This window comes from Lolium rigidum, chromosome 5 (assembly GCF_022539505.1).
Source record: "Lolium rigidum isolate FL_2022 chromosome 5, APGP_CSIRO_Lrig_0.1, whole genome shotgun sequence".
NCBI lineage: Eukaryota > Viridiplantae > Streptophyta > Magnoliopsida > Poales > Poaceae > Lolium > Lolium rigidum.
The window spans coordinates 152540125-152612213 of NC_061512.1; the positions used below are offsets into that span (position 1 = coordinate 152540125).

The 72089-nt window shown below is 46.6% G+C and overlaps 2 protein-coding genes across 2 annotated transcripts; one reads left to right on the forward strand and one right to left on the reverse strand.

The window, feature by feature from the left end:
- Positions 1-12129: 12129 nt before the first annotated feature.
- On the forward strand, positions 12130-14069 carry LOC124651520 (GDSL esterase/lipase At2g42990-like). The gene is made up of 2 exons (XM_047190599.1): positions 12130-13006; positions 13801-14069. Exons 1-2 carry the CDS (start codon positions 12130-12132, stop codon positions 13995-13997), a joined length of 1074 nt encoding a protein of 357 aa, XP_047046555.1. The 3' UTR covers positions 13998-14069.
- A 16759-nt stretch (positions 14070-30828) lies between these two features.
- Positions 30829-50441, reverse strand: LOC124658461 (GDSL esterase/lipase At2g04570-like). The gene is made up of 2 exons (XM_047196792.1): positions 50058-50441; positions 30829-31640 (listed from the first exon to the last, which is right to left on the reverse strand). The coding sequence occupies exons 1-2, from the start codon at positions 50439-50441 to the stop codon at positions 30954-30956; spliced, it is 1071 nt and encodes a 356-aa protein (XP_047052748.1). The 3' UTR covers positions 30829-30953.
- Between the last annotated feature and the right edge of the window lie 21648 nt (positions 50442-72089).

Consider the following 72089-nt stretch of genomic DNA (forward strand, 5'->3'; position numbering starts at 1 on the left):
AAAGAAAGGAAAATAAAAGTAAAGTAAAATAGAAAGTGGAAAATATTTTGTTATACATTTATGGATGCAATTCAAAACAAAAAAGGATTAAAAATAAAAAGAAACATAAAATAAAAGAAATGATGAGTAAAAACAAAAAACCAAAACATAAAGCATAAAAGGCAGAAAAAAGAAAGACAAAACCATACCTTAAATGGACTGGCCGACCAGCAACTGTCGGCATCGGCCATTTTGGTCGTCGGGCTAATGACCTTTTGCTCTGGCATGTTTCTGTGCCTTTTTTCATTTTTTTCAAAAAAATTTAAGCTACTTTTTTTTTGAATTGTTTCATAGTTTAATCTCCAAGAATACTTAATATTAGGTAGAGTTACTTAGTAATCAAACTTCCCACTCGTTCACTCATCTTTAAACTGCTCCGGTCTAGCATGCTTAACTTTTTCGTTTCTTCTCGATGAGTTTCCGGCAGATGAGTTATTCTTTGAAGACAATAGTACCATATCAATCCTATTAACCCTTGAGCCATGGCATCACACTTCTTTATTATTTGAATTCAAAATAATTATTTGACTAAAGAGCAAAGAATACATTTTTGTTTTCTAATAATAAATCTTGAAACAATAATTTTTTTTCATCAAAATCTAAAACCTGAAAAAATATCCTATTTCCTTTTTGATTTTGAGAAATCTAAACAAATCGGTAAGGGGCCAAAGGCCATTGAAATCAGATGTAACTTTTTTTGTAGATACATTTGTATATAAAAAATATTTTTATCGGAGGTCGTGTGCAACTAGAAAAGTAGTTTGACCGAAACATGATGTCATTTTGCATAATATCTCAAATTCATGTTTGTTAATTTTTCTAACAACTAGAACACATAATACATGGTTATCTCAAAGGGTTTTATTTTTTGAAATTTGTAACATTTTCTTATATTTTTTCAAATACTAAAAAGGCGATTCGGGAGAGGGGGTGCGCGTGGAGCTAAAAAGAAAAAAAAAACTGTGCCGACAGCTTGCCATCGGCATAGGGCTGAATAGAAAAAAAAAACTTGCAACGTTGATGGCGAAGACTCCTACAGCCGCACATCCCAGTCTATGCCGACGGATTTTCTATGTCCATGGCCACCAAAATGAATCCGCTGCACAGTACTAGATTGCATCTTCTTCATCGCTATGGGTTGTATAGCTATCTTCTTATGTTTATTTTTGAGAGCACACAAAACCTACCATGATTTTATAGAAGAAAGAAACAAAATTACAAGAATTTGTCTATACTACGAAGACAAAAACACCACATGACCACATCTAGGGTGGCTACAATCTCAGATCACGCACACCTACACCTCGTCCAAGATCCTGCTCACCAGTCTTTCAACAGAAAACTGTCTTCTAGTGTCAGCAAAGGCCCATGCATTTCGGTTTCTAATCATGTTCCTTGTTTGTTCAATGTTGTTGGAAGTTGTTGAAAGTCTTGTCATGACACGCTTCGAGATCTTAGATCTCAGAAATTTTGGGGAGCAGTTGAAAGGGTTGAAATTCAGTGGAAGTGGAATCTCTACTACTTAAAAAGAACGAACGTGTTCCCCATTCTTTCCCTACTTTCGTCGTCCTTTTGGTCGTCCATCCCACCAAAACAGGGAAAGTCTCACGCTGCAATCCAGTAATCAATCAGTCAATATCACTCACGCTGCAATCTAGCACTTTGGTCATCGTAACTTTCCCAGAATATCAACTCGCGCATTTAATCAGCCTGGACCGCTTTAGGAATCATCAGCCCAAAAATCATGCTATGGTAATCTCACAAATTACCTTCCTCAGACATTTATATAATAAACTCCTAAATTTCATAAGACCATTTCGTCCTCCCACTAAACCACAAGATTTCAGAAAGTTTCCAAAATAAATGACGTGCACCCAAACTCCATGATTTCATCCTACATAAATCCCATTAACACACCGCTGAAATCCACATATTTGAAAAATAAAATGGGAAGACTCCATAATTTCAGCCTACATATTTGGAAAATAAAATAGGACGTCTAGGAAGATTCCATGATTTCAGCCTACATAAATCTCATTAATACATCACATCCACATATTTGGAAAATAAAATGGGACGCCCGGAGAGAATTATCTCTCCTTTTGTTCCCCAAAAATCACCATCACTTTGATCTCCCAGACTCCAAAACATCCCTGCCACATTGTGGCGGCGCTACACGAGCCTGTCGGTCGCCGTGGGCGAGTCTCTCCGGCACCGCCGCCTCGATCCTGCACGCGTCGTCGGCCGCCAAACACACGGCCCTGCTCATCGCCGCCACGCGAGTCTCCGCGACACCGCCGCCTCGATCCAGCATGCCGTCGTCCGCCACGAGCCAGTAAGTGATACCTCCATTAGAGCCTACCTGCCGATGTCGCACGAGTCCCAACGGCGCCGCCGCATCGACCGTCAACGCCGTCGATCTCCACGAGCCAGCACACGAGGCCGCCACGCGAGCCTAGCCACCTCTATGTACCACAACATGCCGACCTGATCAGAGACCACGGTGGCTGATGGTAAATGTTTTCGCTACATTGACAAGCTTCATCCGATGACAACAAATTCGTTCTCACAGGTTGGTACCTCCATGCTCCTCATATGCATCTCCGCCTCCATCCCCGTCCTCCGCCGCTCTGCCAGGACATGCACGGAGCGTTGGGAGCGAGGAATCGCTCGCCAATTTCTAACTTCGTCAGGCCGATTTAACTTCAAACTCACGCTCTGCCTCGTCATTGTCGTCCCCTTCAAGTTCTACAGGTAGTACTCGTGGCCCTCGAATTCTTCTCGATCTCGCATATTTGTGGATCCTAGAACGAAGATTGAATTCAAGCTCTAGATACTTGTAAGGGAGCATCCATGCGTGGGTTGTATCGAGCTCAGGTAGGCCGCCGACACGGGATACATCCACACCCCGCTCCAGATCGTATCCACGACATTCTAATAAGGTGAAGTCGATTGCTCTTCAAGTATTTGATTCAATACCTATGTGGTGTATTTGTTGTTCTATGTGACCATTATGCAGCTTTGACTATTGACGCTTTTATAATTGCTAAGGACATGGTCCAATACTGCTTTTGATTCACGTGAACGGAAGAACTTTGGGGCTGTGCATTGTAATGTTTCAGAATCTAACTGGGCTGAGAGACATAATAATCTGCTTACCAAAATTTGCAAGGTACATAACAGTCCTACCATTTTACATATGCTCTCTTCTGAACCGTTCATCTTTTTAATCAGAAAGCACCCGCTATTATTTGGGGTAATCTGAATAGTTCATCTATCTATAATCGTTTCACACTAGCGTGTAGTTTTACATATGCTATGCATAGATGATTCGTCTACTTGAGTAGGCAAGTATCACCACATGAGTATATCTGATAAACTTGGTCTACTCAGCAATTGAAGATATTTTGGGTTTATTTCTCAAGTGTGAGAACTACTTCTCTATTAAGATTATTTAATAGTTTGGGCCAGGTTTAGAGGAGTACATAGGCTTCCAATTAATTTATTGAACACTGATACTTTTGTAACATCTCAATTTTTACGATAGCCAGATGGGCAATCCTTTCCGAGGAACTCAAATCCTGAAATGGTGATCTTCTGGTAATTATGATTGTTACTTGAGTTGTCTTTATGATCTATATTATGGAATTCAGAAGTATCGGCTGGGGTGCTCTTTAGCTCGCGATCTTGTGTCACTTCCTCCTCCGGCGCCACTTCCTCCTCTGGCTTCCTCGAGGAGATCGGTGAGGAGGAGATCAGTCGATGCGTCATTGAGGCGTCCAGGGAGATGATGACATGGCCCTGACCCCACTGATGGCCATGGGCCACGACATCACCAGATCTTGCCGTCCCAGGACCCGAGGAGGGCGAATTGGTCGGAGGAGCTGATGACACGTGCTCGCGTGGAGGGAGGATAGGGCTAGCACTAGCAGATCAACAACGGGGTGCGTCAAATATGGTGTTTCTTTCTAAATCATCACATAAGGTACAACTGTAGGTTAATCACATCATTTCCTTTTTTCATGTAACTAGCCACGGGTATCAACCAGATTATCATGAGTAGGTACCGGTGCTAGACAACTATGGGGAATTCAGGTAATAAGGCTCAATACTGCTATACTTGCCAACACCTTTTTATTTATGAATGAATTATCTTTGGGCTTTTTCTCTTGGTTTTATATCAACAAATGTTTAAAGTTGTCTTTATTTCTATTTCTATCATAAAAAGAATGTGAGATCAAGTTCAGACAGCATTATGTAGTTAGCTTCTATAACCGAATGATAGATATAGATATTAGGTCGTTTTGTACTGATAAATATTGCCGAGTTATGTGCAAAAAATTTGGAGCATTAAAGGAAAAAAATTTATAGCTCTACTGAAGACCTTTTTTTTATTCTGCTTCATTCTGACCGTCTTTCTGCTTGCATATGTACATCTATATGCTAGGACTGTGGTCAAAGTACAAAGATTATGAGGATGTGTGCATGTAGAGGGCTAAAGGCAAGAGCTACGTACATCTCCATGTTCCCGTTCCGCAGTCAATTATATTTCAGATGTGATGGTCGATGTGGGCCTTTTCTCCTCTCAGAACCAGAAAAATATGACCTTCCTCGAATTAGCATCCTGATTTAGTTCAGTTTTGCAGGTTACAGTCGTGGTCAGGTCTCGATGTGTTAAACTGCAGTGTTAATTCTATTAAGCTATTGTGGTAAACAATAATGTTTTTCGTCTTGATTGAAAGCATTTCACTAAGGCCAGATGGATAAATTAGGATAATTAAATGGTAGGTAGAAAAAGCGAGATATTTGCGCCCCTAATCGAAGTCTCAAGAATATGGATGTTTCTATTACTCTGTCTATGTAAATAAAAAAGCATACATTCTCTTAGATACATTATCTTTTGCATTTGCAACTTTGCATGTGTCTTGAAGACAACCTTAGACTACTTAGAAACAATCTTTCACTTTAAGCTTTACGTCATGTATGAAACATGATATTATTTTTATTTGTTTCAGGTCTTTTCTAAACATGTAACCGTCAAGATGTATATGGATTAAAAACGAAATTGGTCAAAGGAAGACAGTTTTGATTTCAAATGCATATTAAAGTTGTTTTTTGAAGTCGTCTGCTGCAAGATATGAATGAAGTGAAATCTTGGCATGCGGAGATAATTATTGGTTGTTGCCTTCATGCATATGATGTAGAATTACATTTCATATTGATCTATCTTTTAGGAAAAGCATTTTTCTTGCAATATTATCTAGCCATCTCCTTTCATCGTGTGAATTTGCAGGCATATGCGGTAAATATTTCCATATTGTTTCCCGTGGCAACGTACGGGCATTTGTACTAGTAGATAAAGAAATACGAGTAGCAAGATCCAACAATATTCGGTGGGGTTCTCATTATAGAACCGTTGTGCGCATTTTTTTAAACACGTATCCCACAATTTTAAAAGTATTCTCAACTATTGGAAATGATCTGCTACGAAGAAATGAGTGGGCTGGACTACGTGCAATGGTTGAAGCGTTTGAGTCATTTGATTTTTTCGGTATCTGAAACGCACATACTCGAATGTAATCAGCTGTGGAAAGCTTCCTCAGAAAAAAAAAAGATGGCTGACGCTGCGAATTAGTTCAGTGTCCCTTTGGCCTTTGTAAGGTTAGAGCATCTCCACCGGTAGCCTCTAAATAGACGCTATCAAGGGCGTCGGCACCTCCGTTTGGGGGACGCCGGTACAACATTCTTCATTTGAGGAGCTGCTCCCACACCGGCGTCCCGATAGATTTTGAAATTTAAATACAAATTTGCAATACGATATTCATACGTAGTTCGAACGAAATTTGTACAAATTTAACGCGTATTTAAACTAAAAAACTAAAAAACCATCTAGCGGCGCTGGGAGTCGAAGGCGCTGAAGTTCAGGTCGTCGCCGTCGTCGCTGGATGGCCCGAAGGACCAGCTGTCGTCCTCGTCGGCCGTCTCCTCCTTTGGCGCCGGCATCTCGGATGGTCTGGCGAGGTCGACGAAGTTGGCGCCGTGGTCTCTGGCGGACCATACCGCCACCTGCCGCGGGTCGATCACGATGTGACGGTAGTCCTCGTCGACGGAGCGGCCGATGATGAAGCTCTGGGCGGGGAACTCCTCCTCGTCGCCGTCGCCACGGAGGGCCGCCTGAGCCTCGGCTTCCTTCTCCCACCATGTCTTCTTCGCCGGTGGAAGTGGTGGCGAGGTGTCATCCTCCTTGACGTGGGAGCGGCGACCCGACCCCGTCGTCCGATGAACCGGAGCAGAGGAGGCGCACCGCATCGTCGCGGATGACGACGCCTCCGGAAGGAGGCGCGGCCGAGCGCGTGCGCCCGACGGCGGATGATCCGGTGCGGGAGGTTTCGGACGCCGCGGTCCGTGCCGGCGCCCCCTACGTGGTAGGCATCGGCATCATGGTCGCCGCCTACGGGAAGTAGACCGGCTCCCGTTGCCTGCGGAAGCGTGGACGGTAGCCGTACTCGTGGAGCGTGGCGTCGACGTCGCGGCCGTACCACCAGGCACGGCGACCGACGGTGTTGAAGCGGCCGCCCGAGGGATTGTTCGTCCGCGCGAGCTCGACGACACGCTCGTTGCCGAAACGCTGTTCCCAGGACGGGCTGTCGAGGGCATTCTCCGGGAGGCTCCTCTCCTCCGGTGTCATCTCGGACCGCCGTTGCCTGGCGAGGGCCTGCGTCTGTGGTCCTCGCGGCGGCGGTGGTGGCACGGTGAAGCCGCCGTTGGAGACGTGCCAGCCGTGCGGCAGCTTGTACTGCACTGGCACGGGGATGCGGTGCCACTACAGCACGTCGGCCTCGTCGTACGACAGCCGCGTCGAGCGGAGGATGTCGCCGCTGCCGCCGGCCTGGTCGTTGTGCACCATCGTGTTCGCGTGCGGGTGGTGGTTCTCGCGGAGGTTGGGGACGACGGCGGCTAGGGATGACGGCGGCGGGGAAAAGAGAGGAGTGCGAGCTGGTGTGGTTTTAAGAAAGGCGGCGGATGCGCATTGAAGGCGCGTGGGTAAGGTAGGTGGACGCCGCGTGGCCAGTCGCCGCCCTCGCCGTTTTGGTTTCCGTGCGGGATGACCAACCTCCCCGCGTCGTTTCCGATGCGAACCGCCGCGTCCCCTTGCTGACAAGGCGCCTCCACCCGTGAAAACCGTCGTTCTGCGAGGCGTCGGCGTGCCCGATTCGCGCCTTTGGCGAAGGGGCCGACACGGGGTTGCCGGCGATTCTATTGGGCTCCAAAATTGACCGGCGGCGTTTGGGGCGCGCGCGCCAGTGTGAGCCCATTTTCACCCCTGGCCCCCAAATCGCTATCGGGACCGCTATCGAGAGCGTCGGTGGAGATGTTCTTATAGCTGTCGGACATATGCGTTAATTCTCTCTCGGGGGGAACTGGTCGTCTACCAGGATGGTAGCAGCCCACGGCCGCCCGTGCGCTCTCCCGCGAGGTCCCACGTTTAAGCCTCACGTTTCACGGATTCCGCTAGAGCCCCCTCTATCTTAATATAAAACCGCAGTGACGCCTCCCCTGTTGTAGTACTTGTTAATTCTCTCTGGTGTAGGTCCTACCGAAATTAGTAAATACGGAGTATACTGGAGTATACCTCTTAGCCCCTCTCGTTCCAATGCTAGCTAGTAACTACACATTCCACGTCTGTAACTCAAGGGGTCCGATCTATTTCAGATACGAAATATGTTTAGCTTGGTCCGTCTTGAGCGCACGTGGATATATATGTGGCTGTGTCTACCACCCTGGTTCGTTTAGGTCGGAGGTAAACCGAGCGGCGTGGACATATTGTTTTGCCAATATTTCGGATATTAATAAAATAAAATTAAAACAGAGCATGCCCCTAATCTTCATCGTCAGAATTGACGTTGAGGATGTCGGCCTCTATAACCAACCGCCTTTGCTCAACGGCGATGCTCTTCTCCGGTGGTGGATGCTAACCGGTGAATCCATTTAGCGTCGCGGCTCGTTCCACGCAAAATAGTGTTTCCTAGTAGTCGCTATCCACGTTGTACCATGGATCTAGCCACGTTGTGTGCTTCCAATTGCGGCGGAAGATCTCTTCCCCAGACCTTGCCGGTGGGCACTGGTGGCACGAGCACTCCTCCCAAGATGATGGCCAAGCCATTCGGCACCGTTGCTTTCAGTGGTGTGATCATGCCGGATTTGGCGAGCTTGGTGGCCCTGTGCCAATGAAGCGAACACCTGTCCATGGTGATGGTGCGAGAGACAGAAGGGACGATGTGGTGGCATCAGAGGGGATAAATAGGGAGGCTGATGCCGGTGATCTTGGGAATAAAGTTGGCCGAAGTGGCAATGGTTGTGGCGTTGGCTAGTGTGGGAGACTGGCAGGTGCGACATCTCGATTTAAAAAAGGATGGGCGGACAACCGACATCAATGCTGGCGCAAGAGTCAAGCAACCTTGACACTGATGTCGGGGCATGAATCCAAACGACCATATTGATAGCGGTGCAGAAATCCACCAGGGCATACGGTAAGTGGTTCACAGCCAAGCAGGCCTAGAGCGGACGCGGGAGGACCGGAGGATATGCGAGCGGGCCATGCTAACGCATTCCTAGCATAAATTTAAGTCCGAAATAGATTAATATAGGCGCAACGGTGTGTTTGCCTCTCGCAGGTGGGTCATGAATTTTGCGCAGCAAACCAAAACAAAACGTCTCGATCAGTTTGAGTTTCGCGGCTAGAGATGTCCTAATGCTAACGACGAGTCGTGTGTACCAGTACCAAGTAGGTCAAAATAATTGAGACCCTCGAAGCATTTGAGGATTAGGAGGCCATAAAAATGTAGCCAGGCATTGCAGCAGCGCCACAGTGTGAGCAGTTGGCGTGCTCTTTTCGACGAAGAGGAAAATTAACGCGGCGTGAGTTAATTAAGCGCCTCACATGCAGCTGAGACGAGGATATGAGGTGAAAACTCGCTATCAGGGGCGCGGCCTAATCGCATCAAGCCGTGCATGCACATACTGCACCACAGTGCCATTAAATACTCCTGCGGGCTGCGGCACCGTGCCATATCTGGTGCGGAAAAAGTTGGAAACGAACCTTAAAATTATAGGAAAAATCTAAATTAAACCTCCAACTCCTAATCCCTATAATTAGTACTCTAAATTCTCTGATCAGTGGTGAAGTCAGGATATAAATCTTCTGTAGTCAGTTTAAAGTTATGTAGTCAAATACATATATTTATATATTTTTTGATAATTTTGTGCATAATTTCTTGCCTATGTACCTAAAACATGTGTAGTCAATTGACTACATTGATAGTGTGGCTCCGCCACTGCTCTGATCCTGGTCTATTTTGAATCTTGGACATGTTTGGCACACCGGAAAAGCGACAATGATAGCCGGGATTATGGGTTCCTCTCACTGATGGTGGGACCCACATGTCAAATTTTTTTGTCCCCAACATCCTGTAGGTTTTCTACGGTCAAACACAACACAGAGGCGCGGGCGCTAGGCGCGTCCGCGCAGCGGCGGAGAGCTTCGACGAGGCACGCCAATAGTAGAGGACCAGCGAGAGGGTCGTTGGCACCACACGCTCATCTACATGACCGGAGACAGGAAGAAGCGCATGGAGCGAATGATTGGGGGCCTTTAAGGTCGATTCCTTCTGTTAGGAGATGCATGAGGATGAGGCCAGCACGATTCGCCGACGGGATGGACTTGGGGATGGCCGCAACAACAACATGATCAATGGCCTCTACGGCGATGTCGGGTGGAGAATGTGAGAGACCAAGCGTGAGAGATGAGAAGAGAAGGGGGCAACAAGGGAGATGTCATGGCAGTTGTATCAACTCAGGACATACAACAATGCCAGAGGAAGACGACGAATTAAAGAAGTCGGTGGCGCTTGGCTTGGCATTCTTTAGGGTGGCCACTCCTAGGCTCGCCGAGCTTGATGGAGTCATATGGGAGGTGCTACTCCGCTCTAGGATGCTTCTCCGGTGGTTGGACATAGCTTCCTCTGGCGGCAATTGCAAGACGGAGTGGTGACAGGCCGACAACGGTGGATCTCGAAACCTCCTGTAGGAGCACGAACTGCAACAACAAGCTCCTCTAACCACCCAGTGAAGCTCTGCTCCCCACATTGACACCGCGTTGGAGCTCGTCCAATGAGGGCATCCACTGGTCGCTAGTACGGTCATGTCCATGGGCTCGTCCCACACGCGCACTTCCAAGAAAAGCCGTGAGAGAAAACAAAAGAAAAAAATAAATAGGAAAAACTAAATAGTGGAGCCCACCATTCAGTTGCCACGTCAACGAATCCCAGTTGAAGCGGCCAAATGGTTTAGAATAGACCGGGATATGAAAGTACGGTGGTGCATCTGCAAGACTCTGGAACTGAGAGACAATCAATTCTCTCCCCCCGCGTCGCCCTCCCCTGGCGACTAGGGGGGAAACCCTAGCCGCCGCCAGAAGCCCGCTCCACCTCCTCTCCTGCTTCGCCGCCGCCGGAGGGGGGCCGGCAAAGCCGCGCGCCCCCCGGGGAAGGTGGCGGCGGGGCGTTTTTTTTCTCTCCCCCGCGTCCCCTGGCGAGAGGGAGCTCGTCGGGAGCGGGGCGGGGCGGCGGGCGCTGGGGCCGGCGGCTGCGCGTTGGCGGAGGTGTCGGCACGCGGACGGGGAGCGGCGGTGGTGCGTTGGCGCTGGCTTGGCGGGGCTTGGTGGTGCTGCTGCGGCGCTGGCGTCGCAGCGCGCGCTCGTACCCGCGGCGACGAATCTGAGGATGGCCACGGCGGCGGGCTGCAACGGGAGGCTGCGGCGGTGGTGGCTGCATCGGTGGTGCCTGTGGCGTCGCGGCACGTGCTCGAGCCCGCGGCGGCGGATCTGCGGTTGGCCGCGGCGACGGGCTGCAGCGAGAGGCTGCGACGGTGGAGGCTGCGGCGGTGGAGGCCACGGTGGAGGAGGCCGCGGCAGAGGAGCCTGCTGCTGGCCATGGCGGCGGTGCTGCTTCGGGAGACTGCGGCGTTGGGCGGCCCCTGATCCGGGATTTGTGGGCCGCGGCCAGTTGGGCCAGTTGGCTGTGCGGTGGCGGCTTCGGATGGTGCAAGGTGTTCATGTCTGCGGGCTTCGGCGGTCGTCCTCGAGCCTCGTGTCGGTGTTGTCGGCGTCCCCTCTATGTGGCGTTCCGGCGGCGCCCACGGTGATCTTCGGCGGTTCTCCGTTGGCTTCGGGATGTGTTGCCCTCTGCGCGTCGGCGGCTACGGGTTAGCGGTTTGCTGTTGGTGGTTTTGTGCCGGTCCTTGTTGGCGGGCGCGAGGGTTTGGAACTCTTCGGCCGGGCGAAAGCTCGTCTTGGCGGCCGGCCGGGACCGACGACGGTGACCGCTCGTGGGCGCCGCTACCTTCTTGAAGGCGTCGTCGAAGCGGGTGTTTCTTGTTCTCCGCTCGGGTTCTCCGGGAAACCGTCGATCCCTCGCGGGATCGGGCGTGGGCGGTGCTCTTACGTCGCTATGCCTCTTGGGGCCTCGCTTTGGATGTCCACCGGACAAGGGGACTTGTGGAGTGTTTTGGTGGTTTTTCGGTGGAGGCGGGTTCGTCTTCGGCCGGGCGGGCGCGGCCTCGGGGCCGGTGTGGTAGTTGGAGCGGTGGCTCCGGTCTTTCGCCTCCGCTCGTTGCGTTGAGGTGTGGTGTCGACCTTGCTCGGTCGTCGACCCGTGTGGAGCGCAGCCTCGGGGCTGGCGTGTGGTGTCGTGTTGTACGGTTTTCGGCCAGTTTTCCTCATAAACGGGCCAACTCTTTTCTCCTATATCAATGAAAGGCAAAGCTTTTGCCTCGTTTCAAAAAAAAAGAAAGTACGGTGGTGCTTATTTTCGGGGTTACGAGTTGAGGGTTCAATTTAGCTTTTGTCTACAAGTTTAGGGTTCGTTTTGGACTTTTCCCTATCTGGTGCACACATCGGCCCATATAACTCGTTCGGCCGGCGCCTTAATATCCTCATCACGCTGCACACACTCCAACCCCCTTCACCAAACACTCACGAGAGGAAAGAAAGATCCTTCTTCCCAACGAGACTGTTGAGCGGCCGACCCATCAATGTCGTCACTGGTCAGCAAGTACCTGCCGTGGCTGCTGGTCTTGTTGCTGCGCGGCGGCGTGGCGGCGGACGGGAAGAAGAAGGTGCCGGCGATCATCGTGTTCGGCGACTCGTCGGTGGACACGGGCAACAACAACTTCATCCCGACGATCGCGCGGAGCAACTTCTGGCCGTACGGCCGCGACTTCGCCGACGGGCTCCCCACGGGCCGCTTCTCCAACGGCCGCCTGGCGACGGACTTCATCTCGGAAGCGTTCGGCCTGCCGCGCACCATCCCGGCGTACCTCGACACGAACCTCACCATCGACGACCTGGCCACGGGGGTCTCCTTCGCGTCGGCCTCCACCGGCCTGGACAACGCCACCGCGGGCATCATGTCCGTGATCAGCATCGCGGAGCAGCTGGGCTACTTCAGGGAGTACAGGGAGCGGCTGCGGCTGTCGAAGCTGGGCGAGGCGGGCGCGGAGGAGGTGGTCGGCGAGGCGCTGTACATCTGGAGCATCGGCACCAACGACTTCATCGAGAACTACTACAACCTGCCGCAGCGGCGGATGCAGTACGCGACGGCGGCGGAGTACGGGGCGTACCTGCTGGGCCTGGTGGAGGCGGCCGTCCGCGAGGTGCACGCGCTCGGCGGCCGGAAGATGGACTTCACGGGGCTCACCCCCATGGGCTGCCTCCCCGCCGAGCGCCTGGGCAACCGCGACGACCCCGGGCAGTGCAACGAGGAGTACAACGCCGTGGCGCGGAGCTTCAACGGCAGGCTGCGGGGGGAGCTCGTGCCGAAGCTCAACCGGGAGCTCCCCGGCCTGCGCCTCGTCTACGCCGACACCTACGACCTGTTCGACGCCGTCGTCAGGAAGCCCGGCGCCTACGGTACGTGCTGCGCCTGTGCATGCAGATCCAGAGGTCGATCTCCGTCAGTCAGTCAGTGAGTAGCTAGGGTGCATTAATATTCACGTCGTTCGATCGTTTCGAGTAAATGGTGCACTGCAGCACCGCAACGAAATGCACGGCATGGGCGCCACATGCCCTGTCTCTGCATCATGCAACCCCTGCTAGCTGCACGCACAGTAGCCGCCTCATGCATGCATTAACGTTCTTCAGACTTTTTCTTGGCCCCCTCTACATTTCAGCCGGCCGCCATGCTCAATCGAACTTGCCATGCGTAGGCATAAGTATCCCTTTCGCTTTCAGTAGCACTCCAGATTTTCTTTTTCCAGAAAAGAGAAGGTGCAAGTTATAGGCATCAACAGACAATAGTACCTGAAAAGTGAGCATCCAAGATTGCATACACCATTCTTCTTCTTTCGATAACGGATGAGAACATTCCTGACATTTTGTTTTTTTCCAGATGTATAACATTGTAACTCTAAGACTAGTCATAATAATAGTAAGTATCGTACGCTATTATTATGCATATGATAATAGTTCATGACACTACTTCTATAATGCATAATATCATAAGATAATATCATGATTTTATCATATTTAACATTTTGCAGAATCTCAATGCAAATTTGTGTACATGACCTTATTAATTGGTATGTCATATCAGATTTTTATCAACATAGCATGCATGATATCACTTATAATATTTTTTTATTGTGGCTAGTCTAAAGTAGTTATGTGACTTCTGCTAATTTTAATTTGTGATGGCGGCGTCGCAGGTTTTGAGAACGCTGAGAGGGGGTGCTGCGGGACAGGGCTGTTCGAGGCCGGCTACTTCTGCGGCTTGGGCACCTCGATGCAGCTCTGTGGGAACGCTAACAAGTACGTCTTCTTCGACGCGATCCATCCCACTGAGAGGATGTACAGTATCCTCGCCGATACAGTCATGAACACCACGCTGCATGTGTTCCTCTGAATACTGTGTAGTTTTCGCAAACAGCATATTAATTGGATGGGACGATGGATGTGTATATGTGGTACTACTACGAAACAAGTGACGACATGTTACACTAATCCAGGGCGATCGAGCAAGCATGGTTACTTACAAGGCTAGCTATCTGGATTTGTTCGAATGTAAATGTAAGCTTTTGTTAGTTTTTTCGTCTTATAAACGGTGGGTTTTTCTTCATATTGCCTTCTGGAAGAACTTGCATCAAGGTCATTTGCAGGCAACAACCGCTTGGATGTCTCTCGTGCTTAAAACACCCTTAAGCCACGTTAGCCCTTTTTTGGGAAAGGAGCTAGAGGTTGAGAGCCCATCTTGTGCATCGAAGAGATACATACGGTGTTACACCAACAATGCTACACCTGCATACTCAAACTTACGAAATCACGACACGGGATTACGTGGAGAAAATTCAGGGGATCATGGCCCTATAAATTACCAGCAGGTTTGTTACGAAAAAACGTTACGGGCTGACGTGGAGCCACCAGGTTTTTTTTTTTTTTTGAGATGGAGAGCCACCAGGTTGGAGAAAAGCCAGGGGATCATGGCCCTATAATTACGGGATGTCAAAAAAACTGAACCAACCCGGTGGCTCCACGTCAGCCTGTAATATTTTTCCGTAACAAACCTGCCCGTAAGTTTAGCATTCTGTAGCGACAGGTATGGGCAAATCACCTGCTTAGCCCCGTTCGGGTGCATGGGTCGGAGGTTGCACACTCGAGGAAAGATAATGCTGGGCTTACGGGCAATTTTGTTACGGGGAAGGGCTACAGACTGATGTGGGTTCGCTCGGTTGGTTCAGAACTTTTTAGCGCGCCGTGATTTTAGGGACCTGATCCACTGGCTTCTCTCCACCTAATCCCATAACGTGATTCCATATGAGACTACTGTAATATCCCAGGTTTAGAGGCAATAAAATGAGAGAACACCAAAGTGTGCATTGCATTCATGCATAGAAAATCCGGGGGATTTTCGCGCTTTCAAATAAAACTTACCACGATGAATCGAAGTTTCACTTGACTTGCTGGAATTGAAGTAGATCATCAAGTCAAGCGCTATAAACTTCACTGTGATCTTTGCTAAAACCTTATTTTGGGTAGAGATGATTTGATCTATGGATTAGATCAAATGGAATTAGATTTACAACAACCCATTCTTTAAGAATCAAACTCTAACTTATTAACACTTAAAAGTTAGCAACTACCTTTGTGTGTAGATTAATTCACTTATAAATAAGTTAAACCACAGGGTCTAAAGTGCATAAAAGCCACACATTCTTGTTTAAATCATAACTTATTAAATACATGGAATATCATAAAACTAAATCCATTTACATTACGAATTATAGTTCAAACTATTTGAATCAAACTAACTATGAGTATTTTGAAACTCATATGACCATGCCTTGGTGAAATCAAACCCAACTATCCAAAATTGAGGAATAACCTTCAACTTTAACTTTTTACCAATATTATAATGTAAATACAATCCAATATGATATGATGACTCATCCACAATAATAAAACCATCCACATGATATTTAGTAGCAAATGCCACTTGGCTATCCAAAAATAAATCATATGAGAGGATAATCTCTATGTCATGTGGGATGAAAATATCTACATGACTTGCTTTCCAAGCTTTGCCACCTCATGCTCAAAGGATTGCTATGGATGAGGGCATGACAACCAAGCACCTTACTCATCAAACCAACACAAGAGTCACCACCTATGTGTCATGATACTAGAGCTTGCCCAAGCCTATAAATAGAGCCACACCCTTCATCCATTTCATCACCTTGTAGCATGATACAAGGAAGAAAAACACACATAGAGCCACTCCATGTGAATTAGCTAGGATCAAGATGAAGAAGCTAGGAGGTGGAGGCATACCACAAGATGCAGGTTTATCAGATTTCCTGAAGAACAAGCTACAGAAGTTACCAAGGTAGAATCCCTAGGCAAACCATATATTTAGAGGATCATATCATCATCTCTTGAGTAGGATCTTAGGATATTCCAAGACATTGAGAAGTGAGAGAAGTTATAATACTAACCATAGCCATGTACCATTAGTGAAACATAACCAAAGCTTATGCTCATATTCTAATCCTAGTTGTGTATCACATTGGTGATCACCACTTAAATCCTAAACTACATTTGAATTCCAACCCATGGATTAATTTGGATTATAATTAGAACCCTGCCATGCCTCATGCCTATTTAATACTTCAATTAGTGAAGCATCACCAAAACCCTAAACCATTTCATTTGGGATCCACTCCACATACAATCATAAGTCCTAACTTGTGTATCATAGATCACAAGTATAAGCCAAGTCATACATACTTTAGAACTAAATGCCATTTGATGAGTAAAGTGAAACCAATATCCAAACCATCTTCTTAAACCCTAAGAACCCACATGAAATCATAAACTCATTCTATTCACAACATCATTTAATTGAAACTTCAACCATAATGAAAAATAGATATGAACAATCAATATTGTTAAGCACACTAGTTTAACCTAATAATATTCTTACCATTCACATGTTCTAAATTTCAAACCATTTAAATGGATTTGGTTCCTAAATTAAAAAGGGAATTCAAATAAATAAATAAACCATTAATACTTTACTCAAGCCTCACAAGATATCAATTAAGTCCTAACTAAATATTTGTTTAAACAACAAGACTATGCAGTAGGCATTATCATCAAGTTATATTGACAATCAAATATTTTAGAACCTGCAAAACAAAATAGAAATCAGATTTGAATTCAAATAACAAAATGCAAAACGAGAAAATAAAAACAGAAAATGAAAAGAAAATAGAAGAGAGGAAGACTTACCCCGGTGGACCGTCGCAGCCTCGAAGACCGCACCGCACCGAAGCAGCCCACGTTGAAGCCCAGCACCAGCCCAGCCCAAAACCACTTACCGTTTCGCCAGCTTTAAAAATCGTGCGAGGAGAAAAGACTCGTCGTCGTCGTCTCCGAGCACGACAGCGCGGCGAGGCCAGTAGGCCACGACCTCGTCGACGATAAGCACGCCTCGGACGTCGCCAGACATTCAGAACCACGCCCAACCTCTCTCGCGTCCGAGCTTATCCGCGGAAGAAAAGATCTTCGCCAGCTAGAAGCTTCCAGAGACGCCACCTCTTCGACCATGGTCGTCGCCGTGTCGAGGCCACAGGGCTTCCCTTGGCCTATAAATAGGTGGAGAGCATCGCCGTGCATGTCTTGTTCATCTCCTCCACTCCATTTCTCCTCAGACACCTTCTATTCCTCATGCTCATCCACTCTCTGTCGCCGGAGTCGAAGACGAAGCCGACGGAGGAGGCCACCCTAGCCTCTGGCGCGTGGTCCAGGAGGAGCGCACGGACTCAAGGAGCTTCGGGAGGAGCCCGGCATCCGGGGAGCCGTGTCACGGATCAATTTCACCGATCCCTTCGCGAGCACATCGCCGGAAATCGCCAATCGCCGTCGTCTCCGTCGACCATCGTCGGAGCCGACCACACCTTGAGCTTCACGGTGAGATTCCGCGTCCAGTAGAGCATACTCACGCATCCTATCGACGTCTGTAGCTCCGATTAGCCACCTCGCCGGAGTGCACCGCCGCGGGACATGGGTTCCGACGAAGCTCCGGTGAGTCCCCGCACAAACCATCACCACCAATAGCCTTGTTTCGTTCTTCTCGTTCGATTGGTACAAACCACGCATCCGGGGGTGCCTTGTAGCGGCGGCGCCGTCTTCGTCTGACCGCCGGCGTCAAGCCGCCGGTAGAGATGACGTGGCCGTGGGCTCCCCGCACATGTTTGACTTGGTCGTTGCCCCGTGGCAGCTGACCTAGTCAAGGCCCCACCTGTCTGCGTGTATGGGTAGAAAACGAATCGGTACATTTAGCATTTTGCTTTATTTCAAATTCCAGAAAATCACTGAAACTTTGCAAAATTGTATAAAATTCATTTAAACTCAGAAAATTATGAATAATATATCAAAATGCTCACAAAAATAAACTCTATTCAAATAAAATATAAAACAAAAATGTGTGTCAAAATAAAATTTCACTTATTCTTAACCTTATTAATTATGCCATTTCAATTATTCAAAATACAACTTGAATTCAATAATTAGTGAAGTTATAAAAATTAAATTTTAACTATTTAGTAACCAAATAAAATGTTAAGGTTAATTTTCTTTATCATAGTTGCATTAACTTAATTATTAGTGGTAATTCATAAACCCTAATTACAAATTACTATTTTCTATTTTCTTTAAATAGTAATAACTCAAGAAAATATTATAAGCCAATATTATTTTGGTAAATCAAAACTTATTTACTTAAACATCTTTAGTTAACAAGTTAATTATTTTAAACCCTAATAACAAATATTAAACCCCGATTTCTAAATTAAACCTAAACATAGGAGTTACCCTAATTATTAATTCTTGTGGAAATTAATAAAATATTAAACCATTACTAATTTTGATTCAAAGTAATTAGTGACCACATTTCATATTGTCCAATTATTAGTTCAAGTATTGTATCAATGTAGAAACCCTAGTTCTAATATTAATGAGGACCTTGAACTTATTATTTCATGTGATCATTCCACCTTAGAACCAACTCTAAAACCCTAGATATGTGTCACATATGATCATGGGAGATTTACTTGACATATAGAACCCTAATTAGCAACAATTGAATGCATGCTTATGATCCACTAGCATAAAACCAAGTCACATGAGATTATCATTTCATGTTCCTATTCTTAATTAAAACCTATATGATCCACTAATGTCACTTAGGTATAAACCCTAGCTTGTTACCCCATGTTAGCACCATTGATCATCAATCCTATATACCACACCATTAGGATCAACCTCAATCATTAAACCCTAGTAGAACCATAATGATAAACCCTAGTATCAACCTTGTGTAGCAAATCACATCACATGCTCCTATTCAACTAAACCTTACTTAGGAAATGATAAACCACTTAGCTTAGAAACTATTAGAGATTATTTGGTAAAGCAAATATGAAGTCATAGTAAACCCTAACTCATAGCAACACCTTGATAACCATCCTTTGATATGATGCTTAGGAGAAACCATAGTAATAAACCTACTAATACTTGCTACATGTAGATCATTTCTACTTAAGCACCAACCAGTCCTATTAGTAAACCCTAATAGCACTTAGCTTCTATTTAATAGTAGTTCATATTCTTATTTAACCTCGTTCTTCAAAAGTTATTCTTTTGAAGTACAAATGTCAATCAAACCTTAGAAGCCTAATCCTTCTTTGAAATACTTCTTATTTCTTAAACAACATGTTCTTCAAAAGTTATTCTTTTGAAGTATAGTATAAGTAATCATCAACCATGTCTCGTAGAACTTAAAATTGACAACTGTTCTTCACATATTATTCCACTACTATTCTTTATGTGTATGATTGTTATGATGTCTTATATCACTTGATTATGATGCTAATATAACCAAACCCTAATAAGCACCTTGTTTGAGAACCATTCTAAAAGTGCAACCAACCCTAAAGAAATCTTTACAACTCACATATCTTAAATCATCAAGGTTAGCTTACGCTCGGGGCGATTGCATCTCATACTATGCATTATAGCATCTTTGCCAGTTCTTTAAACATTGTCCTTATCGGACGATGATGGTATTTCAGAATTTGGAGTTATCACGTATCGAAGCTTTTGCCTGCATAATCTTGCAGTCAAGAAAGGCAAGTTCATCGCTTGCTCATGTCATTTGATTATTTTTATCAAATTATATGCAAAGTACTATACTTATCACTCATGCATTGAAAAGCAAAGTATTATTTTACAATTATGAATATGACTATGTGGTGGGCAATGGAACCATGGTATGTGTTGATATGGTGGAGGTTCCATTGCATGGGTTATATCACCCTAGGATTAATTACCAATGCCGTCCGATGATTCTAGCGCCGTACATATCGCGTTGACCATAAGATCTATAATGGCTCCGGGGAAGTCAGTTGTATCTTTTCCCTTCGCACGCCAACGGATCGGAGAGACGGTGGGGTGCTGGAGGCACTCGCCGCAATAGGTTGGGAAATCCTTTTAAATCCCCATCCATTGGTGATGTTAATCTCTTCCGATCTATGAAGGATTGTCCGGAGTACACCATGAGTAAAGCCGTATTATCGGGGAAGTCTACTGGAGGTGTAGGGTCGGACAAAAGGGTGGGTTTGCGGTCGCGGAGAAGGCGGTGTGGACTTGGATCTTACACCTGGCCTCACACCAAAGGAAGTGTGGACGGGGAAAGTTCACGCTGGTTGGCAACAAGGATAAGGTCTCTTATGGGAAAAGTAACGCACCTCTGCAGAGGATATCGAATTGTGATCTGTCACTCCCCGTTCCGGGAAGGGAACTGCGAACGCGGCAGGAAAGGAACTCCACGAAGTTCTGGTCAACTCCGTGAAGACCGACGGGCATAGTTTTCAGAATAAAATAAACCTTTTGAAGAAATGTTTACAAAAACTTGCATTGGCCTATGACTTTCTCGGTCTATGGCCGTAGCTAGTGCATGATACACATATTTCCTAATATGAACTTGCTGAGTACGCTCGTACTCATTCTATCTCGTTTGAACCCCCTTCTTAGAGCAATGCACCGAAGGAGAAACTACCGTGGAACTCGAAGACAAAGGAGTCAACTGCAACAAGATGAAGAATCCAATCAACGAAGTCAATGGAGTCAACTCTGCATCAGTTATAATGGAAACCTAGACTAGCAATAGAAGGGAATCTTTCCCTAATCCTAGCACCTAAGTAGCTAGATTTCTTTAGCAAGCCAAGTAGCTCTTGAACTTGAGTTAGCAATAAGATAGATTACGAGTCGTTCTTCTGGAGCTTTATTTGAAGTTTTACCTCACTGTATAGTAGGAGGTTGTGTTGATCTTATGTAAACAGCTCGTGTGTACTTCTATAGACATACCTTGGACTCGCATATGTTTCCGTTGTACCACTCGAGAGATGTAATATGGGTGGAACGGTGTTTCACTTGTGTTATGTCAACGACTTGTGTACTACACCATGCGATGGTACGCTGGGTCATCACAGCTGGTATCGTAGCAAATGCTTTGACCCTAGGATTAAAACCCTTTAAAGGAGACCTATAGGTTTGGTAGTGTCTATAGGAAGTGTATTAGTTAAGCCAACTATGCTAAACCAACTATTCTTTTGACTTGAGATGGGTATTCACTTGAGAATAATCCTGACACACTTGAGTCAATCTTTCTTATCTATTTTCTTAAAGTAAAGTTAGTTAGTTATCTTGCTTCATTCCAAATAAATAGAACATCATTGAAGCTTAAGATAATTGGTGGTAGTAGACCACAGTTGGTATACAATACATGGTAGTCCAAAGAGAGGATACAACCACAAGGAAGATATCCTATTGGAAGAAGTATACCAATGCAAGTTATGGTTAAGTAAGAGTCATTTAAAATGTCAAATACCTGATGATAACTAAAGGAGATAAGTTATGTAAGGTAGTATAGGTCTATGATGAGTCAATCATAGGAGGTAAGGAAGAGTGATAGGAGTATTTAAGTCTACTTTCCATGGTAGAGTTGGTAATCAAATATGATTCACTTGAGAATCATGGTATGATGGAGTAGAACATCATAAGTACGATAATAAAAGAATGATAAGGAGTAAGGATTTAGGGAATAGTTCGAAAGCTTAGGCCTTAAAATCCTGGAAACTGTACCAAGTATGTTAGAATCATAGTCCTTAATTTAAAGAGGGCTTATTTAGAGCATATCACATAGAGAAATCCTAGAGTTATAGGTGGTATATTCTAAACAATCATTTGTTTAGAGTAGACATATTAGAAATAATTGTATTATAGGAGGTAGTCTTCAATAGCACATATAGGGTATACTATTTTGTTAGTACTTCCAAAGAAAACTAGGTTAACTTCAACTATTCCAAGCCATTTTGTTTCAAGTTTGTCTCATTGCAAATGTGCAATTAAGATAAATGTTGAGACAAATAGTAGAAATTCACGTATAAGTGCTAAGTATCACAACCTAAGCCTATCTTATGTGGTGTTATATACTACACATCTAACCTGATGTTTAGGGATGTCTTACCCAACTTTTATATTCAGGCATATAAGGATGTGTATTATAAGCACAAAGCTGAATCTTCTTGGATTTTATTGGATTTTCATTGATTGACTAGATCCATACATGAAGTTTGACTTTGATATGCAAATGCATGTTGCAATATCAAGCTCTTACTTGATGTTATAGGTCTAGAGGGTAAAGGTATTCGTGTGAGGAAGTGACGAATTATGAAGATTTTGAAGATAGATGATGGTTCACTTAAAGAAGGAAGTAAAATTGTGGGAAGCAACCACAATACTCTAAAGGAAGGACTAATCAAAACTCACTTCTATCCTTAAACAAGGAATACTTCAACATGGAAGTATCATGGAAGTGAGAAAAATAGTGAATATGGAGCAAGTAGAAGCGGAGCCATATTCCTTATGGAAGAAGGGAATGCAAGTGAAGTCACTTAAAATACTATTTTCATAGTGTCAACAAGTGGTTCTCTTGCAAAACAAACCCTGGAAGAAGCAAAATAGACAAGTGAAGTCGTAGCTGGTATCATAAGACCGCAGCTGATATAGGATAATCATGAAGAGAAAGTATGTGAAGTGAGGTATATCTTAACTAAAGCTATGTAAGTAGCCACAGCTGGTAGGTAGATATTGACAACCACAACATAGCCACAACTGGTATCCAATATACTACATCTGGTACTAGGTAGTCCGCAATGGTACCGGATAGCCACATCGAACATTTCTTTACCCTAAAAGAAAGGGGGGATTCCGCAGCTAGTATTTTACAGCTGGTATTCCATAGCTGGTGAATATTTATTTGGAGGATTCATAATGGATACCCACAACTGTGTGGATACACCGCAAAGAATTCTTCGTGAGACTTTAGAAAGGTACAAAATATAAACCAGACTTAAACCAACTACCTAACCTTGGAGTTTAATGATTAGAAGAAAGGAAGTTTGAAGATCATTAGTAAACTCCAAGGGGGAGAGGAAGGTTGAAGGAGAAGTATTAAGATATGTATTTGTAGTATGATAGACGAAGAAAAAGGTCTCGAACCGAGAGGAAGTCCGATCTTATTTTCATAAGATTGTTGGGAAGTACCCATATAAAAGTACTCTCGGAGGTTGTCGGACCAGAAGCCGAGGTTCATATCTCGAGGAAGTAAGGGTTAGACCCTCACTTGAGTGGGTAATTACTAATTACTCAGAAGTAAAAGAGCTCAAGTAAGTCTAAGCTAATGAAGTTGGAGGAAGAAGATATCGGAGGACAATCAAAGCCTAAGAAAACAAAAGATCGAAGGGTTTGACTATACCAAAACTAATGATTATTAGAAAGATTCCTTTCATGGAACCTAAAGAAACCAAAAGGAGGATAACTAGCATAAACTAGAAGCCATGATTGGATGGACTAAATGAGTCTAATCCATTCGTAGGAATAAACCACCAGGACCATGCCTATTGTTAATACCTTACCAAGTACCATTACTTTCGTTATGGTAGTAAGGGAAAACAATACCCTACCTTAAATAAAACTTTTAAAATTAAGGTTTGAGTATCGCAGCTGGTACACCATAGTGCCATATTACACCGCAGCTGGATTACCGCAGCTGGTAGAACCAAGCTTTGAGTACTCAAATAGGAAGATGTCACCACAACCATTAGTAAAGTCCATTAACTCAATAAGATGTCCTAATCCAAGAATCTTTGGAGAGTAAGCCTATAAGCTTAGAGTGTTGGAAGGAACCATAGAATTGAAGAAAATATCAGTGCCAGTCATTCGAAGATTCCAGGAAGGATCTGGATAAGGGATATATCCAATTATATCTAGTATGATCACCATGGAGTTGAAGGATGGTGATCTGTTCAAGATATTTCAACATTCCGAAACATGAGAGCGTTCGAACTTCGGGACGAAGTTCAGTTTAAGGGGGAGAGGCTGTAATATCCCAGGTTTAGAGGCAATAAAATGAGAGAACACCAAAGTGTGCATTGCATTCATGCATAGAAAATCCGGGGATTTTCGCGCTTTCAAATAAAACTTACCACAATGAATCGAAGTTTCACTTGACTTGCTGGAATTGAAGTAGATCATCAAGTCAAGCGCTATAAACTTCACTGTGATCTTTGCTAAAACCTTATTTTGGGTAGAGATGATTTGATCTATGGATTAGATCAAATGGAATTAGATTTACAACAACCCATTCTTTAAGAATCAAACTCTAACTTATTAACACTTAAAAGTTAGCAACTACCTTTGTGTGTAAATTAATTCACTTATAAATAAGTTAAACCAGAGGGTCTAAAGTGCATAAAAGCCACACATTCTTGTTTAAATCATAACTTATTAAATACATGGAATATCATAAAACTAAATCCATTTACATTACGAATTATAGTTCAAACTATTTGAATCAAACTAACTATGAGTATTTTGAAACTCATATGACCATGCCTTGGTGAAATCAAATCCAACTATCCAAATTTGAGGAATAACCCTCAACTTTGACCTTTTCACCAATATTATAATATAAATCCAATCAAATATAATATAGTGACTCATCAACAATAATAAAACCATCCACAAGATATCTAGTGACAAATGCCACTTGGCTATCCAAGAATAAATCATATGAGAGGATAATCTCTATGCCATGTGGGATGAAAATATCTACATGACTTGCTTTCCAAGATTTGCCACCTCATGCTCAAAGGATTGCTATGGATGAGGGCATGACAACCAAGCACCTTACTCATCAAACCAACACAAGAGTCACCACCTATGTGTCATGATACTAGAGCTTGCCCAAGCCTATAAATAGAGCCACACCCTTCATCCATTTGCTCATCAAGTACCATGATACATGGGCACAAACACATATAGCCACTCCATGTGAATTAGCTAGGATCAAGATGAAGAAGCTAGGAGGTGGAGGCATACCACAAGATGCAGGGTTATCAGATTTCCTGAAGAACAAGTTACAGAAGATACCAAGGTAGAATTCCTAGGGAAACCATATATGTAGAGGATCATATCATCATCTCTTGAGTAGAACCTTAGGATATTCCATGATATTGAGAAGTGAGAGAGGTTATAGATGCTAACCATATCCATGTCTATCCTAGAGAATATTAGAGTAGTATTAAATTCTACTTGTTCAAACCAACCTTTAATCTTGTAGATGAGAACCATGTACCATTAGTGAAACATAACCAAAGGTTATGCTCATATTCTAATCCTAGTTGTGTATCACATTGGTGATCACCACTTAAATCCTAAACTACATTTGAATTCCAACCCATGGATTAATTTGGATTATAATTAGAACCCTGCCATGCCTCATGCCTATTTAATACTTCAATTAGTGAAGCATCACCAAAACCCTAAACCATTTCATTTGGGATCCACTCCACATACAATCATAAGTCCTAACTTGTGTATCATAGATCACAAGTATAAGCCAAGTCATACATACTTTAGAACTAAATGCCATTTGATGAGTAAAGTGAAACCAATATCCAAACCATCTTCTTAAACCCTAAGAACCCACATGAAATCATAAACTCATTCTATTCACAACATCATTTAATTGAAACTTCAACCATAATGAAAAAATAGATATGAACAATCAATATTGTTAAGCACACTAGTTTAACCTAATAATATTCTTACCATTCACATGTTCTAAATTTCAAACCATTTAAATGGATTTGGTTCCTAAATTAAAAAGGGAATTCAAATAAATAAATAAACCATTAATACTTTACTCAAGCCTCACAAGATATCAATTAAGTCCTAACTAAATATTTGTTTAAACAACAAGACTATGCAAGTAGGCATTATCATCAAGTTATATTGACAATCAAATATTTTAGAACCTGCAAAACAAAATAGAAATCAGATTTGAATTCAAATAACAAAATGCAAAACAGAAAATAAAAACAGAAAATGAAAAGAAAATAGAAGAGAGGAAGACTTACCCTGGTGGACCGTCGCAGCCCAGCACCGCACCAGCCGAAGCAGCCCACGTTGAAGCCCAGCACCAGCCCAGCCCAAAACCACTTACCGTTTCGCCAGCTTTAAAAATCGTGCGAGAATAAAACACGTCGTCGTCCGTCGTCTCCGTGCACGACAGCGCTGCGACGCCAATAGGCCACGATCTCGTCGACGATAAGCTCGCCCGGACGTCGCCGGACATCTCGGAACCACGCCCAACCTCTCTCGCGTCCGAGCTTATCCGCGGAAGAAAAGATCTTCGCCGCACGAGAAGCATCCGGAGACCGCCACCTCTTCGACCATGACCGTCGTCGTGTCGAGGCGACCGGGCTTCCCTTGGCCTATAAATAGGTGTGAGAGCATCGCCATGCATGTCCTTGATCTCATCTCGCTCCACTCCATTCTCTCCTCGTACGCCTTCTATTCTCTCACGCTCATCCACGAATCGTCGCCGGACGTTCGCAGACGTAGCCGTCGATGGAGAGCCACCCTGAGCTTCGTGCGCGTGGCTCGCTGGAGGAGCGCCCGGCACTCGTAGGAGCATCCGGGAGGAAGCCCGAATCGTCCGGGGAGCTGTCGTCAGCGGATCAAATTTCGCCGATCCCTTCTGCAGCACATCGCCGGAAATGGCGAATCGCCGCTCAACTCCGTCGACCATCGTCGGAGCCGACCACACCATCGAGCTTCACGGTGAGCTTGCGCGTCCATAGAGCCAACTCTCGCATCCTAGTCGATCATCCCTAGCTCCGAGTTAGCCGCTTGGCCGGAGTGCACCGCCGCGGGACATGGCGTCTCCGGCGATGCTCCGGTGAGTCCCCGCACAAACCATCACCACCGATAGCGCTTGTTTCAGTTCTTCGCGAGTCGATTGGTACAAACCACGCATCCCGGGGTGCCTTGTAGCGGCGGCGCCGTCGTCGTTCGACCCGCCGGCGTCAAGCCGCCGGTGGAGATCGACGTGGCGGTGGACTCCGCGGTCATGTTTGACTTGGTCGTTGCCCGCGTGGCAAGCTGACCTAGTCAACGGCCCCACTCGTCGCGTGTATGGGTAGAAAACGAACCGGTACATTTAGCTTTTTACTTTATTTCAAATTCCAGAAAATCACTGAAACTTTGCAAAATTGTATAAAATTCATTTAAACTCAGAAAATTATGAATAATATATCAAAATGCTCACAAAAATAAACTCTATTCAAATAAAATATAAAACAAAAATGTGTGTCAAAATAAAATTTCACTTATTCTTAACCTTATTAATTATGCCATTTCAATTATTCAAAATACAATTTGAATTCAATAATTAGTGAAGTTATAAAAATTAAATTTTAACTATTTAGTAACCAAATAAAATGTTAAGGTTAATTTTCTTTATCATAGTTGCATTAACTTAATTATTAGTGGTAATTCATAAACCCTAATTACAAATTACTATTTTCTATTTTCTTTAAATAGTAATAACTCAAGAAAATATTATAAGCCAATATTATTTTGGTAAATCAAAACTTATTTATTTAAACATCTTTAGTTACCAAGTTAAGTATTTTAAAAACCTAATAACAATTATTAAACCCCGATTTCTTAATTAAACCTAAACATAGAGTTACCCTAATTATTAATTCTTGTGGAAATTAATAAAATATTAAACCATTACTAATTTTGATTCAAAGTAATTAGTGACCACATTTCATATTGTCAATTATTAGTTCAAGTAGTTGTATCATAATGTAGAAACCCTAGTTTCTAATATTAATGAGGACCTTGAACTTATTATTTCATGTGATCATTCCACCTTAGAACCAACTCTAAAACCCTAGATATGTGTCACATATGATCATGGGAGATTTACTTGACATATAGAACCCTAATTAGCAACAATTGAATGCATGCTTATGATCCACTAGCATAAAACCAAGTCACATGAGATTATCATTTCATGTTCCTATTCTTAATTAAAACCTATATGATCCACTAATGTCACTTAGGTATAAACCCTAGCTTGTTACCCCATGTTAGCACCATTGATCATCAATCCTATATACCACACCATTAGGATCAACCTCAATCATTAAACCCTAGTAGAACCATAATGATAAACCCTAGTATCAACTTTGTGTAGCAAATCACATCACATGTTCCTATCCAACTAAACCCTACTTAGGAAATGATAAACCACTTAGCTTAGAAACTATTAGAGATTATTTGGTAAAGCAAATATGAAGTCATAGTAAACCCTAACTCATAGCAACACCTTGATAACCATCCTTTGATATGATGCTTAGGAGAAACCATAGTAATAAACCTACTAATACTTGCTACATGTAGATCATTTCTACTTAAGCACCAACCAGTCCTATTAGTAAACCCTAATAGCACTTAGCTTCTATTTAAAGTAGTTCATATTCTTATTTAACCTGTTCTTCAAAAGTTATTCTTTTGAAGTACAAATGTCAATCAAACCTTAGAAGCCTAATCCTTCTTTGAAATACTTCTTATTTCTTAAACAACATGTTCTTCAAAAGTTATTCTTTTGAAGTATAGTATAAGTAATCATCAACCATGTCCTGTAGAACTTAAAATTGACAACTGTTCTTCACATATTATTCCACTACTATTCTTTATGTGTATGATTGTTATGATGTCTTATATCACTTGATTATGATGCTAATATAACCAAACCCTAATAAGCACCTTGTTTGAGAACCATTCTAAAAGTGCAACCAACCCTAAAGAAATCTTTACAACTCACATATCTTAAATCATCAAGGTTAGCTTACGCTCGGGGCGATTGCATCTCATACTATGCATTATAGCATCTTTGCCAGTTCTTTAAACATTGTCCTTACCGGACGATGATGGTATTTCAGAATTTGGAGTTATCACGTATCGAAGCTTTTGCCCGCATAATCTTGCAGTCAAGAAAGGCAAGTTCATCGCTTGCTCATGTCATTTGATTATTTTTATCAAATTATATGCAAAGTACTATACTTATCACTCATGCATTGAAAAGCAAAGTATTATTTTACAATTATGAATATGACTATGTGGTGGGCAATGGAACCATGGTATGTGTTGATATGGTGGAGGTTCCATTGCATGGGTTATATCACCCTAGGATTAATTACCAATGCCGTCCAGTTGATTCTAGCGCCGTACATATCGCGTTGACCATAAGATCTATAATGGCTCTGGGGAAGTCAGCTGTATCTTTTCCCTTCTGCACGCCAACGGATCGGAGAGACGGTGGGGTGCTGGAGGCACTGCCGCAATAGGTTGGGAAATCCTTTTAAATCCCCATCCATTGGTGATGTTAATCTCTTCCGATCTATGAAGGATTGTCCGGAGTACACCATGAGTAAAGCCGTATTATCGGGGGAAGTCTACTGGAGGTGTAGGGTCGGACAAAAGGGTGGGTTTGCAGTCGCGGAGAAGGCGGTGTGGACTTGGATCTTACACCTGGCCTCGCACCAAAGGAAGTGTGGACGGGAAAGTTAACGCCTGGTTGGCAACAAGGATAAGGTCTCTTATGGGAAAAGTAACGCACCTCTGCAGAGGATACTGAATTGTGACTGTCACTCCCCGTTCCGGGAAGGGAACTGCGAACGCGGCAGGAAAGGAACTCCACGAAGTTCTGGTCAACCTGTGAAGACTGACGGGCATAGTTTTCAGAATAAAATAAACCTTTTGAAGAAATGTTTACAAAAACTTGCATTGGCCTATGACTTTCCGGTCTATGGCTGTAGCTAGTGCATGATACACATATTTCCTAATATGAACTTGCTGAGTACGCTCGTACTCATTCTATCTCGTTTGAACCCCCTTCTTAGAGCAAGGCACCGAAGGAGAAACTACCGTGGAACTCGAAGACAAAGGAGTCAACTGCAACGAGATGAAGAATCCAATCAAAGAAGTCAATGGAGTCAACTTCTGCATCAGCTTATAATGGAAACCTAGACTAGTAATAGAAGGGAATCTTTCCCTAATCCTAGCACCTAAGTAGCTAGATTTCTATAGCAAGCCAAGTAGCTCTTGAACTTGAGTTAGCAATAAGATAGATTACGAGTCGTTCTTCTGGAGCTCTATTTGAAGTTTTACCTCACTGTATAGTAGGAGGTTGTGTTGATCTTATGTAAACAGCTCGTGTGTACTTCTATAGACATACCTTGGACTCGCATATGTTTCTGTTGTACCACTCTGAGAGATGTAATATGGGTGGAACGGTGTTTCACTTGTGTTATGTCAACGACTTGTGTACTACACCATGCAGTGGTACGCTGGGTCATCACAACTACTCATAGTTGGAGTAACATAGCTAGTAACATCACACACTACAAAACAGTTTGGTGTCATGGCATGATAATAAATGAAGAAACGGAGTGAGGTGGCAACTAGCTATGTTATCATAATATCACACTTCTCAAGACAAAATGAGTCTACAATCTAATAAATATAGCATGCATGATACCACATATAATAAGTAACCATCCACTATGGAGGTAGTAACATAGGGTAGTAACGTGCACCATGTTACTACTCTATGTTACTTCCCACTATGACTAGTCTGAATGAGCCCGTAGGTGTAGCATTACTGCTCGGGGAATCCAGTGATAGGGTGTGTTCCACTGTTCCTTAAGTCCTTAGAGAACCGGGCGCCATTATTTCCATCACACCTCCCTCCCTCTCTTCCTCTCTCTGCTTTTTTATTAAATTATTCACCAAGAGCCTAGAAGAAAATATATTGATTAACCCAAGCCACCTGGCGATAAACGCAACACCTACAAACTGATGAAGGGCCTGGCCACAAATGTCACATGAATACTTGCAGCGAATTTCTGATAAGATCGTCCGCTAAGATCTTGTATGTCCTCTGGGAAGGATGAACCGAATCAAAGAAGACATACTTGTCAGCATCCTGACAAGTGAACGCCGCGTCCATGCCGCAAAGGACCGACGTCTCGATAGCCCCCGTGCCGCAGCAGCCCTGCGCAACTTCCTCGAAGCCGTACGCCGACGGGTTGGCAATGATGTCGTACGGCACGTCGTAGACATCCGCGTACACCACCCGCGCGCCTCCCCCGAACTCGCCGCCGAGCCTGCCCATGGCGGCCCGGATCTCGGCGTTGTACATCAGCGCCACCCGGTTGCACTCCTCGTTGCATTCCCCCGGAGCGTCATGGTTCATCGTCCTCATCGCCGGTACGCACCCAAAGGGCGGGATTCCACCGAACATGATCTTGCGTGCGCCGAGCTCGTGGACGTCGCGGACGGCGGCTTCGGCGAGGCCGACCAGGTAGCTGATGTACTCTTCCGGCGTGTACTCCGCGGCGCGGAGAGGCATGAAGAAGTAGTTCACCATGAAGTCGTTTGTGCCGATGCTGAAGACGTAGAGCGCCTCGGAGATGATCTCGTCGGCCACGGCGTCGCCCTTGGCCAGCTTCAGCCTCTCCTTGTATTCCTTGAAGTACTCCAGCTGCTGACTCAGGGTTATCACTGACTGAAATTGATTAAGTCAGGGGTTAAGGTCCTCAAAGTTATTAGTCCAGCGGATGATAACGAAATCAGCTTCATGCATAAAAGCCAAAATATGATATCAAAAGAATCTGTTGAATACACCGAAATTTACTCGTTCTATTCGAGAGACGTATGTAAGGCACTTGGAAATTTAAGCCTAACTTTGTTTGTGAATTCCAGAAAAAAATATGAGTCATATGCCAACATAAAAGCATACCATTGGATTAATAATCTTTGAGCAAAGGTGTCAATGGTATAACTTTTATGACATATGACACATATCGTTCTAGCCAAATCTGTGATGAAAATTAGGATCAAATTTCGATGGGCCATACATATTTACAATGGGTGAGTATATATCCATAGAAGTAAAAAACTAAAGAAAAATAGGGTGCAGAGACGATCACATGGCATTTATAAAAAAAAACCATAACATCATGAGGAAGGTCCTGCTCGTTGAAATATAACAGTCTTTGAAAGCGAGTAACTATGCGCATGTTTGTGGCTATGTAGCAAAAAACATGAGGGGTAATATCTACGGATACGCGCAAACCAAGCATGAACATTTTAGTCAACACAGCGTGAACATTTCATATTAACTATATGGACAAACAAACATAAAATATCAAGCTATAAATATTTTAAAAAAGTGTATATGTTCTACTAACATGGGGTATCCCCATTTTAATTTTTAAAAACAGGATTATATTCCAATATTCATACAAAAAAAAAGAATGCTGTCCGTGGGTTAATGAGCCGAACCAACCATGGCCCATGCATGTATAAGAATCAAAGATGTCATGGGCTGCGTCAAATAGGACCCCCAAAACCTACTGAAAATTTGTAGCGTTTAGGGTCCAATTTCAAACATATCACCACACGAACTATTATTAACGACATGAATGGTACTACAAAACACCCATTGTACCTTTGTAATTCCAATAACTATCTATGTGCTGGCTATTTGGAACATATCAAACTACCAGAAATTCAATTCGGCTCTTGGGTGCATATGCTCCCTCCACCCAAAAAAAATATTTTTAACTGTCAAAAAATTCTAACAAAAAATTTCGCATGTACATCTCGACAATCTATGTGCGTTCGTGCAGTTTCGGGAAAAACGGAAATTTTTTGTGTTCGATGTAAAACAGACAAAATAAGTCTCACAAAAAGCCTTATTTTTTAGCACTAAATTTTATCTTTTTTACACAACCTAAACGACAAGTTTATTTTTTATGCAAAGACTTCGTGCGCACTTAGCATTTGAAGATGCACACATGGATTTTTTGTTTAAATTTTTTTGACATTCCAAAATATATCAAAATTACAGTTCAAACTAAAGGGAGCATACGCACCCGGGAGCCAAAACATCACTCCCACTACCTACCCTTTATCAAGCAACTGCATATTTTAAGTTTACAAGACCATTCTTTTCTTTAGCTAAGATATAGCATATAGTATACAATGTACGTACTCCCTCAGTCCTCAAACAAGTGTACTTCTCTAGATTCAAAATTTGTCTAAAGAAAAGTGTACATCTACTCTACGCAGTTGATTAATGTACTTAGCTCCTCGTAATCACTCCCCAACTCCATTCTCCAATCTCCAATCTCCAATCTTCATTCTTCTTCTTCAATTAATAGAATGGAGACTCGTAAAAGATAGAACTAAGTTGTATTTTCATAGTTGTGCACTTATTTGACTTATCCTCGGAGGAAGGAAGTATATGCTAAAAGAAATGTGGCGTACTGCATAGTACTCTGTATTCTGTTAAAATCGAAGAAACACCTCCGCTTCAGTTTTTTTAGCATAGTATAGTTTTGTCAGGACGCACAAAACCGCATAAGAACATGGTTTAATAGGCATTGATAGCGATTAAATGTTTGCTTGGTTGCTTTATTTAATTGCTCGTTCACTGAATACGGTCGTTGTCCTTCCTAGAATGATATATACTCTCTCCGTCACGGTTTAACAGACATGCATGCAGTTTAAGAAATTTCTTTGACCATTATTTTGGTCAATAAAATATAAAATATATGTCATAAAATTATATCATTGGAAAGCTTTTTTGCATACGAATCTAATGATACAGATTTTGTAGACATAAAATTTATATTTTGTTGACCAAATTAATGGTCAAATTTTATCTTAAATTGTATGTGTGTCTGTTAAACCAAGACGGAGGAAGTATGTCAGTTGTTGATAGTTTTAATGAAACCTACACGTTCTGCATTGGTTTAACAGGCACAACTACATGTAGATAAGATATATACAATGTTCAAATCCAGTCGAAGAACAAATGAATTTGATATCATGGTATGAGGAATCTTAAAATATACAAGAATCATTAGTAGTATGAGTTTTGGCTACACCATTTATCTCCAGTCGCGTCCCCCAAAGCGTTCCCCAAACCGCGCCGGATTGAGCGTTTGGGGGACGTGTTTTGTTCGTGCCGCCTTTGGGGGACATCGCTCCCCAGCCGCGTCCCCCAAACGCCTCCCCCAAACATTTAAAATACTTTTTTTTGGCTTTTTTTATTTCAATTTCCACAAACTAATACATAATTTGCAACGTGGTTTACACGAAAACACAGTTTGGAACGTGGTTTTCCACAAACTAATACATAGTTTGAACCGTCGTGGACACAAATATAAAATTTTGCAAAGAAACTAAACCTAACTAGGCCGTGCATCGAAGGTTTTCTGTGTTCGCTGCTAAGAAAGAACACTCGAGGGCACACCCAGTCACCTAAACTGGAAAATCCACCGGGAGGATGGTGCCCTTGTTGGTTCTACCGATGAGGCGAACAGGCAGAAACCTCCGTGCACGTGTTCGTTGCGAAGAAAGAACACTCAGTCGTCCTCCTCGTCGGTGTTGTCGCCGTGGTAGTCCCGGCGGCACCGCGTCTCGTCGAAGACCTTGACGCTCATGCCCCTGTCGCCGAAGTAGGAGAACAGGAGGATGAAGCCGGCTTGGAGGTTGTGGTGCCGCGCGAACTTCTCCCAGCCGATGTTGAGGTACATCTTGCCGCGCGCGTCGTAGATCACGTCGACGATCCACCGGTAGTAGCTGCACGCAGCCTCCCGCAGATGCATCGTGCGCGGGCGATCGTCGCCGGCGACGTAGTCGGCGAAGGAGTCCGGCAGCCTCTGGATGCCGCGCGGGTCGCCCTTGAGGACGAGGACGAACTCGAACCGCACGTCCGGCTCCACGTCCATCTCCGACGATGATGAAGCCGGCAGCGTGGAAGGCGACGGCGAGCGTTCAGCTCTGCCGCGGCCACGACCACGACCACGGCCGCGAGGTCGGCCTCCGCCTCACCGGACATAGCATTGAGTCTTGTTGAGATGGTGGCGGCTAGGGTTTGGGAGAGAGGCGCTAGGGTTTGTGTGTGAGAGGGACGATGAGAGGCGGCCCTTTATAGGCCGAGGGAGGCGGGGAGCGGTGGCGCGCATTAACGCCGGCACGCAGAGCTAGGTGCGACAGGACGCGCCGCCGCGCCGCCGCGGAACCGCACCGTCGCCGCATCGCCGCGGGAACCGCACCGTCGCCGCGTCGCTGCGAGAACTGCACCGCCAATAACTTCCGTCGCGAGGTAGGCGACGGTTAGGTTAAAAAATTATTGTGCCGCTGACGAGTCGGCCCTGCCACTCCCCGTCTCGCTTTTCGTTGTGTCCGGCGTCCCCGGTGCGTCCCCTGTGGGACGGGGACGGGCTCGGGGCGCCGGACACCGTATGGGGGCGCGTCGGACAAAAATGGGCTTTGGGGAACGCGGCTTGTTGTGGGTATACTTCATAGGTGTACCATCGACAGTGCCTAGATCCGGCAAGCCCGGGTGGCCCACAGACGGTGATGAGGCATGTGGCCCATCGGGCGGCCCAGCTTGTCGTTGATCATGAAGGAAGAAGTCCAGCCCAGGATCAGCAGGCCGGATCCGTACCGACATAGGAGTAACCCGGATCCATGGAGGCCCATGAGGAACCCGGATCCAGGACGACGTGTATGGAAGGCGGATCCGTGACGTGCACGGCAAGATATTGTACCGTAGTTAGGCTATCTGTAATCCGGCTAGGACTCTCCATGTAAACCCTAGATCCGTGCGCCTTTATAAGCCGGATCCCGGGAGCCCTAGAGGCACAACCACAACTCATTGTAACAACGCGAAAGCGCCCGGATAATTCCGCACAAGCAGCAGGAGGCCCCGTCATCGTGCGGGTGTTCCGAAGCCGGGTAACTCGCGTACCACCATCCCGTGTGCACTCCGCCCCTATGGCCCCTACTTCTTCTCCCCTCGTGAGGATCCCTCCTCCGAGGTACCGTCGATTAGGCAACGACGCTTGGCGCCCACCGTGGGGCCTCGCGGTGTCCGGAGGCCGGAACCGGGAGGGTTCCGCCATGGGAAGCTACGACGACACCATCGCCGTGGGGCGTGTCCTTTACGCCGAAGTCCGCCGATCGTCCCTCCGATGAGTGTTGGATTCCGGCTAAAACCGACCCCATCAAGCTCTCCATCGTCCCAGCTTGGCGGCATACACATCTTCATCGGGGAAACCGTCGATTCCGACGGAAACCCACCGGTAAGTAGCGCCGACGCGACCGCCGCGAGCGGGACGCAGCCGCGAAGATCCGATCCGAGACGCCGGAACTTCCTAGCGAAGATTCCGCCTTAGATCCGGAAAAATCAAAACCCACCCAATCCGCCCCGAGCAGGAAGTAACGGTGGAAGACCAATGCGCATCCGCCCGGGTCTCCTGTGTGTTAGAGAAGCAAAGGTGTCACTTCGTACACTTCTTGGCCCATACCGCCGGAACCGCCCCTCATGAAGTCGGAGCTGGTCCCGTGCGGGTTGAGGCCCCGGAAAACAACGCTGCTCCGGATCAGCAGGAGGCTGTCGGAGAAAGCGAGACTCCGGCTGAAGAATCGATCTTGGGAAATCTAAGCCCAATTTCCGGAGACTCCCCGTCCACGGAATCTGATGACTTCGTCCGCAAGCTAGGGGAGTATGGTTTCGCCGATCAGCCTCGAAGTCGACTCCGCCCAGCCTAAGCAGGGTTCTCGCAATTGTAGCGGCGCTTGGAGAAGACGGATCCGAAGCGGCAGACACTCAATCCGACCCCCAGCCATCCCACCACGGATCTCCGATGTCGCGGGAACGGCCCCGTAGGGATCCTTCCTCGGAGAGCCTCCTGTCGCCTGAAGAGATAGTTGCACAAGCTCGCATGGATTTGGTAGCAAAGTCAGACGTCCTCAACAAACCAATAACTCCCCGGCGATGCCGCTGATCCGGAGGCTTTAGAGGCCACTAGAAAGGAGATGCCGGCCACAGCCAAAAAGTTCGCCAACACCGCACCTGCTATATTGGATGAGAGGAAGAAGCTGCACTGATCATGGATCGCTTTGAGAGACAGGATCGCGAAGTCACCGCAACGCTCGAGCAAGTCAAGAGTATGAGAGCAGAGTGGGAGGTGAAAATGACCTACGCACAGGCGGAGGCTGATAGAATCGTCAGAGAAGCAATCCCTCCCCGCAGGATCAACTTCGCAACCCCTGCTGAACAAGCAGCCGCTCGCTACCCCGAAGGACAATCTGGCAAGAGCTGCAGAAATTCTGAAGAAAAGTGACGAGGAGGTTGACATCAACTACTTGCGCACGCTCGTCGCTTCAGCGGTTAAACAGCAGAGCAAGGCAGATACTTCGCGCAAGTTGGAATCTAACCCGGAGCATTGCGTCTCCACTGCGCAGAAGGACGCCCGCAACAATCGCCAGCGAGATGACGAGTCGCGAACCGGATCCTCGGAACGCAGAAGGAAAGCCAGGGAACACCCAAATCCGATCCCCGTACCATCAAAGACGCCTCCGTCAGATCCGAGAAAGGGAAAGGATGCAATGTACTCCGGACGAGACAAGTACCGCAACGCCTCTCCTCCGCCTAATGGTTACCCGCGTCCCCCTCGTCGTCGCAGTCCAGCCGGAAACACCAGGCCTCAAGGGCATGGTGGAATTATTATCCGCGACATCGTGATGCCTTCCGGAAACCGGAACAGGGAGCGCACGCCGGAGCCTCGCCGGAATCAGAACAATGATCGTGAGCCCGAGCCTAGGAGGAGCCGGAATGAGGAGCGCGACCCGGAACCCCGCCGGAGCCGGAACGACCGTGGCAGCCAGCATCATGGCGAAGGCAGCCACAGGAGCCGGAGCCGCACCGGAGGGCCGGGGAGAGTCCGCAGCGGAAGCGAAGGTCGGATCGGCCCCCTCGCAGGTCTCCTCACCACCACCTAGCGGTGGCGGCGGAGGTGGAGGCGGAGGCGGTGGCCGGAGATCTCGCTCTCGCTCACAGTCCCCCCGACACGGCTCACGCGACGCGCGGGAACGCCTCAACGAATACAGAACCGACTACATCGGACCGAAGTGCTTTGGCAGGATGATTCGAGAGGAACCAAAGCCAAGGAGCTCCCTCAAGTTACCCGGAAACCTGAAGCATTATGATGGCACCGAAAGGCCGGATACTCGGATCGAGGATTACTACAATGCAAGAACCTTCGCCGGAGGAACCCCTAATATCGCCCGCCGCATGCTCCAGCTTGTACCTTGTAGGACCAGCCCGGATCCGGCTCGGTGACCTCGAGAAAAACTCCATCTTTTGTCTGGTTCGACCCGAAGACCGCTTTTGAGAAACACTTCGAGGCACCTACAAAAGACCCGCCACGGCAAGCGACTTACAAGCTTGTATCCGAAGAAGGGAGAAACCTCAAGAAACTTCCTCACACGATGGTTGGCATGCAGGAACGAGTGCGAGAACGTCGATCACACCACTGCCATGTACGCCTTCATTGGTGGACTGCAGAGAGGAGGATTGCTGAGGCACAAGCTCACATGTTTGGCTAACGCCAACAAACTGACTTTGGATGAAATGATCTCCATTGCCAGTGATCACACTGCCGCCGATGACGACGCAGGCGGTGATATCGCAGCTACAGCAATCCCCTGCACCAACAAAAGAAGAACCGTGATAACGGTAACAATAGCGGCCACAAACGCAAAAACCCCGATGACCAGAAGAGTGGCGGATCCGATATGGTCGCCATGGCGTTCCAACGCGGAGGCTCAGGAGGCGGAAGAGGACGCGGCCGTGGAGGCGGAGCCGGCAGGGGTCAGCAGCATACCTCCGAGGTCACTGCTGGCGGATCCCGCGCTCCGCAAACATATGAGGAGTACAGAGACATGCCCTGCCTGGCCCACTTGGATCCGGCTACAGGGAAGTCCACTCACACCAACCGCAACTGCAAGTGGGTCAACGACCTCAAGAACGACCCGGAGGCAGGATACAAGAGAGCCCGGAAGCACCGCCCACGCGGCAAAGGAGGCAAGGGCAAGAACAAGGACAAGGAGGAGGACAGTTCCGAGGCGATGGACGAGGATGATAACTCGCCGGATCCCAAAGCCGGATCCGCAGGTAAATCCAACCCCTTCGAGAAAAAGAGCGTGGGGGCTTACCATACCTTCCTCGGAACCCCCACAGTCCGCGCTACAAAATCAGCTACCCGGATCCCGAACGCCACGCTTCCGGCCGTGCCGCAAGTATGTCGTGTGGTCGGAAGTTCCGTGCACATTTGACAGGGAGGATCATCCCGCCATTGTGCCAAAAGAATACTACGCCTTGGTTGTGAGTCCTCGCATAGACGGGTATGACTTCTCCAAGTGCCTCATGGATGGAGGAGCCAGCTTGAACATCATGTACCTGGAGACTCTGAGCGGATGAACCTCACCAAGGAACAGCTCAAACACAGAGACCACCGAGTTTCACGGCGTGGTTCCGGTAAGAAGGCGAACTCCTCGGCAAAGCATCACACTTCCAGTGGCTTTCGGCGATGTTCATAATTTCCGCGAAGAGAAGATCACGTTCGAAGTTGTGCCCTTCAAGAGCTCCTACCATGTCATCTTCGGCAGGCCCACCTACCACAAGTTCCACGCAAGAGCGTGCTATATCTACAACAAGCTCAAGATGCCGGGTCCCAATGGTATGATCACCATAACCGGAGACTACAAGAAGGCTCATGAGTGCGAGTTGGGCGAAGCCGCCTTCGCAGAGTCTGTCATATCCGGAGAAGAGCGGAAAGGCTACAGGGCCGCGGTGGATCCGACTGAGATGCAAACCACCAAGAAGCAGATCTCCGAACAGTAAAACTCCTTCAGTGGCCGCGATTGAGACCAAGAAAGTCAGCCTTCAAGGAAGATGACCCTAGCAAGCAAGTCTCGATCGGAGCCAACATGGACCCCAAATAGGAAAGCGCGCTCGTCGAGTTCCTCCGCGCTAACATGGATATCTTCGCATGGCAACCTTCCGACATGTCCGGAGTACCTAGGGAACTCGCCGAGCACTACCTCAACATAAATCCGGGGCTAAACCAAGTGAAGCAAGCTATGCGACGCTTTGGGGATAAGAAGCGCCGCGCCATAGGAATGGAACTAGCAAAGTTACTAGAAGCAGGTTTTGTAATAGAAGTTATCCACACCGATTGGGTCGCGAATCCCGTCCTTGTACCCAAAAAGAACACCGAAATACTAAGAATGTGCATCGATTACTCTGGCTTGAACAAACATTGCCCGAAGGATCCGTTTCCCCGCCGCGCATTGACCAAGTCATTGATTCGACGGCGGGGCGGAACTTCGTGTTTTCTTGATGCGTATTCCGGTATCATCGATCCGGATGAAGGAATCCGACCAAAAGGCGACTTCATTCATTACCCCGTTTGGCACTTACTCGCTATGTTACTATGCCTTTTGGTTTGAAAAACGCAGGTGCCACCTACCAACGTACGATGCAGCGATGCCTGAAGGACCAAATCGGCCGGAACGTGCACGCCTACGTCGACGACATCGCGGTCATGACCCGGAAAGGATCCGACTTGATCAGCGACCTCACGTAAACCTTTGAGAATCTCCGTCGGTACAAGATGATGTTGAATCCGCCGAAGTGCGTCTTTGGCGTGCCAGCCGGAAAACTCCTTGGCTTCATAGTCTCTCACGGAGGCATTGAGGTTAACCCGGAAAAAATCAAGGCAATCCCGTGCATCAAACGGCCAACTTGTCTCAAAGATGTGCAACGACTAACCGGTTGTGTCGCAGCGAATCGCAGGTTTGTTAGCCGTCTTGGCGAGAAGGCGCTACCTCCGTACAAGTTGCTGAAGAAAACAGTACAAATTTGTTCTGGGACGACGCAGCCGACGCAGCCTCTTCGAGGGTTGAAGGAAATACTTACCTCCCCACCTATCCTCGGCAGCCCCAGCAGAGTCGAGCCAATGCTCCTTTATCCGGCGGCTACCAACAAAGTCATCAGCCTCGTCATCGTGGTGGAGCGAAAGGAAGAAGGTCATGAATATGACGTCCAAAGACCCGTCTACTACATAAGCGAGGTGCCGACGGAGTCAAAACAAAGATACCCTCACTTTCGAAGCTAGCTTATGGAGTTTTCCTAGGCAGCCGGAAGCCGAGACACTACTTCCAAGAACACCCAAGAATCAGCTGTGAGCAAAGCTCCGCCGTCAACAATTCTCAACAACGCCGACGCAACAGGACGGACAGCTAAATGGGGCATTGAATTATCCGCCTTCGACATCGCCTACAAGCCAAGGATCGCGGTCAAATCCCAAGTTTTGGCAGATTTCGTTGCGGATTGGACGAAGCTCCGGATGAAAGTCCGGAGCCGGAACCGAAACATGGGTCATGCACTTCGACGGATCCAAGCAGCATCAAGGCTCGTGAGCCGGAGTCACCCCGAAGTCCCCTACCGGAGAAGAACCGCAGTATGTTCCGCAGATCCACTTCGAAGCTACAAATAACATGGCGGAATACGAGGCTCTACTACACCGGACTGCGCATCGCTAAGGAAATAGGGATCAAGCACATCATTTGTTGCGGAGATTCCGACCTGGTGGCACAGCAAGTAGCCGGAACCCGGAACGCCGTAAATTCCGTCATGGCGGCCTACGGAGACGAAGTTGACGAGATCGCCAAGAGCTTCCTCGGATACGAAGTCAAGTACGTCGAAGAGACGACAATACAGCGCAGACATGCTATCCAAGCTCGGATCCGCGAAAGCCAATTCCGCCCGGAATTTACCTAGAGCATCTCCGGATACCCTCGGTGAAGGGCGCTAACCCGGAAAACCCGAAGTGGCGCGTGTCTCCGGCTAAAGAGGTATTGGCTACCATTCCGGCTTGGACACAGCCTTTCCTGGACTACCTCATCGATCAGAAGTTGCCGGAGGACGAGGTCCTCGCACGCCAGATCACGACGAGCACGATCCTACACAATTGTCGATGGACAGCTCTACAAACGAAGCGCAACGAGGGTGTTTCTCAAATGCGTCTCCAATCAAGATGGCATTGAAATCCTCGGAGAGATCCACGCAGGGACCGCGGGCATCATGCCGCTCCCGGGTCACTCGTTGCAAAAGCTTTTCGGCTAGGCTTTTATTGGCTCACAGCCTAAAGAAGATGTCGACAAAATAGTCAAGACCTGCCGAGGCTGTCGCACTACGCTACTCAACCAAACGCTCCAGCCCAAGAGCTGAAGACCATACCTATCACCCGGCCATTTGCGGTCCGGGGGCTCGATATGGTTGGTAAGTTAAAAAGATCATCTCCTGGTGGTTGTGAATACCTCCCGGTCGCCGTTGACAAGTTCGAGCAAGTGGATCGAGGCCAAGCCGGTGAGAAAAGCCGACGGTGCTACGGCACTAAAATTTGTCATCAGCCTCGTAATGAGATTCGGCATCCCACACAGCATAATCACAGATAATGGCACAAACTTCGCTCAGGGAGAATTGAAGGATTACTGTGAGACAATGGGGATTCGATTGGACCTTGCATCTGTGGCTCACCCACAATCCAATGGTCAAGTCGAAAGAGCTAACGGTCTAATATTATCAGGAATATTATCAGGAATCAAGCCACGCCTTGAAGAACCGCTGCGACGAGCAGCTGGAGCTTGGGCCGACGAACTAGACGCTGTCTTGTGGAGTTTGCGAACTACCCCTAACAGGTCAACAGGGTTTACCCCTTTCTTCCTGGTATACGGATCCGAAGCCATGATTCCCTCCGACATCATCCACGATTCACCGCGAGTTTCCGCCTATAACGAAGAAACAGTCGACGAGGCCGGACAGCCTATCTCGTGGACCCGATCGAAGAAGCTCGGAACCTAGCTGACCAGCGCTCCGCCATCTACCGGCAGAAGCTCCGACGCTATCACGGTCGTCGAGTTCGGAAACGCTCCTTCATGGCCGGAGACTCGGTCCTCCGCCTTCGACGAGTGAAAGACCATAAGCTGCAATCTCCATGGGAAGGACCCTTTGTCGTTAGCAAAGTGCTTCATAACGGATCGTACTACCTTGTCGATTTCCGCGAGCCGAGGGATAGACCCGCTAAACGGGCGCCGGAAACGCAAGCGTGAGGATCCGGATGACATCTACGATGAAACAGATCGCCCTTGGAATATAGCACAGCTACGTCCTTTCTACACTTAGCATATTTTTCCGAGTTACAAACTCTGTAATAGTTATACATGATCAATGAAATAAAGCTTATGGTTCACTCTTTGAGTCTTTTACCTCCTTTACTTGTTCATTTTAGATCGTGTATGTTTTTTCCGACTAAAACCGCAGAAGCTGGATGTTTTCCCGCCTAGGCGTGTATAAAAGTTGTGATTTCTAAAAACGTCCTTTAGGACGTAAGCTTAAGTTTTCCGATTAAGTTGTTATCTGTTGCGAACTCGTGGATTCCTAGTAGCGATTTCCGGCACCTATGCCTGGGGGCTTGTTTCCGCGGTTATGGACGGATTGCCATTGGGCTTCGTCGCCGCTGGCGAGCATCTCCGGCTAAGGTTTTCCGGCTCGTGGAAGGTCAAGCGGGCAAGCCGGAAAATAACGAGATCAGCACTTGCTTTCCGACATAAAACGAAACATGCACATAATATTAAACGGATAGCAGGATAAGTGTTTCCGCCCCATGCATAATCGTTTCGTTCCTAGCTACTTAAGAATTTAAAGTCTTATTACAAACCCTCGTTGGGGCCAAAATGATGCAACTTGTTTCATTGTTTCAAACAGGAACTCTACTCGGAGTCCTCCTCTTCAGACTGCTGGTAGCTGGAGCCGTCGTCACTGTCACCAGATCCGGCTTCAGAGTCGTTTCCAGAGTTTCCTCCGGAATGCTCGCTGCTGGACCCGGATCCTTCCCCATAAAACTCTGGCTCGCTTGCTCCTTCCTCTGCATCGGAAAAACCTTCGGGCAGGTTGTGCTTATTGTACCAGAACGAGTGATCCACTCGCCTGACAAACAGCTCTTCATAGCCTTCGGCTTCCGCGAGAAGGGCGCTCATGTCGGAACTCTCGGGGCTCCGCGTGCAACTTGCGCCGAGGTTGAGTGAGGGGAAGAAAGCCTTGCAGGTGGCCAGGACCAAGGAGGCGGCTCCGCGCGCGAAGATTTCTGCCAGTCCTTGATGAACTCCGGCACTGTCGCATAAGATTGGTCATCGTATCGATGACCGAGGTTTTGGCCTTCTTTAGCGACAGAGCCGTGGCGATTCCGCGACAGGCTCCAAACAGCGCATCAATTGAGTTCCGCGCTTCCTCGTATGCCTCCGTCCTCGTCAGGTTTGAATCTTTTGTCCACTCAAAGCCAAGGCTTGCTGTGGAAGAAAGAGATTCAGTTCCGTCAGAGAAAACATGCAAGACGGTCGGAGCAACGACGCGGAAAAATGCTTACGGAAGATAAGCTTGTCAATGGCTTCCGCCTCCGCTTCCAGGGCTTTGTTCTTGGCAATTGTGGAGATCACGCGGCCTTGGCTCTTCTCCAGCTTGTCAATCAGCTCCGCCTTCTCGCGGGTATGCTTCTCGGAGAGCTCCCTCCTCGCTTCAGTCTCTTTGCTTGAGGATTCTTTCATAAAGTTTTGGAGAGACTCGTTCTCCGCCTCAAGCACCTTGACCTTGGCGGAAAGCTCATCAAGCGTGGAGCGCTTAGCAGTTTCTTCTGAAGGCAGACAAGTTGCACATATTATGTATCATGAACTATGACAGCACAAAAAGAGAAAGACCCGGATCTCGTACCTTTCAGGCGGGTCTCCAGCAGCTGGATAGCCTTTTGGCTATTTTCCGCGTTCTGGCGCAGCCCCTCGATCTCCGCGATCTGCTCAAGCACATGGATGCGCAAATCTTCGTGCAATTTCCGTGTGGTCTGTCAGCAGCAGGGAGTTAGCCGGATATTTAAAATCTTGGGGGCTAGCGAGGAATTCAGTGAGATATAATTTTTTTTTAAATTTCCGTCTAAAGTACATTCTGGGAAAGCATCGGATAATACACGTTACACGGAACTATATCACCCAATGCTTGGGGGCTAGTATTACCTGCCGCACTTCCCTGTGCTTGGCGAAAAAATCCTTCAAGTCTTTCTCCAGTTCCGCGAGATCTCGCGTCTCCTCGTCCGGCTTCCCCCATACCTTGTTCAGCATCTCGGAAACCTCCGCGTGACGCTGTGCAAGGGTAAGTTTTTGGATGGACGGAGTTGGCTCGAGGCTGACTCGGGTCGCATTGGTAACTTGGAGGAGCTTGACCTTTTGCTCTTGTTCTTCATTAGTAGGTCCCGCAAAAGCGGAACTTGGCTGATCTGGTGGAGGAATGGGTGTGGAGGTCCCCTGGGCGGAGTCGCCATGGTGGGCGGGGTCTTCGGGAAGATCATCAAGGCCAATGATGTCCTTCGGATCCGGCTTGCCGGCAGATGAAGCCTTGGGCGGAACTTCCACCTCGGGAGTAATGGGGAAAGAAGCCGGAGATGGTTTGGCCTTCTTCTTGATGACCCTTGGGGCCTTGGGAGGCTGGCTTCCGGAACTTCAGGAAAAACATAAAAGCATAAGTACGAGTTTGAGCGAAAAAACCAGAACTTGGATCTCGGAAGTAAACGCTTACCCGGAAGGCTTGAAAAAGTGCTGGATGGCAGGCTGCCCCTTGTTGCTGGTATTGATCAGCGCGAGGCGCTTCTTTTCCGCCTCAGCTTTCCGAGTAGCCGCGATGCTGAGTGTTTCGCGGGGGCGTTTCGCTGGGGGGCTGGAAGGGGCTGGCCTTTTCCTCTTCGCAGGGCGGCTGGCTTCAGGAGCTTCCGCCTCCGATGCGGCTTCTGGATCCGGGTTACCGGTGGATGGGACTCGGAGGAGATTTCCGAGTTCATTCTCCCCAAGCGCTTCGAGCTAATGCAAAGATAAACACTTAGACAAAGTTTGAAGAAAAACAATAAACCAAGTCCAGATGGCGTACCGCGGTTCCGGATCCCTCCGTGTGGATGTCTTTGTTGCATACGTGAACATGGAGTTCACGTGGGATTTTGAGGAGGAGCCGGATCCTCTTATCAATAGCGTCGGCAGACAGATTATCTTTTGTGGCGCGCATTGAATCTTCGCGCCCTGTGTATTCAAACATCAGGCGGTCCCTGTGTTGGAGCGGCTGGATCCGCTTGGTAAACTAGGAGAGGGTTAAATCCTTCCTCGTGAGCCCCTCCTCCGTGAGCTTGCAGATCCGCCTTACTGCGCGGTTTAGCTGAGGCGAGTCGGAGAGGTGGGGGCACTGTGTCCATGCCGAAGTTTCATTGGCGGGGCTGTTCTTGAATGTTGGAAGTATTTTGTCGCTCGCCGGGTCGGAGACGTCCTTCAGGTAGAAGAAACCTCTGGACCAATACCTCGCGGATTCATGGCGATCGGTGTGGGGGTAGACGCGACCCGGCGGAGGAGGAAAGTGATGGATCCGCAAGTTGGCAACTCGGAAGTTTGGCGGATCTTCTCTTTCTTGACAAGAAAGAAATATTGGAACAGGGGAAGCTCGGAGTTACCCGGAGGTGGCCTTCGCGAGAGAGCGACGTGGTTGCTGATGGCGAGCACGCTATTCGGAGATATGTTGTGGGGTTGGAGCCCATACGTCTTCAGAATCTCCCGGAAGAAATCCGAAGGCGGGAATGAAAATCCACGCTCCACCAATGCCTTCGTCAGCACCATCTCGTCGTCCCTTGGAGCCGGAGCTGGTTCATCTGGAACTGACCTCCAGCTTCCGGGTTGCAGGAAGCCTTCCGACTCGAGATTCTTCAATTCCATCTCGGTGGTGGTGCAGGGCCACCACTTCCCCTTAGCTTCGGAGTCGCGTTTCCGAGCTTTTGATTTTTTGGCAGCCTCTTCGTTTGCTGCTCCGATCGGCCCGCCCCGGAGGTTTTCTCCGGTGAGCGGAGGTTCCCTCGGTCTCCTTGCCGGAATCCTTTGAAGGATCCAGCTCGACGGGAACAAATGGAGGAGGGGCGGAGGAGATTGGCGTCGCCATTATCGGTTCCGAGTTTGGAGGCGGAGTCGTTGAAGACATCTGAAGAAAAAGGTTGGCGGAAACTTTCCTTAGTCGGATCCCACTTCGTCTTCCCCAAGTTCATCCCTACCAACTACGACGCGAAGTTTGAGCTCGAGGACGTACCGTAATGGCGCGTGCGGTGGTCGGAGTCGCCGGCGGGAAGTTTTCTGCGCGGTAGTTCGCTGGAGTTAAGAACACGAAGAACACTGCGGCGGAGGGCTCGCTCCGGCGATGTTCCGGCGATTTTCCGGTGGGTTCCGGCGCGGCGGAGGAAAGGCTCAACGGGCGGCGCTCGGAAGAGAGGTGAGAAGGGGGTGAATGAGGGGTAAAGGGGTCGACGGCTGGTATTTATAGGCTGAGGGGATGAGATTCGTGTTCCGCATCCTGTGGTCGGAACGCAAGCGTCGCGCCGTTGGATGTGTGACACGTGTCCCAAACCCTAGCAGTAAAAATGGCTAGAGATAAGTTACCGCGCGAATCGCGCAAAAATGGCGCCAGAATTGGCGGAACCGTTTGAGTCTTTTAAGATTCCGGGTAATTGCGTGAAGATAAGTTGGCTCTCGTTCGCGAGCGGGGGGTAACCCGGAAATATTCTTTGAAATGTCGATGGATGAAGTCCCGCAGGATGAGAGCATTTTCCGGCTGTAAGTTGGAAAAGGAAGAAAATGCAAAGTTGGAGCTCTTCAAGTTTCTCCGCGTTGCCGAGGATGCCGGAAATCTAAGGAACAAGCATGGCGGAAACTGCTGGTGAAACTCGGAGAACTCTGGGGGCTACTGTTGTGGGTATACTTCATAGGTGTACCATCGACAGTGCCTAGATCCGGCAAGCCCGGGTGGCCCACGGACGGTGATGAGGCATGTGGCCCATCGGGCGGCCCAGTTGCCGTTGATCATGAAGGAAGAAGTCCAGCCCAGGATCAGCAGGCCGGATCCGTACCGACATAGGAGTAACCCGGATCCATGGAGGCCCATGAGGAACCCGGATCCGGGACGACGTGTATGGAAGGCGGATCCGTGACGTGCACGGCAAGATATTGTACCGTAGTTAGGCTATCCGTAATCCGGCTAGGACTCTCCATGTAAACCCTAGATCCGTGCGCCTTTATAAGCCGGATCCCGGGAGCCCTAGAGGCACAACCACAACTCATTGTAACAACGCGAAAGAGCCCGGATAATTCCGGCACAAGCAGCGAGTAGGCCCCGTCATCGTGCAGGTGTTCCGAAGCTGGGTAACTCGCGTACCACCATCCCGTGTGCACTCCGCCCTATGGCCCCTACTTCTTCTCCCCCTCGTGAGGATCCCTCCTCCGAGGTACCGTCGATTAGGCAACGACACGGCTGGAACGCATTTTCTGTCCGGCGCGCCCCAAATCCCTTTGGGGGACGCTTTGGGGGACGCGACTGGAGATGCTCTATAAAATCTTGGGAGAGAAGGCATAGCTGTCATAGATAGAAATGGAAATTTCCAAGAGGTCTATAGCTCCTTTGAATCCGAGACTGGTTACCAAAAGTTGCTGCTATCGACCTGTTGAATGGTAAGCTTTTCTACAAATTTTGTGAAGCACGTGCACCACACTAGTAGCCCCTCCACTCACATTTACCTCGCTTTCTGAATCAAAGTCCAAAAATTTGTAAAGTTTGAACAACAATAGAAGAAAAAATATCAAGATGTGATGAACATCATTGCATATATTTTTAATATGCAATTTCCGAAGATTAAATGTGTAACTGCAAGAAGAAATAAACAAGCAATTTCTGCACAACAACAAAAGAGTTTAACTTTTTATTTAAAAAACGAATGCGGTAGGGAAAGCTTCTACAGCTATTTTGTTTTGAAAATAATAAGAACCGAAATCTTCGTTCATTGGATCTTGAACCTGGGTGGCTGCATCCAGAGTTCTTAGCATAAAACAACCACTTTCTCGCTATAGTTCCAGAAAACTGCCACTTTTCAAAATTTTGACAAAAATCCGTAACTATTCAACAATTTTTTGTAATATGAACTAATTGAACAGTGATTACAAATTGACAGCGAATCTGACATGCAGGACCCACCTACAGGGATGATGTGGCAAAAGTCTGAGCAATCTCCTGAAATAAAATTACCGAAATATATAAAAAGGAAAAGAAATAAAAAGAAAATCTGGCCCCCGTCGGCAGTCGTTGCCATTGTTCGCCGGCGCTGGTCTATGCCGGTGATTGTGCCCGATGATGTGCCACATGTTCGTGCTTGCCTCCGCGCTAGGCTGTGGTCGCCGCCGTGCGCCCGTGCTCTCCACCGCCGCGCCAGGACGTGTGTTGCTGTCGCACCGAGCCTGCCCGTGCTTCCTCCTATGCGCCCGAGCCCATAGCCAAGTCGTGCTCGATCGCCGACGACAGGGGAGAGTAGGCGGGAGGGAGGGGAGGCATGGCAGTGCTCCGGCCATGGGGAGGGAGGGCGCCGAAGGAGTGGCGGAGATGGGGCGGCGGTAGGGGTGGGGGTGGGCTGAGGTTTATTTCCTCTTTTTTTTCTTTTAGATATTTAGATTTTTTTAATTGGGTTGACAAATGGGTTTTAGTCCATGTCAGCAAAATTGGTCCAGGTGGGCTCCGCTAGTCAGAGTTGTTGTCAATTCATGTTTAGTTTAAGATTAGTGCACATTGCAAAAAAATTGCTGAATAGTTGCGGATTTTTGTCAAAATTTTAAAAAGTGGTATTTTTTCCGAACTATAGCGAAAAAGTGGAAGTTTTATGCTAAGAACTCATGCATCCATTTCCCAAACCAAGTTATCTAGACTCGCATCTTAAAAGATCAACTAATTGTAAAGGTGGAAAAGGGTATAATTGGCTGAAATCATACAAACAAAGGCAACCGGTGGGACAAGTGTTCCAATTTCCAAATGACTTGTATCCAGCAAATCCGGAGTAAATACTATTTGGACGTTCTCCTACGTTCACCCCTCTACCAGAAAATGATTCTCTGGCATGCAGACAGGGTACCAGATTGCGCTGGAGAGTGAATGAGTGCTGAGTAGCTAGCTTACCGCGACCTTGGCCGTCAGAGCGTCCATCCCGGTGCCCCCCGAAGCGAAATTCACGCCGGTGGCGAGCTGGTCGATGGTGTAGCTGCCGTCGAGGTAGGCGGGCACGGAGGACCCCAGCCCGAGCGCTTCCGACAGGAAGTCGGTGACGAGTCGGCCGTTGCTGAACCGGCCGGTGGGGACGCCGCCGTCGAAGTCGCACCCATACGGCGGGAAGTTGCCCCTTGCTATGGTGGGGATGTAGTTGTTGTTGCCGGCGTCCGCCGTCGAGTCCCCGAACACGATGATCGCCGGGACCTTCCCGGCCGTCGCCGTGCAGCTGGATGACAGCAATAGGTATATCAAGCAGGTCGTCAGTGCCCAGCGTTGCACGCCGTGTGAGGACATCTTTCGATAGTGGCGATCTTAATCTGCAGGACAGGACACTCCGTGGTTTGCGTTTGAGTAGATATATATACTGCTACCTGCCTGCACGTGTGCCCAAATCGACACGAGATGAGAGGAGAGTCCATAATATCGATGGACTTTCCCAACTATGTTTTTTCTTCTGTTCTTGTCATGCATGTTGAGTGTAGTACTATTTTCCTGCTCTTGTCGTGCGGATCGTTCTATTTTCCTGTCCTAGTCTTGCTGGGTACTCTCTTTTCCAGTTCACGCGCACAAACGGGCTTTAGAGGACGGTTAGTTCAAGTCCAAATCAACATAACACATTGAATTGGAGATGTTGATTCTGCACATGCATATTTCCCTGCAGATGTGCTGAGCTCTTGCCGCCCATGCAGCAAAATGTACGAGCATCAGTCGAGCTGGGATTTTTGGCCATGCATGCCAACGTTGTACACAGGATCAAGAGAATGATGGGCGGAGTAAGCGTCATAGTGTCCCTGTACATAGAGATTTTCATGCGTGTGTTGTGTTCGAACGCACACAAAAATCCTGCGCAAGCAGATCTATTTACAATTCATGTATGTTGGGGTGAACATTCACACTGCACTCATAACATACGGATAGTTCCATCGAACGAGGAACTGCGGCACCCAGGTGTGCCCTGTTTCTGAAAATATGAAATCGGAACTTTGATTTCAAAAAAATTACACACTTTTTATGCAAATAAATGTATATTCTTTCCATACTTTTTTTTTGGAAAGTTTCAATAAAAAAATCAGTTGTATTTTGAGGTACAGAGAAAAAACAATTTTTTTTGCTATGTATAGGCATAAAAAGATCTTGTCCCCCCCCCCCGAAATCGGTCTATTTTATCTAAATATATAGCGTATTTTTGAACAAAAGATAATTTGGTTGATTTTTTTAGGACTAGAAATACCGTTTCGAAATTTTCAAAAAACAAGCACACTGATGTTAGGGTGCTACTGCGGGTTTTCGTAGTTCCATCATTCTTTTTGGTATCAGATAAGCACATTCCCAAGATACTAGCTCCCGCTCATCCTCCTCCACCATTTCCGGCACAACACCTCTGCGTATTTATCTCCCATGGAGAAACCAGGTATTTGGTTATCATCTCTAGCGTGAACGTAATCGACGCCGGCATCCACGTCCTCACCGATAAACATACCCCCTACATCTTGTTTTGTGGGAAACCTCTTATTCCATCTGGCAACCTGATGCGAACATACACGCTCATGTACATCGGGCATCCATAGGACCATGTGTTGGAATACTATAATGGGATCACAAGAGCATGATTAGCAACATCATAACCGGGTCCTCGGTGCATTGCACTGCCAACGCTAACCTAACCAGTACCTCTCCAACAATCCAGTTAAGCACCAACCACCTTCACACCGGCCCGTCTCGAAAGAGTTAGGAAGCTTCACGTATCGACGTTATCTCAATTTGTGGATATGTACTCAAAGGACTTTACTTAGAACCTTCGAGAGTAGATATCCGTAGTCTGAGATAAGGTCGAAACACAAACAGATAACGAAGAGTTCCACCATTTGTATATTTGAGCATACGGAGAGTTCCACCATTCTTGTTTTGGGAGTAAAACAAGCATTTGCACGAGGCAAATGGAGAGTTTTCACTAAAATTCCATTAATTATTGCTACCGGCCCCTATCTTTCTCTCCCCAGTGCCGCTTAAAGTGACAACTGCCTCCAAGTCAAACTTTCATGAAAATCACATACGCACGTTTCTAGTACCATTTCGTGTATTACAAGGTCCAAACGATTCAACGCATGATCGGGCCGTACCAGTACCAGGATAAGAGAGAGACTATAGCTTGGCAGTTCCTTAATTAATTTAGAGTATGAGAGGGAGAGATCAGTTAGCGTCAACATTAGCTCGTGAACGATAGAGAGAAAGGACTGCAACTGTTTTGTCTTAGTTGATGCACAGTGTGCCCTATGTTTTGTTGTTGTTGCGTCGACTGATTAGCTGCTTGACACGAATAGGCAACGCTCTTGAGAGTGAGAGCTGAGCTTCTGTGCTCCGTTGATCCGATTTTGAGGCTTTTAAACTCGAGCGAGCCGAACCGAAAGGCCCGTCCAACTGTCGAGCTGCTGCATATTGTTGGTTTCCATCGCGTTTCCGTCACCTATAGTTCATCCAGCTCGCTGTTGGTCGTTGCTGGTGTAGTGTGGACACCGTGGGAATTGAATTCGTGTGGGACTACCGTAGCGGTTTCAACTGGAATCAGCCTTCTGTTGCTTTCGACTATAGCATTGAGTTTATCTTCTTTCTTTATGATGACAGATCCAGCTGAATTCTGACTTCCATTAATTAGCAGATGCAAAACGTGTGCAGGTGCCGCCCGGAGCTACAGCTCGTCTGGAGAACGGATAACACGGAGAAATGGAGAGAGCAACAAAAACAAGCTGGTTCAAACATGAGCTTTCTAAGGGCTTGTTTGGTTCAAAAGAAACTCCCAAATGTGGCCCATCGACATTAGTATATATTAGCATTCAGATAAAAAAAAGATGAAAGCTATTTAACATCATTTTTGAGATGCAGTTTAAAACATATATCCTTTTTCATAAATACAGATTTTTTTAAAATATTTATAAAGTTAAGAACAAAATGTTCATAGAGTTCAAAAGTAAATGTTCACGAGGTTTGTAAAATTATTAGTACAGATTAAGATAATTATTTGTGAGTCGAAAAATATTTGTATAAGAGAAACATATTCACAAAATTGAAAATAATTAGTTATGAGATTCACAAGTAATTCTATTATTATAAAATAAAAATATTCATGTGATTTTTAAGAAAAAATAAAAAGGAAAAGGAAAAGGGGAACAAAATAGAAATAAATAAAAACCAAGGAAAAAAGAAAAGAAAAAACAATGAAAGGAGAACTGGACTCCCCACTGGTTTTGCGTATTTTCTTCCCATGTGTTAAGGTGTTTCCACTCTTAATTAATTAGGCTCACACACTCATATATATGAATGTACTTAACCAGCTTATCATGCAAATAATTAGTTCGTATCTGTAGCCATCCCACTCCTCCATGTCCCATGCATACAAATGATGGTATTATCTAAGATTCTTTCAGTTTTATAACCGTAAAAAAATTATCTTACAAATATTATATCTGATTGATGTTCCATTTTCACCACTGGTTTACTCGTGATGAGATCTTTGAAACTAGGTCTCATGTTGACCTTTTTTGACAACTTATTTTTCATTAGTATTTGTCATATTATACAGTACTTAGTTGCTAGATTATAATATCTTGGTTGTGAGGTTCATCGATCTCATTCTGAACCAAAGCAATGTTGCATGATGCTACATTCTATGGAATCATGTCATCTTTCAGGTCTTGAAAACACTTGAGTACCCTCCGTCTAGTTGTGTATATCATTTCAATTTTGAAAAATGTGTAAACAAATCAAGTGGTAAAATACACTAATATAGTGGTAGTTGTTGCTACTAATCTCTCATTAGATGAGATACACCCGCTCTCTCGTTGTCCGTATCATTTTAATATCTCAAAACGTGTAAAAAAAACAATAACCATGTCAGATCATAATTGTACGCAGCTGATGGGACAATGACAGTTTGGTAATTTTCAAATTTGGTGTGATGAAAAATAAATCCTCAAAACATAGCAACATAGGATCTATTTTTCGAATCGTTTGTTGTGATGAACTTATCAACCTAAACAAACATCTAATCAAAATAACTCTTTAGGATGCACATCTTTTTATTTATTTTAGCAATTAATGGGATCATGTCACCCATGAGATGAGATACTCGTGCATGTCCAAATACAATGAAATTTATCGCGGCATGAAAAGTACACAGGCGTGCCTATAACTAGATTTTTTCTAGAAAAATAAAAAAATATATAACAAAAACCAGGAAATAAAAGAGCGACAAAAAAACGAAGATACAAATCAGAAAAATTGAGAAATATCTTACATGGGCAGGCCATAAATATTTAACCCTCTCCGTGTGAGCTTCGTGACACTAATCGGTGGCCTGGTGCCCTTTTTTTATTTTATTTTCCTTTCTTTCTTGGGCTTTACTACGCAGCGGCGCCGCATAATTTTAGTTTCGTGCGGCGGCTGCAAAGCAGTATACCGATTACCGCTGTCATGCTAGAGCGCGCAAAAACAACCACTTAATCAGGTCTCCACAACCGGTTGCATGCTGCGCAGTCTTGTCAGATGCTCAATAAAAAACTGCTCAACATACTTGAGCTTTGACCTTTTGCATGTCCATTACGGAGCACTTGCCAGATAAATTAGCTAGAGTGGCCGGATTACCAATTATCAAATTAGTTAGAGCATCTCCACTCGTGCCCCTGTCGAGGCCCCCGGCGAGCGTTTTTTCCATCCGGACGGCGTAATTCGGCCCAGTCGTGCCCCCGGTTTCTCGTTTTCGTCCGGATTTGGCCCTTCATCCATCCGGCGAGCCCCCGCCACCCCCGCCCCCCCCCCCCCGGAGAGCGCTCGGGGACTCCGGACGAGTGAAAAGCGGGGAAGGACCCGATCTGTCGGTGACTCGACGCACGAACCCCACCGCCACGTCGCTCAAAATCTCCCCCACCCCTCGTATCTCTCTCGCCGCCGGCACCACCCCGCCGGCTTGTTGCCCAGATTCCGCCGCCCCTCCTTCCCCACCTGCCTATATTCCGCCGTCTTTGGACGACGGCCTATCTGGCCGCTCTTCCGCCGGCTCCGTTTTCCGGCCTGCTTGCTCCTCGTCGCTCGCGGCTCGGGTTGCCTCGACCACGCCCGTAAGGTGTTCGTCCATTTGCCTCGCCGGCCATGGACTCGGACGAAGAGGAGGAGCAGATGTTCGTCGAGCTTATGCAAGAAGAGATGGCAAGCAGCCGCCCAAGACGACGAGCACATGATGATCCTTGGTTGCTTGGCAAGCATGTACGCCGGACCGACAACCGGTCGACGTGGTGGGTCGGCACGAGGTCGCCGGAAGTGCAAGCCGAGACAGCGAATGGAGGGCTACCGCATGTTGTACGCCGACTACTTCGCCGACAATCCATTGCACGGTGAGAGTGTTTTCCGGCGTCGTTTCGGGATGAGCAGAAAGCTATTTCGCAAATTGTGTATGCCATCCGCCACTTTGATCCCTACTTCGGATGCAAGGCGGATTGCACTCGGTTTGGTTGGATTTTCGTCACCGCGAAGTGCACAAGTGGCTATGAGGATGTCGGCGTATGGAGCTCCCGGTGATACTGCAGATGACTATCTTCGGAAGGCGGAGTCCACCGCCCTTGATTGTTTCTATCGGTTCTCGCAGGGCCGTCATAGCAGTTGTTCGGGGACTATTTCTTGAGATCACCCACCGTCGAAGACACTCGGAGGATCCTTGCAACAAATGAAGCTAGGGATTTTCCAGGGATGCTTGGAAGCATTGATCGCATGCATTGGCAATGGAAGAACTGTCCGTTTGCGTGGCAGGGAATGTACAAGGGTCACAAAAAAGGCTGCACTCGTGATACTTGAAGCGAGTGGCTACCCATGATCTTTGGATTTGGCACTCTTTCTTTGGTATGCCTGGATCCAACAATGACATCAACGTCCTAAACTCGCTCCCCGGTCTTTTCCAAGCTTGTTGAGGGTCATGCTACTCCGGTGGACTATGTGATCAATGGTCGGCACTACAACAAAGGATACTACCTTGCAGACGGTATCTATCCAAAGTGGGCAACATTCGTCCGGTTCCCCGCTATGACTTGGTCCAAAGATCAGATGTGGGAGGTGATGAACTGCTGTGTGTGCCTACACAATATGATTATTGAAGATGAGCGAAAGCATCCGGTTCCTCTGGCTGAGCAAGAAGCACCATATGAGAGAGAGGTCCTCTTGCAGCAGCCTAATCACCAGTGTGCCTCCATCATGGGCCGCCTTCTTTGCTATGCGCCAGGAGATTCGAAACTCTACAATGCATCACTCGCTGCAAGATGATCTCAGTGGAGCACATATGGAGGCTCCGAGGCAACGCCAACGCCGACGCCAACTAGTCTGTCTTAATTTGTTTGAAAAATTGTGAAATTGTGTGCTTCATTTGTTTCAGCACTTGTTAAACATTGTACTGATTATCGCCGAATTTGTTTCAGTAATTTTCGTACTCTTGTTTGCCGAACTTGTTAAATTTTATGTTGAATTTGTTTGAAATATGTCAAATGGTCGAGGTTGGGGATTTCCTGCCGGGGGGACGGCTGGAACTTCGGCGCTCCCATGCCAAATCTTCATCCAATTCGGACGAAAATTTCGCCGGATTTGGGCGTGGGGAGCGCCAACGATGCTCTTAGGCTGAGTTGATGGGTTCAGTTGTGACTAATTAACATTATTAGCTCTTGGTTACCGGATTCATTAGGCATGGTTTCCAGGTTAACTTTTAATAATTAACATATTAATTAGATCCTATGGTTGCCAGATTCCTGATTGCCAGGTTAATAAAACCAAATTGCCAGATTAATTAAGCCGCCATGGAGCTCCTCCGTTATCCTGTCCCTATACCGCAAAGTTCGAGGACTCCTCGCAGCCGTGGTTCAGCTTGGCGGCGACGGCGGCCTCCCGCACTGCTCCGTGCTCAGCGTCGCGGGCGTCCTCCCGCGCTGCTCCGTGCTCGGCGGCGTGTGGTAGTCTCCCCAGCTGCTCCGTGCTCAATGCCGGCGCCGCGGCGACCTCCCCGGCTGCCCGTGCTAAGCGGCGACGGCAGCCTCCCCCGCTGCTCTGTGCTGGACGGAGACCTCCCCCGCTGCGAGGCGGCCTCCCGGGCTACCCGTGCTCGGCGGCAGCGGCGGCCTCCCTTGCTTCCCGTGCTCGGTGGTGGCCTCTCCGGCTGCTACATGCTCGCGCGGCAGCGGTCTCCTCTCTCTTCCCTGCCTCGGACTCCCGGCGCTGCTTTCCGTCATGGTTTCAGAGACACAGGCAGATATTTGTATGGTCGAGGATAGTGGTGAAAGGATAAGGTGCGTTTTGGATGAGATGTAATCGGTCATTTAAGGGCAGATGAGTTTTCCTAATGCTGACCCCCCGCCGCACGGGAGGGCGAGCTATGCGGCGTCCCCGTGTAGATTTTCCCTTCTTTCTTCTCTAATGTTTATTTCTCTTGCGTTTTTCAAAATTTGCATTCTTTTAAACCAACACATTTTCTCTAAAGTGGAAAAACAATTAGTTCTAAATGTGTTTCAAAATTCAATTTTTTGAAATTAGAACATTTTTTCTAATTGAACAGTATAAAAAATGAATTTTCAAAATTTTAGAACTTTTCATTGAATATTTTTTTAAATTGAACATTTTTCAAAATTTAATTTTTTATAGAAATATGATCATTTTTGGAATTGATTTTTTTTAAATGTGAACATTTTTATTTAAATATATTCATAATTTAACTATTTTTATAAACATTTTTAAAGAATAAAGAAGAAAACCATAAAAACTATGCGGAAGAAGACAAACCAAGTAGAAAATACGAAAGAGAAATGAAAAAGAAAACCGAAACAGAAACAGAAAAACCTGAATAAGTAAAACAAAACACACTAAGTATAAAAAATTGTGAATATTTTTTGCATTGAATATTTTCAGAAACTAAGCAAGTTTAGAATATATAAACAATTTCTGAAAGAATAAAAGAAGAAAAGTAGAGAAACTAGGCGGATGAAGAAAAACCGAATAGAAAACGAGACAAAAACAAGTAAAGAAAAAACTAAAGGGAAAAGTGAAACTAAAAAACCGGACTAAGCAAAACCAAAATGCCCCAAAACGAACTAGGAGGTCTGAGGCGCCCCGTCGGCAGCAAGCCGTAAAAATTTTAGGTGTTCGGAGCTCCACTACACGTCTTGGCGTGGATCTTTGGTCGAAATTCGAAAAGAATAAAAACCTAATGGGTCAACTAACTAATCGATCTAAGCCCAATATAGTGGCCCAAGTGAATTGCAACACATGTATTGCCAAATCGTGCTGAGGTTGATGACGTGACTCCATTTTTTTGGTGAATCTTATACGCCACACTGGTCGGTGTTGACCAGGTGTGCCGCACACCGCTATTCCGTTTTGGGCCAGGCCCACTAATTCATTTTTTTTTCTTTCTTCCAATTTTTCCTTTTCCTTTTCGGTTTCTTTCCTTGTTTGTTTGGTTTTTCTGTGTGGTTTTTCTATTTTATTTTCGTTTTTCTTCCAGGATTTCTTGCTTTGCTTCTATTTTATTTTTTTGAAAAAAGTTCAATTTTTAAAAAAATGATGAGATTCAAAAAAGGCGTAGATTCCAAATTGTTCAAATTTTGAAATTCATTGAAATTGGAAAATTGTTTGAAATATTGAAATTCTAAATTTGTTCAAAATTTAAATTTGAAACACAAAATTTTTTGAAACACAGAATTTTTTGAATTTCGATAATTGTTCTAGATATGTAAGATTCAAAAAATGTTGAGTTTCAAATTTAGAAAAATGGAAAAAATTAAGTTTAAGAATTAGCTGAAATTCAAAAAAAAAATCAAAATATTCAGATTTCAGAAAAGAAAATGTAAATAAAACACCAGAAGTAAAAAAAAAACTTACCGGGCTAGCCCAGCACCTTCGCATCGGTTGTGCCATGTGCGACATGTGATAAGGGCCGACCAGGATGGCATATAGGACGTCCCCTTCTTTTTTTTTTTTTTGCCTATTGCGGTGGACCTTGTTGTTTTTTTAGATAGAGGTGGACCTCGTTGAGACTAAATTGAGATGCCCCATGATTAGCTTATTGAAGGAATGTGCTGGTGTACAGCAGTTTTATGCCAGTGCCCAGTGAAGTTGTAACGCACATGGATGTGTTTCTTAAAGATCCTCCGTACACTGGAGTGGGCAACTTGGTGGAGTCTGGCATACCATAGAGCAGGATTATTTGATGATGAAGGATCATGCATAAGGGCATCTCCAGCGGCGCGACGCATTTCGGACGTCGAAGCGGACGCGTCGTGTCCGTTTACGTCGGCCGAAATGGTCGAAATCGTCCGGGCGTCCGTTTGCGTCGGGGGTGGCTCCAGCGGCGCGACGCATAATTTTTTTTTTCATTCATGCAACCATAATTTACGTTAAAAAAAACATAAAAAAGCCATAAAGGCGTGCTAAAAGTTGCTTGCCGCCATCGGTCGTCGTCGGCCGACGAGGTTAATGAACTCCGGCGTCGGCCATGGAAGCTCGTACGCCGGCGGTGGAGGAGGTACCGCCGCATGGGCGTGAGGCCGTGGCCGGGATCCCACGCCGGAGCAGCAGGCGGAGCGCGGTCGTTGGAACGCGTCGGCGTAGCCGAGGAGTCGCCGGCCTCCCTCGCGCGAGCGCCGACTCCCGCAACCGGATTGCGAGCCCCTCCCACAAAGCGAGCTCGTTGAGCTCGTCCCGCGCGGCTGGCCGGCTGCCATGGCAATAGCCTCATCCTCGGAAAGGTCCGGCGGCTGGGTCTCCGGATCCCACGCCGGCCCGCCGTCGTCGTGGTCGTAGTCGACCATGTGGACGTCGTCCGCGTCCTCCTCGTCGTCCGCGTCCTCGGCGTTGTTCTCTTCTTCTTCTTCGGCGATCTCTCGGTCGAAGAAGTCCACGTCGCCGAGGTAGCCAGCGCGGCGGCGCGCGGCCGAACTCCCACGTCCCGAATGAAATCCGGTTGTAGGAGTTCGGCCGCGTACGCCTCATCCTCCCGCGGATCCGGCGGCAAGATCCGTCGGCGGCGGCGCACTCTCGTCCCGCCGCTCTCGGCCCTCGCGCGGCACGGGGACCGGCACGCGCGCGCAGTTCGAGTACCAGCCCCTCCCGGCAAGTTCGCGTCCGGCCATGGCACGGGCCGGTTTTCCTCCCATAGCCGCCGCGCGAGCTCAACGTGGACGTACCGGCCGACCCTTGCCTTCTTGCCGGAACGCGAGCCGCTTGCCTCCCCGGTCGTTCTTCGTCTTGCGGAACGGCCAAGCATTTCTTTCCCATGGCGTCGGTGGGGTGGATACTGGGGGATTTGGCAATGGTTTGGTCGTCGAAATGGACGCCGGCAGCGTCCATTTAAAAGGCTCCGACGCCATATCGCCTTCAATGGCCTGCCGCTGGCAACGTCTACTAGCTGCGCACGCTCGCGGAAGCCGAGGCACGCCATTAACGCGGCCCTGCGAAGGCTGCAGCGCGCCGCCCGGAAGTAATGCTGCGGAAGATGAAGCAGTTGTGCCGCTGCCAGGCGGGCCCGTGCGAGGACCGTGCGGACACTTTGCGCGTCCGCGCAGCGTCCGCCGAGACGCAAACCTGACGCATATTTGGGCCAGGTTTGCGACTCTGCGGACGGCCCGGTCACTTTGCGTCGCGCCACTGGAGGTGGTGCACGACGCATTTTCGGTCACGTCGGACACAAACGGTCGCTCAGCGTCCGTTTGCGTCGCGCCGCTGGAGATGCCCTAAGATCTATTAGTACAGCGGAATAATTTATCACCTTCGTGATGAGGACAAACATTGGCAGCAATTAACCCGGATGTAAAAGGGGAAAAAACATAGACATTCCAATTAAGTTGCAAGAGGAGGATGAGCACTAGTAACAACTGATAGCTGACTGCTGCGCTTAGAGCATCTCCACCGGCGCACCCCGATATCGACCCCGATAGTGATTTGGGGGGCGGGACCGAAAATGGGCTGGCATCAGCGTCCCCAAACGGCGCCGGCCAATTTTCGAGCCCAATAGAATCACCGGCAACCCCGTGTGGCCCCTTCGCCAAGGGCGCGAATCGGGCGCGCCGGCGCTCTGAAAATTTTGGACGTGGGAGCCGCCTGTCAGCCACACATCCCAAAAGTCGACGCCAGCGGGGAGTGGCGGGGCCGACGCGTCAGCGGCTCATTCAATTTTAACCTAACCGTCGACTACCTCGCGACGGGAGTTATTGGGGCGCAGCGGCAGTGCAGTTTCCGCAGATGCGCAGCGAACCGTCCCGTCGCGCGCGCCTTGCTCTTCGTGGCGGTATTAATGAGCGCCATCGCTTCCCCGCCTCCCTCCGGCCTATAAAAAAGGCCACCTCTCATCATCCCTCTCACACACAAACCCTAGCGCCTCTCTCCCCAACCCTAGCCGCCACCATCTGAAAAGACGACGCCATGTCTGGTCGAGGCTGAGGTCGCGGCCGTGTCGTGGCCGTGGCCGCGGCAGAGCTGCACGCACGCCATCGTCTTCATCGTCGGACATGGACGAGGAGAGGCCCGCGCTGTTCGAGTTTGTCATCGTCCTCAAGGGCGACCCACACGGCATCCAGAGGCTGCGGGACACCTTCGCCGACTTCGTCGCCGGTGACGAGTGCCCGGGCTCGCTGCATCCGCGGGAGGCTTCCTGCGGCTTCTGCCAGTGGATCATGGACGTGATCTACGACGCACGCGTCAAGATGTACCTCCACATCGGCTTGGAGAAGTTCGCGTGCTACCACCGCCTCCAAGCCGGCTTCATGCTCATGTTCTCCTACTTTTGCGAGAGGGACATGACCGTCAAGGTGTTCGACGAGACGCGTTGCCGCCGCCACTACCACGGCGACAGCGCCGAGGAGGACGACGACTGAGTGTTGTAATTCGCAGCGAATATTAGCACGCATGTTTTTGGATGTTCTTTCTCGAAAGAACCAACAGGGGCACCCTCATCAGCTGGAGTTTCCAGTTTGGGTGCCTGGGTGTACCCTCGAGTGTTCTTTTTTGGCAGCGAACACACGAAACCTGCGATGACCGGTCTAGTTAGGTTTAGTTTTTTTTGCAATGTTTTATATTTGTGTCAACCATGGTTCAAATTATGTATTAGTTTGTGGAAAACTATGTTCCAAACTATATCTTCATGTAAATCACCTTCCCAATTATGTATCCGTTTGTGGAATGAAATATTTCTTCTCTTTATTCGATTTTCTATGCATTTATTTGTGATTGTAATTCAAACCATCTATCGGAACCGCCGGGTGTGGAAACAGCTCCTCCAAATAGAGGATGCAGTGTTGACGTCTCCCAAACGAAGATATCAGCGTCTCTGCCGGCAACTATTTGGGGGACACCGATGGAGATGCTCTTAAGAGGCGCCTCGAATCGACATGAAGTTGATCTAATTTTTGGAAAGGGTTTACACACGAGGCGTACATTGAGAACAAGCAAGTGCGTGTAGGGTTGGCCTATGCAGGGGCGCTCCACGATAGCGCTCAAGGGCTGGGCATTCTAAGCCGTTCGATCTGTGTCTGAGCTCCGCATGCATCTTGGCCGTTGGGGCGTGAAACAAAACCAACTGATAGAAACCCTAGCCGCCACACCCAGCGCGCTCGCTCCGCTTCTCCGATCCCTTTACCTGCTTGCTCCGGCGCCCTCCAACCGCACCCTGATCTCCCTCTTCTCTCCTCTATACTCCTCTAGCGGTCTGGCAGGTGGTTCACGACATCGCGGCTCGGTGGAGGCGCAGCAGTTGCGGCCTCGGCCTGCTTGGAGGACAGGAACAAGTGGCGGTGAGGTTCCGTCGCTTTACTGAGCGACGGCCTCGTGGCTGGGGCTCCGGCGAGGCTGTGACCGACGAGGCTGTGTATGAGGTGTTGCTGCGGCAGATCGAGCCGAAGGAGGATCTTCAGTGGAGGAGAAGGGGGGCAGGCCGCCGCAAGGAGGCGTCTGTGGTGGGATACCACTGCGACGAGGTATGTGACGATAACGCAGGAGGCTGCACCTTCTAGCTAGGTGAGTGTGGCTAGCAACAACAGGATGCAACCGGTTGTTCCCCTCTTCGTCGTCCTACTGCTCGCCTCCTCCTGGTCCAGTGTCTCTGGAAGTCTTCACGAACATTGTTGTGGCCTGTGCTGGTGAGAACTCAAACCCCTCCAGCCACATGTTCATCTTATATCTTCTCATTTACGGGTGTGCTACTTGGGCGTTTTCCCCTCTCTTTGCATCAGATAAGGACATTTGCTAGCTGTAGATGTGGGGATACGATGACTAGACCGGAAGCTCCATTAAAGCGTTGGATTAAAGGTATATTTTGATTGTTTTCTCTTTCCATCGTGTAGTGATTGAAGCGTTCAGATTGATAGTGGTTTACTATTGGTTCTAGGATTCATTATTTAGTTATAGGCTGTTATTTGAAAATTTGACTGGGAAAATAGAGAAAAAAGTTAAACGTATATGAGAAGTTGTTGATATGTGATATATTGCAATACTGTAATATTTTTTGTTTTGAACTACATAATTACCCTTTTGTAGATTAGTAAGGTCCACAGGGATTTGTAGCGACATTTTGGGCAACATTTTCATCCTGAAGGTGTATCATGAAGTTTTAATCTCTTATTTTGTTTCCTGCTTGCATCAATAGGAGAATGGATGGTTGCTTCTCTCATTTAGAGAAGTCTTGTGCTCGAATTTGCTGCTCATTCATGTGATCTTTCATGCTCTGCTGTTCAGATTGTGTTTCCACTGATATGCAATGATTTTTCTTGTAGCCAGATGCATGTGTACTGACCCTAAATAATTTCTTCTCCTGAAAAGTAGGAGATTTTATCTGGTGCTCATGTGTGTCATTACATACTTTCCTGTGTTTAGTGGTTTACACTTATTGTAATTTTTGTGTGCAACGGGTATTTTAGCTTACGCAAGCATTTTCTTTATGCAGACTAGCTTTGCACCTTTAATTTCTTCCTTGGTACATTGGAGTCGTCAATTTTGGACAACCCAATAGATAAATCTATAGGTATGTGCTTCTGACCTTCTAGATTTCTGTTAATTTTCACTTGCTGAGATTCTCACTAAGAAAGCAAGAAGAAATGCATCTACTATTCTGTGCAGCTTAGTAATTATGTAGAATGGATATGTTTTTAAGCTTTTTTCGGCGGATAAAATCCATTTTTGTGAAAGCAGATAAATTGTTAAAATATAGTAGAACATGCGCACCTGCAGGACTGCCGCCCTTTCATGTTTGCTAAATTGATGTGTATAAATGGCATGCTGAAACATCAAGCAAGTTTTTGATGGTTATCTGGCTTTGTTCAATTATTTTTCACTTATACATTTTTTTGACCAAGTTTTTACTTATAAATTTGACATCGGAGTCTACATGGCTTGGACATACAACATAAGAGCGCAAGTTTTATCATATTTCTAACTCAATAAATTATTGCAAAGCACAAATCTGAGAATTGGTGTCTTCTGTGCAGCAGTCTTGTACAAGGAAATTGAGAGAGGCGGTTATTGAGTTTTTGATCCGATGGCGAGATGAACCATCAGCCGTCGCTGCAAGCAGGACATTCCAATGGGGATGTATCCCATGACGAACACATCTGGTGGAGTTGGCGCCATCCACTCACCCCCCATGAGCAGGTCCACCATCTCGTCTATTGTGTGCACTCCAGACCTTGTGATAAGCAAACAATGCTCCTTTTTAGTTATGCTCGTTTATGTTTTATCTTTGATGTCTCACTGTGTTAAAATCTCCATGATTACAATGAGATTACCATTTGGGTTTAGCAACAAAAATTGGGCAATTATTTGGCCTACCATGTTCTCCAAATTTCCTGTATCAGTTTATGTATGTGCATCTTTGATTCTTTGTACCATATGCCAGAAATTACTAATACATTCTTGTTTACTCATCAATGTCAATGTTACTTATAAAGAGGGGCGTTTGGTTACAATATTTCTTTGAAGTGTGCATTAGCAAGCAACAAACTCGCTGGTAAGCTTTCATATTTATGTGTTTACTTGCTCTCTATAGTTCAAGCTTCAGCCCATTTATAATCTATTTGGGTTTTTATATCTGATCCATGCTTATGCTTGTTGCTCAAGTGTCTTTTTATGGGCAATGGTGGTTTATAGATGTGCAATTTATATTCCTAATTTTACCAGCTACCATTGTTTATATTAACTCAAAAGGCTTAGCAGAACAACAACTTTGCAGAATATGTTGTCTTACTTTGCATATGCAATGCTACATGTAGGTGGTTCACTTCAAATTGATATTGTCCATGCCTTGAGCAATCAAGATAAATGACCCCTTGAGTAATTGTTCAGTTTACAAGAACACCCAGCTTGTAAGTAGCCACTTCCTACTTTGTAGGCTTTTTTAGCAATGCCAATGTTTCTTACTCTACATGACTTACATGCTTCATTTCTTGTAGGTACCTTATATATATTGTTTGCAGAGAACTACTAAGGTTCCTATTTTATTGATTGAGGAACAGCCAAACAGGCCGTCATAGATGGATATATCTGTATACTTCATCTGACTGTTGAGAAACAAGCTACTATATCTACAGAGTGAGCCTGAAATTCTCAGAAAAATGATCTATCGCCAATGCAATTTATTTCTTGTATTTATTTGTGTAGAATAAGGTCAGGCTCAGTTAGTTTTCTTCCATGCACTATTTTTTCAGATATATCGGGTGAAAGAAATTTTATAGCGTTGCAGCAGCACTAGATGAACAATGTAGTTGATGGAGTAATCATACTTTTGCTCTTAAATTATCTCTATAGATGGATACTGGATTGAGTGTACCCGTGTAGTGAAGTCCCAGGTTAAACAAGGCTCTATTACAGTCTCTCTTTAGTTTCTCAGATTGATCAATATTCAGCTTGCAAACAAAAACTGAATGTTGCTTTGGTTGAAAATTAAGAAAGATCTTTTTTCCGTAGTTATTACTTGGCATATTTATTTCATCATTTTTCTCACTGTTTGTGTTGTGTGGTCACTTTTGTTGAAGATCATCTCGGTATCTATCCTTCTAACTTGTTATCTTAGGTGGATGGTGCCTTTAACTTTTCCTTCTGTGGAAAATGTGTGCTGAAGTATGCTTTCTTAACAATGCAATACTCTCAGGTTTTGTTGAAAACAAAGTTATTTGCAGTATGTTTGCTTCTATTAACTTTGTCTACTTGTATTTCAGCGAGAAGCAACCCCTCTGATATTTGACCTTCCACTAGCTATCTCATTTGAACTAACGCGACTTTGCAAGTATTTCTAGCGTCTGCATTACATCGTTATTGGCTATTAGGTAATAACTGAATAAATGAATTATCTCTACCGTTAGTTTAAGCAGACTCATAGGGGAGATTTTTTGTTGTTGTGAAAACCCATTTGTTATACTGAGATGTGACTGGAGAGCATAGCTTTTCTTAGGTCTGAACCAGTGATGGCGTTATGATTATCTATGGGCAGCTGTATTAATTATTTATGAAACAATGGAAATTTAATATAGACACAAGGTTCTTTCCCTTTTGCTTTCTTGCAGGTAGTCTTGGCATGAATTTGTATGAATATCATTTCTCTTGCAGAATAGATTGGCACGGAGCAGTCTGTCCTTCAGGTCTTTTCTTTTCTTTCTGTTGCTGCAAATTTATATTGATATTTCTGTTACAAGCTTTCTTTTACACTGTGTAAACTGTTTATTAAGGGGGCTACCATGAGAAACTCTGCCCTTGTATCCCTAGAGGTATCGAGCATGTTTATAGGAACTATGGGTTTTTTTCTTATGGATTTTCTTTTACACCCTCTGTATTATTTCTTGGTGTTGAGTTTTTACCTTTTATGACAAAATGGAAATTGAAGAGTACATGGTTTTTTCCTTTGGCAGAACATGTAGATTCAAAAATATCTAAGCTTTATTCTGTTATGCCAAAAGAAGATGAGGAGATGGGTATGTTGTGATATCAGAAGCTAGCAAGGCCTATGAAGCTATAGCCTAAAAAGAGATCATTGTCTGTCTGGCTTGTCTCATGATAAATGTGCAATTGTTGTTTCTCCATGGTTATGTGAATCAATTTATTTCACTTTTTGATAATGTATTGTATTACATGGTGATCAACTGGATGCCATATTTACTCAATTATGTGTCTACCACAGTTATGTGCTTTGTTGGTGTAGCAAGGGGTGCTCTAGATGATGAAATTGTGAGTTCATTTACAAAATTGTTCTCGAGAGTGCTCTATGGCTGCAAAATGTAAAATGGACATTCTTTTGTAATACGATCTGGCTGCTTGCGCTCCATAATTTCACCGCTCTAGAGTTCATTTTATGGTTTCTGTGACCAAGTACACAAAGGAAGGGTTCATAATTCATCACCCAAGCTATCAACCAATTGCTTTTTGACGTGCTAAGCTATACATAAATACAAGCTGAGCAAGCTGATCAGCACAAGACCCTTGTGACATTTGGGCGTTGGGATTGGGATGCAGAGCACCGGTGAGGAGGCGCCCCAAGGGGCGCCCCAACCACTAGTACGTACAAACAAGGTGGATGAAATAACGAGCTCTCATTGTTTCACCGCGTGTGCACTGTAGAGGCATATTTTTCGTCCAATCAACTTGAGACACGTTGATAGTTACTACAGTACCCAGCGTTTTTTTTTTGGGCAGAGAGCTCTCAATGCTACACAAGACATGCACCGTAGAGGACCATTTTGGTCCTATCACCTTGCAACAAATCGGCAATTTGCTATAGCGATGAACGATAATTTGGTTTCTTTCCCCAAATTAACTGATGTAAATGTTTAACTCCAACAACAATTACTCAACTGTAATAATTAAGTAGTAATTTTATAACGATGCACACTTTTCCAACGTCAATTTCCAGTTGTATTTTGCACGCTTCGACGGATATTCTCCGAGGCAAACCTTCACCCTCAATCTATTTTTCCATCGGTAATTTTTCTACGGTGATCGGCACGTTTAGACTGTAACTCTTCAACACAAACCTTCAGCCTCAATAGTAAGTGTCCACCTAATTATCCAACAAACAATTTTCCAATGAGGCATAATTCTTCAGCAGTCGCCTACCTCATGATGAACAGTAATTCCCCATTTATTATTTGGCCAGCGGTATTTGGCAAGCTTTGACATAAAGTTTTGACACAAACCTTCAGAAACAATAGTAATTTTCTGGCGATAATTTTCCTAGGAGTGTTCGGCCCGCTTCGATGATAATTCTCTACGCAAACCTTCAGGCTTAACATTAATTTTTCCACCGTCATTATTCAACAGTAATTTCCAAACAGCTTATAGTTCTCCGACGTTAATTTGTCAGCAGCTCGGGTACCTCACGATGAACAGTAAATCCTTGTCTACTTTTTTTGCCAAAAAAATTCCGATGCAAATCTGTAATTCTAAGAGCAACTATCCAACAGTAATCCTAGTAGTAACTCTACAACGGTGTCTATTTTTTCAACGGTATTTTCAGAGCGGAACTCGGCACTCTTTGACGGTAATTAATCAACCCAAAGCTTCAGCCTCAACGACAGCTCAACACGCTATAACTAGTGGGCAGCGTTCGGTGGCTGGCTACCTGTAAGGGTATTTTACCCTTATCCATTATTTTGGTAACAATGACACCGTGCTAGTGTATTTGGACTAATACTTTGCTACAAGATGATTCCCAGGTATTAGCCAAAGAGGTATAAAGGTGTATCAATGGAAGAAGAAGGCAATGGAGACCCCCCCAATTCGACGAAAGAATCAACGGGATTTTCCTGTGTACGGCGGTCGGCGGCCCGGTCGGACCGGCCACGGCACCGGCCAGCCCGGTTCGGACCGGCTCGGCGCTTGTGCCATCCGGGCAGGATCCAGTAAGGGGGGCAAGGCCTCCGGTCGCCGCCCGGTCTCCAGCCCGGTTTGGACCGGAGCATCCGGTCACCGTCCCGGTCGGACCGGGCTACCAACCGGCTGCCCCCGGCGCCAACCGGATTTCGCGCTTGTGCCATCCGGGCGCATTCCAATAAGCCCGAAGCTCCTCCGGTCAAGCTCCGGTCCACTGCTCCGGTTGAAACCGGCCGGCCCGGTCGGGAGCCCGGTCCGACCGGACTATGAACCGGACAGCCCGGCGCCAAACCCGGTCAACCGGATTCCTCGAAGAAAATCTGATGTGGCAAGTTGACCAACGGCCAGATTTTGAAGAACACTATAAATACCCCTTCTTCTACCTTGGAAGGGTTAGGCAACATACTATAAACTGTTCTTGAGCTCTCTCTCTCCTACTCCATTGCTAGAAACACCAAAAGCCTCAGATCTCCCTCCTCCTCCACCCAAACTCAAATCCCTCAGGGGAATCACTAGAGGAGGACCCGATCTACCGTTCTACCAAGCCAAATCTCATTCCCCCTTGTATTCATTGAGAAGCTTGCTTCCTAGGGTTCCTTGGAATCCCTAGGTGGGCAAGAGGAGTCCGGAAGCATCCGGGCTGTGGATTTGCTCCGGGCAAGATTGTGAAGGTTTGGAGGCTACCTCAAAGTCTACCACAAGTGAGTGAGCTATTCCTTCGTGGGATAGGCTCCGGAGAATAGGGTGAGCCTTCGTGGCGCGGGGAATCCTTCGTGGGACCTCCACTCCTCCAAACGTGACGTACCTTGTTGCAAAGCAAGGGAACACGGGAATACATCCTCGTCTCCGCGTGCTATCGGTTATCTCTAACCGAACTCCTTACTTGTGATTTAAGCTGCTGTGAGAGCCTTCGTGCTTGAGTTAGTTGTATCCTCATATAGGTTGCTTCACCTAGTTTGCATTAGGCTCATCTTTATATTCCGCAAAGCCTAATATTGCAAAGAAAGAATTAAAATTTGTAGAAACCTATTCACCCCCCTCTAGGTTTACCATCTCTATACTTTCAATTGGTATCGAGCCTGGACTCTTATTAAGGGCTTCACCGCCTTAAGAGTGAGATGGATAAACTCTTCGAGGGTCTAGATGACGACTCTAACCTTTCGGTTAAAGAGATGAAATCTAGATTCTTGGCATATGATGCCGAGAAGAAGAAAAAGGAGGATGAGCTACAAAACCAAATGACGAAATGATCGTCATGCTTAAGAACCTAACCGCGGGTGGAACTCTTAGTGGGGCTTCGGCTTCTAAAGAACTCTACCATGAGGTTGACCATAACTATCCCAGAAACACTTCACCCATGCCTCATATAAACCATAGTGGGACCGTTCCCCATTACGATGGAACTCACTTTCCTCATTGGAAATCTGCTATGGAATCTCATATTCGCAGCTGCAGGTGTGGAGCTATGGGAGCTCATTGTTCATGGACATCGGGAGCCACAAGATCCTACTCGGTTGACCTCCACCGAGTTCTACAACCGTCAACTCAATGCATCCGCACGTGACAAGATTAGAAGTGGCATCAACCGCAAGCTTCTAGATCAAGTTGATGACATTGTCTCCGCTAAAGAGTTGTGGGATCGGATCGTAGTACTCCAAGAGGGAACCGATTTGATCCAATCATCTCTCTATGAGACCGCAAAGCAAGAGGCCTACCGAGTTCATGATTCGAGATGGAGAATCCGTATTCGATGCCTATGCTAGGCTTGGTGCTCGAAAGTAAGGGTCAAGGGTCTTGGTGCTTGAGAAGTACAATGACGGATTCGAGATGAACGAAGCCTTCATAAAATCCAAGGTCATTGCTATGATTGCCGTCAAACAAGAAGACACCAACCTTGGACTCAACTTGCAAATCATGACCAAGAGTGCCGATCTCAACTCCGATGATCTAGTCTCCTATGTGGCCGCCAATGAAAACATGGCCAAAGCCGGAAAGAGGCTCAAGGCAATGAACCGTGTTGATGAAGCCTCACACAATCATGAAGCGTCACACAACCTTGCCCTCAAGGCTAGAGCTGACCATGGAGGAGAAGAAGAATATGAAATTGAAGAAGATGAGGAGATGACTTCAACTAGTGACATCGTCACCGACTTTGCCTTCTTTGCCAAGAAGTACAAGGGAAAGTTTCCTACGCTTCTCAATGACAAGAAGAAGAAGAGAACTTGCTACAATTGTGATGAAGATAGCCACTTTGCAAATGAGTGCCCTTATGAGAAAAGGGTAGACAAGCCAAGATTCATCAAAGGGGTCAAGCCAAGATTGAAGCCAAACCCAATCAACGATCGATTCAAGAAGAACAAGGGAAGAGCTTTTGTTGGAGCCGAGTACTTGTCCGATGATGAGGAAGAAGATGAGGAGAAGGAGGCCGGGGTGGCCGGTTTGGCTTACTCCAAGCCCGGGTCACTCTTCACATATGACTACTCCAAGGACTACTCCACGGAGAATGATGTTGGTTCCTCCTTCATGGCAAGAATCACTCAAGAGGATGACTCCGATGACTCTTCCTCCTCTACAATCGTTGGCTCTTGTCTTATGGCAAGGGAAACCAAGGTAATGGAACCTCCACCTTCCCTATCTAGTGTTCTTGATGATGAAAATGAAAATCAAGATGAACTAAATGTGCTTAAGGAACTTTACAATGTTAGATGCACCCTTCGTGGTAAAGCTCTTGTCAAGTTTGATTTCTTGATGGACTCTCTCAAAGAAAAGGATGAGTCCATTGAGGAATTAGAATATCAATTGGATGAAAAGGAACGGAGATTCAATCTCCTAAGACAAGAGCTAAAAACCGAAAGGTGCATATCTCAAGGCCTTAAGCAACAAATTGAAACCTATGAACTTGATAAAGTTAAGGATCTAGAAACTATTGATAGGGCTCAATCTTTGACTCAAGTGCTCCATTCCTCAAAGGAGGAACTTGAAGTTGCTCATGCTTCTCTCACTAGGGATCTTGACCACCTTGAAAGAGCTAACAAGCTTGTAAAGGATGAGCTCAAGAAACTTGGAGAGAACCATGAC

Excerpts from the sequence above, each read along its gene's own strand:
- LOC124651520 (XM_047190599.1), top strand. The coding sequence starts at position 12,130 with ATGTCGTCACTGGTCAGCAAGTACCTGCCGTGGCTGCTGGTCTTGTTG. Across the intron at positions 13,007-13,800 it reads CAGGAAGCCCGGCGCCTACG|GTTTTGAGAACGCTGAGAGG; the intron begins GTACGTGCTGCG and ends GCGGCGTCGCAG.
- LOC124658461 (XM_047196792.1), bottom strand. The coding sequence starts at position 50,441 with ATGTCCTCACACGGCGTGCAACGCTGGGCACTGACGACCTGCTTGATA. Across the intron at positions 31,641-50,057 it reads CTCTGACGGCCAAGGTCGCG|TCAGTGATAACCCTGAGTCA; the intron begins GTAAGCTAGCTA and ends AATCAATTTCAG.